General features: G+C 37.5%; 1 pseudogene; it reads left to right on the forward strand.

Annotated features, from left to right (window-relative positions):
- Positions 1–29446: 29446 nt before the first annotated feature.
- Positions 29447–40565, forward strand: LOC132023019 (lathosterol oxidase-like; annotated as a pseudogene).
- The last annotated feature ends 31524 nt before the right edge of the window (positions 40566–72089 follow it).

Consider the following 72089-nt stretch of genomic DNA (forward strand, 5'->3'; position numbering starts at 1 on the left):
TGGCTAAAGGCCAAAATGTTTTTAGGTCCCTGCTCTGGTTCATAGTTGCTAATCCCCATGTGCAACGAGTAAGCATGGTTATCCTGAGATAGTGGCCAAAGTGTCTTCAGAAGAGCATCAGTATTTGAAGTCAAGTTGAGATAATGGAACCTCTTCAAACCCACGTTCTTCTAATTACAGAGGTTCAAAGCAGCAGTTACTTTGAGACCTCAGGCTGCTAGAAAACATGCTCAGGACATCCTCTTTGTTATTCCCCAAGTCCCATGTGCCTTTATCCCAGCACTCATTCTCCAGACCTTAGGTATTTATCTCTAGGTTCACCTCCTTTTGTTTAAAAAATTTAGAAATAACCAGTTGCCCTTACTGACTCACACTCCTCTGTTTTTGATACTTGCTTTTGATTAACCCCTCATCCCCACCCTTAATTGTATCTTTGACCACACGTAGATATTTAATTTGAAAGACAATCACAGATTGATGAATCATCTAAGGCAATAAGAAAACTCCAGTGTTCTGAAAATTTTGAAAATACCCCCAAATAATGCATTTATTAACATTAGAAGACTTGTTCCTGGTGACCCTTCTGTGATCTCTAGTGCTTTGGAAATCTGAAAGGGTGCTGTGATTCTGGCAGTGGTTGGGATCATTTCTAGAATTTAATGTACAAGGGTCAGGGGTACTAGATGGCCAAAAGGATACTTTCAGTCCTGTACAATTGAAGAATTGCCTTACATTCTGCAAGACTTTCAGCTATCCCATAGGACATTCTTAGAGATAAAAATACCTGTTCATAATTTCCCAAATTTATGGCATAGTTTTGTTTTACGAATAAAAGTAAGATTTTTGTGCGGGGGCGGTTAACTTATATACACTATTCTAGGAATGCAACCACTGTGTAACAAGAGACAAAAGACTACACCTCCTTTAGACCCTTAGCAACAGCTGATTGCCATTTTGTAAAACCATTAGACCCATGGAAATGCCACTCATGAAATGTGAATTTCAACACAATGTACCCACATCAGACCTTGGGTATTTATCTAATACTAATGCCAATTCGTAGCGGTCACACTCACGGTGATTCTAACCATAGGTGCAAACACCTGACCCCTTAACTGGCTCTCCCAGGGTAATCATGTCTAAGCATTTGCATCTTGGGAATATATATATTTACTTTACCTAAAAGAAACCTCACTAGACCAACTATAGACTTATCCTTAATTACTATTTATCTCATTTGCAGAATTTTTCTTACTACCATGTAGTTGCCACAGGGAAGAGGGTCTATTTCTTGGACCTCCATGAATGGTGCATACTTAGGGGACTTTCCATGAGAAACCTTAACTCTTCCTGTCTTCTTTGCTACTCTGACTCTTGTAGTCAGATTCTGTCACTTTTCTCTTATGTTTTACTTCTCTCTCCTCAAGACCTGATCTACAATTTTTCCAGAATTTAATAATTTAACTCATTCTACATCTACTAGTTAAACTTGGTACTTTCCCCCTTCTCCCCCCAAAATCCTCTTCCTAGTCAATATATAATTCTTGCTCTTAGATGATAAAATTATCTAAATCAAGCCAAGATGTTCTCCTTTTTCTTCAGTAGGATAGATATACTGACCTAAGACTCAAAATTCAGTCCTTATAGCAAATAGGTTCCTATGACAGAAATGTATACATTAGATATCACAGCTATTAAAACCAGCCAATTACTTACCCTTTCTCTGACTCAGGTCATTCTATATACCTTGTTATATTTTGCTTTCTAGACAGAATTTCTTACACAGGTGAAAGCAAAGTGATCAGCTGGAACAAATTTTGTGTACTCTTTGCACTTATATTAATCATTATAAATCAATACATTGACATTCTTATTTCTGTGTAAGTCTTTTGTGAGTTTAGTTGCCCTATTCTGTTCCCTGGATCCAATTAAGTCTGAGTATGCTAGCAAAATAAAATTCACAGAGAAGGAAAATTGAGAACCAGACCATATATCAAGTATTCTCCTTCAAATCTTTGAAAAAACTAACTTCCTGAGTAGTAAATAAGTCCTAGAGCTCTAATGCACAGCCTAGTGAATACAAACAACAATATTGTATTATGATCATCAAATTTGCTAAGAGAAAAAAAATACAATAAACAAAGGAAGAACATCAAACTACATAGAGGCGATATGCCCTGTGGAACACACCTAAAATACAAGCTTTATAGGAAAAAAATACCTGGAATTTAACCCAAGCTTAGCCATTCACTATGGTATGACAACTGTGTTAATAAGATCAGCTATGCTTACCAATATACCACAATGCTAGCTTATGCATTATTGAGCTAGTCCCTGGACTTATTTTAAATGCTTAACACACACACACACAGATGTCCCCACACACATTAACTTGGTATTTGCTTTTTTAAAAATTCTTAGATGGCACATGGACCCTGCTGTTTGCACTAATAAGAATGGATTTTGTCATAAAGAAAATGGCCCTTATTCTAAAATTAAAGGAATATCTAAGTAAAGGATGCATAATAGAGGCTTAATCTTTGAATATGATTTCACCAGCTCCCATGTTGTCCCGAGATGCCAACTGCTAGTATGATGGAGTAAACCAATCCCAGACATTTCCTTATGTTTGAGTTCAGAGGGCTGCTAACTTCATCACCACTCCCTCCTTCTTACTTTACAACAATTGGAATAGTAGTCGTATGACGTGCTAGGACTTACCCATGTATGTGGTGTCCACGGGACAGTTTTTAGGAGCAGCTACTATGCTCCACCAGTTCAGCAGAAACTATAAAAGTGACCCTTCTGGAAACATCCACCGTAACTACAGGGGTCACTAGAGTTAGCTTTATATTCTAGCTGACTGCCAGGGCATCAGATTCTTTCTATCCTTTAATGTGAGCACTGCAAGGGCTCAATGTTGGACTCTGGATGGCCACGATGGGAAAATGCCAGGTGACAGCCACACCCGACCAAGCCACCACAAGCCAGGATAAATATCTGCTTTAAAAACATACATTATAGTTTTAGTTTAAAAAATAAAGCTTTCTTCTTGTTTAAACAATAGAGCATGGCAACCATTACATTTGCTTTTGGCAAACCCACAGATCTTAGGGCGGTAGGAATTGATCAAACACTGTCAACATTTTAAAGGCAGGAATTCTTACAAGAATCCCTCTCTAAGACTCATCAGTTAAAACAGGTATAATATTATCTACCTTACAAGGCTGTTGTGAAAGTTAGACATAAAATTTATATAGGAGTTTGTACATAATAGGGATTTAAGACATGACAACATTTATACTCATTATTATAAATCAGAACTGGCCAGGATTTTCCACTGTATTAAGGGAAAAAAAAACTGTGACTCATCTCAATAGCCACATATGTAGGAGTAACACTTATTTTTTGATACATTTTAATTGTTGGAAGTTTTCAAAGACTATTCATAAAAAGCAAACAGTAAGTTTCTCATAGATCATAGTAATTTTACAGATTCAGAAATGCAGGTATCTAGTCTAATCTGCCAGATTTTAAGAAAACTTCCAAAGAATTAATGATAAGCAAGTCCCTATATTCAAACAGAGTTACATAAATGAAACTCATATACTATTGGTATGCTATGGAATTAGTATATATTTGAGCCATCATTTAAGAGGTTTGAGAGACTGTGAGGATATAGATGGGAATATGTACTCTGAACTGGGGGGCTTTAACAATTGAGTGCAACAGACTCACAAAAGAATCTATGTGAATGTTGCATATTTCGCTCAACTCATTTGTCATGTTTCATGACCGTCAGCATGTACAGAAAGAAAAAAAAAAAAACACAAAAGACTGGAGTGACCAAATCCTGAGCATATGTATACTGAATCCATGCAAAGAAGTAGATGTTACTTAGATGTAATTGTTTTAGGATATGCTGCCATTAGAAATACAGGGGGGGGGGGGATCCTACAGTGGTTAATCCCTGAGGAAACAAACTACACTCTAACCAGAACTGTAAGAGAATATCTATCAATCCGTGAAACTTTTATGTTTTGCTGTATTTAAAAGGTGAAAAACCTGAAAAGGGAAAAAATATTGCCCTTGAAGGAAAGACTTTAGGTATAAGACATTGTCTTTTGGTGAGAAACAAAATAAAGAGCATTTACCTCAGAGTATATGCTCAGCATATTTCTTAAAAACAGAAAAAAAAAAACAAACAGAAATAAACTAGACTCTTTACGTACCATAACAACTCATAAAAGGATTCTCATTTTCAGCAATGTCAAAAATTTGACAGCCTGATGTGCATAATGAAAGACAGCCCAAACTATGAAGGGATACAAGAGATTAATGCTGAGAGAAGAGGAAGGAAACCTCATATTTTATTATCCAGAAGAAAGTAGGACAATCTCAGAACAAGAGTCATCCAAATGGATAAATATTATGAGATAAAATCTAATGAGATGCAGGTACAAAGAATCAAGTAAGGAGATACATTTGGAGATGTACCATTCTTTGGAATTTTAAATGTATCAAATAATTATCAGAAGTCTTAAAAGTGAAAATTATTTGTACTGTGTCTTCAGAAATATTATATGAAATAATAAAAGACTTAACCATTTAGAGCAATTTTAGGTTCACAGCAAAATTACAAGGAAGGTACAGGAAATATAATTCTCCTATACCCCCACACATGTATAGCCTTCCTCATTACACACGATTTTCAAAATGTGTTTGGTTGGGGGGAAGGTAGTGGTAATAATCATGACTGACAAGAATATCCACAAAATGAGTGTCCATGATGTCACCTGAGAACAAGTGAAATATTTGAGATTAGTCATCTTTATGAATAAGACAAGAGATTTTCTGAAGACATGTCACAGAAAAACTATAACGAAAGCATACTACGATCACAACTAAAAATCATGAAGAAAATTCCCTTTACTTTTTTAACACAGTTTCTCTTTGTATTGAATATACACTTCTTGAAGTCTTTAAAAAAAAAAGAAGAAGAAGAAGAAGAAGAAGTAGATGCCACATAACAATGATTGATTAGTCTGCTTCTGATAGAGTGGGAGAGGAGTCCCAAATGGAGGACTCCAGTGTTTGATGCGTGAACACAGCTATCAGAGGCACGGGTCCTTCAAGTAACTTCTTCCTTCAGCTTCAGGTTCAACACAGACACTTCTGACTATAATTGGCTCCTTTTATAGACTGGGAAAGAATAAATTGACCATTTCACCAAAATTTCCAGCCCAACTGTACTTAGATTTTTCATTATACATTAATTACTAGCATTCCAGTTAAAAATTTATGTTTTCACTTGAAAAAAATTTAAAAGGCATAAGTCTGTTTTTAGTATCTGTATATTTACAGCTATGTGAAAAGTTAAAAGTGTTTATTGTATAAGAATTTAAAGTAGCAACAAAAATAGTATAAGAAATGCATGATTAAATGTCAAACTAACTGTGTAAGTGGTATAAGAAAGTAAGATGCATGTCTTCAGTATGAATTTGGAAAGGTTGAGAAGAGACAAAAAAAATTTTTTTTTAATGTATATAGGATTATGGTTTCTATTCCATTGTAGAGAGCTGGAAAGAATATCATTTCTACCCTTGTCACAACAACAAATGACAAATTGCAAAGTTCCCAATTTCTCTTGAACTCATCATAAAGCTGAGGTTGCAAGGTAATAAACTAGCTCAAAATCTAAGGAAAGGCAGGTATGTACAGGGAGAGATAGATTAGAAGCACCTGTTAACTGGGACAGATAGGACCAGATACTGATACAAAGAATTCAGCTAGAATTGTTCATAAATTGGTGGATGCTGAGTATGGGCCAATGAGAGTGTGGAGCTCTGGGGAATGCAGATACGGGGAATGCTCTTACCCACTTAAAAGCTCTTCTTGCTGGACCTCACTCGCTGAACTGAGTGAGTTCTGAGAAGGCATTCTTCCTGGTACAGGCCTGGGGCATGAGAACATCTGCTGCTGTGGAGAGGCACAAAGCTTCACTCACTTTCTTCTATTTCCCCTCAGGACCAAAGCATTAAACTTCCAGGGAAAGGGCAATAAAAACCATCATTTTTAGAGCACTGCTGTGAACTTACCAATGTGATTTTTAAAAAGAGAGAGAGAGAGAGAGAGAGAAACTCACTTTCATTGGCTGAGGGACAAAAATAGGAGCTAAGCCCGGAGTTGGAGAATGGGGACCAGTAAGCAACCACATCCCGAGCCAGGGACACAGTGCCTGCTCAGGTCTGAGGCTTAGCAGGACTCCTCTTGTTCCAACCAAGCTAATGAGAATTAAGTCACAAGTAACAGGGAAATATTGCTGAGAGAGTTAAAGTAGGGATACTCTTAGGACAGCACAAAGGGGAGATCTAAAGCTGAGCGTGGAGGAGCTATTGAAAAAAATCTGCTGGGAAGTCTGTGACAAACTGTATTGGAGCCAGAGGCAAAAGAAAAAAATGTGTCCTGTTCACACTCATCAAAATATCCTTTCACATCGTGAACCAAGTGGAAAAAGTGGATAAAAACCCAACAATCAATACACATGACTATTGATAAAGCCCAAGTTGCCCAGTGAGTTTGCACACCGATGTCAATGTTGATTAACCCCCCCAGCAAGGAGGCCACGCCTGGAAACCACAGGCTGTTCCCACGGACGATAACATAATGTAGTAAAACAGACAACAACAACCCGTCTTTATTTTAAAGTTTTCTACGTGTTCATCATGGATTTTCTTCATTATTATTTTTTTAAATACTGAATTAAATATTGTTTATCTTGAGGATTGAGTTTCTAATATGACTTTAAATTTTGTACCTGAGGCCAACGTTCCACTTACCACACCGTATTCCCAACCCTGCCCTCTAGCAAACCAGCGCCTCTCCTTAACACATAGCTCCAGAAAATTCTAAACTCTACATGCACCGAGAGTATCACAGTAATGACAAATTTCAAACCCAGCTCAACTCCTCACATATCGACTCAAATACCCAACTAAGGGCTTAGTAGAAGTAAAGGAGTGCCCATTAGCAAGCGCTAATGAAAAAAGGAGTACAGCAAGATCACGTGGGTGATTTTAGCAGAGATGGACATGATAAGGAAAACATCAAGTGGAGCGGCTGAAAATGAAAAACATAATAACACAGGAGAAAAACAGGCTCATCAAAAGATTTGACACTGCTGAGGAAAAAAAAAATCAGTGAATATGGAGATGTCAATAGATATTACTCAAACTAAAACACAGACCAACAACAACAACAACAACACTGCTTAAGAAATAAAATGGGACACCTGGGTGGCTCGGTCAGTTGAGTGGCCGACTCCTGATTTTGGCTCAGGTCATAATCTCATGGGTCATGAGCTCAAGGCTTGTATTGGGTCCATACTCAGTGCGGAGTCTGCTTGGGATTCTTCTCCTTCCCCTCCCTCCCCCTCTGCTCCTGCTCAAACTTACATGCTCACTCTCTCTCTCTCCTTCAAATAAGTAAGTAAATAAATACACAAAATCGTAAAAAGAAAAAAGAAAGAAAAATAAAACAACAGAAAAAATAGAATGACGTACTCAAGCACTATATGGCAATATCAGGTTTGCTGACATAAACATAATTGGAATCCCAGAAGAAGAGCAAATGGGGCAGAAGAAATATTTGAAGAAATAACACCTGTTTTCTAAATTAAATAACAGATACTAATCTACAGAAGCAAGAAGCTCAAAGAACACCAAACGGAATAAATACCAAAATAGACAAAAAACAAACAAGTACAAATTTGTCATATTTTATTCATTCTATTGTAACAAAAAGACAAGGAGAGTATCTTCAAAATAGTGAAAAAATGACATGTTATATGCATTGGAACAAAGATAATATTTACAACAGACTTCACCGACCACGATTCCTACAAGAAGACAATAGAAAGAAATATTCAAAGACCTGGAAGGGAGAAAAGAAATTATAGCCCTACCTCTATGTCCATCAAAAATATATTTTATAACTGGAAGAGGAATAAAGATTTTCTGAAACAAAGAACTGTCTGAGAGAGGGAGGGAAACTGGGCAAGAAAAACGGGGAGGACCAGACCTTCACACCAGGCATCCCAGAAATGGGAAAACCACACAGGGAAGAGAAATCCCCATAGCATCTGACTTTGAAAAACAAATACATTAAAATCAGCAGTTACATTTTTACTCTTTCCCTTTGGAATATGTTTGCATAATAAAAATTTTATTTCTTATAAAAAATTTGTTCAAAAATCAATAAATGAACTCAGCAGGGCTTACTACCTGGAACTTGAAACATCAGTGGGATCAGTTCTGGAAGAGCCGCGAGGGGGATCAGAACTAAATCCCCACCCTTAAAGAGACAGCACACCAAATAGCCCCACAAAGATACAGCAAAAAGGCCAGAGTTTGAAAAACACCTCCTAGGATAGACAAGAGGAACATTTGTTTGCTAATCTCGGACCACGAGCTGGAGGCGCTGAGATCTTGAGGAAACTTCTCCAGGAACAAGTGAGCTAGGGCACCATTTCCCTCCTCTGCCCCCTGGCCTAGACACACAGACACCTGTGGGAATTAGCAGAGAACCAGCAAGTCTCTATGGAATGGTGTGCCCCACCCCCACTCTCGTAAGCATTTCCACCCTCTTCAACCTTGCAGCAGGAGTTTTTTAAAGAGGCTCCAGGTCCCCTCCCACAGCAGACCAACTCAAACTTTGCTAACACCACACACTCCGCCCCTGAGTTCTCCTGTGTACCTGCTTTCTCCAATACACCCTTAGTTAGATCTCATCCAAAGCATTAACACAAGCCTAGCAGTGTGCAAGCAATCCCAACAGGGACAAACACCACTCCATACTGCCATCTGTCCCAGGCAGAGGAGAAAATAACTACACACAGCAGTCCAACTATGGTTCTAGTAGTGAGCTGGAGGCAGACATCTGGTTTAACAGCAGGCCCCACCAACCAATGCAAGCTTCCCAGAGGACAATGCAGAGAAACAGCCCTGTAGTTTGGTGCTACTGTATCTCTGTGCAAAGGCCTAGCCTGACTGAACTCAAGCCAAAGCTGCCGCAGACTGGCCCACAGATACCACAGGGACCAAACCCTGACCGCAAAAGCAAAGAGAGCCAATGTAGATGACAGGACTGAAGGTAAAAGCAGCTCAGCCACAGGAAGAGGGCACTCACAACACATTGGAGAAAGCCCTGAAGCACCAGCTTCTGGGGAACAGTGGACATTGTACTGCAGGGCACTGTAGGACCTCTTCTTCATAAAGACACTATTTTCAAAAGCAGGAGACACAGCTGACTTTGTTAATACATAGAAACACAGAAAGTTAGATAAAATAAGGATACAGAGGAACATATCCCAAATGAAACAAAAGGACAAAACAACAGCAAGAAAGCTAAACAAAACAAAGATAAGTAATATGCCTGACAGCAAATTTAAAGTAATGGGCATAAAGATACTTAATGAACTTGAGAAAAGAGTGCAGAAAGTCAGTGAGGCCCTTAATAAAATATAAAAGAACCAATCAGAGATGAAGAACTCAATAACTAACATAAAAATACACTGGTGGAATAAATAGTAGATGAATAAAAGCAGAAGAATGGATCAGTGACCCGGAGGACAGAATAACAGAAAACAATTAAGCTGAAAGCAAGAGAGAAAAAAATAATAAAAACTGAAGGCAGACTTAGAGAACTCAGTGACATCATCATGCATAATAACATCCACATTATAGGCATCCCAGAAGGATAAGAGAAAGGGGTCAGAATATTTGCAGAAATGATAGTTGAAAATGTCCCAAATCTGGGGAAGGAAACAGAAATCCAGAACCAGGAGGCACAGAAATCCCCCAAGAAAATCAACACAGGAAGGTCAACAAGATACATAGTAATTAAAATGGCAAAAAGTAGTGATAAAGAATTTGAAAACCCCAAGAGAAAAGAAAACAGTTACATACAAGGGAAACCCCATTTAGCTACCAGCTGATTTTTTCAGCAGGAACTTTACAGGCCAGAAGAGAGTCGTATGATATATCCAAAGGCCTGAAAGAAAAAGAACGTACAACTAAGAATATTCTGTGCAGCAAGGTTATTATTCTGAATAGAAGGTGAGATAGTGTTTCTCAGACAAACAAAAGTTAAAGGAATTCACCACTACCAAACCAGCCCTACAACAAATGTTAAGGGGACTCTCTGTGTGATAAGGAAAGACTATAAGTAGGTATAAGAAAAGTAGGAAGTGTCAAAGCACTAAAAAACAAACAAAACACACACACGTGCACACACACGCACACATACACATACACTCTCACACACAAACACAAAAAACCCACAAAAGAAAATCCACAAAACACCCATAAGTATTTATGGTTTATATGTATATATATATAAATCAGCCAAGGGACTCACAAAATAAAGGGATATGAAGTATGACACTGTACACACCGTACACCTAAAATGTGTGGGGAGGAGGGAGGAGTAAAGAACCGGTTCAAACTTAAGTGACCACCAACTTAATATAGACTGCTGTGTGCACGTTCTACATAAACCAAAAACTGGTAATAGATGCAAAAATAAAGAGAAAGGAATCCAAGCATATCACAAAAGAAAGCCAGCAAGCCATGGCAGAAGAGAGCAAGAGAATAAAGGAACAGAGAAGAACTATGAAAACACCCATAAAACAAGCAACAAAATGGCAGTAAGTACACACTTATCAATAATTACTTTGAATCTAAATAGAAAAAATACTTCCATAAAAAGACACAGTGATGGAATGGATAAAAAATGCTATGAAACTAGAAATCAACCACAAGAGAAAATCTGGAAAGAACACAAATATGTGGAGGTTAAATAACCTACTAAACGATGAATGGGTCAACCAAGAAATCAAAGAGGGAATTAAAAAACACATGGAGACAAACAAAAATGAAAAAATCTTTGGGATGCAGCAAAAGTGGTTCTAAAAGGAAAGATTATAGAAATACATGCCTATCTCAAAAAAAAAACAAAAAACAAAAAAAATCTCAAATAAACAACCTCACCTTACACCCAAGGAGCTAGAAAAAGAATAAACAAAACCCCAAACCAGTAGAAGGTAGGGAATAAAGATTAAAGCAAAAAAAAAAAAAAAAAAAAAAAAAAAAGAAAGAAAGAAAGAAATAGAAACTAAAAGACAAACAAAGACAAACAAACAAACAATAGAACAGATCAATAAAACCAGGAGCTGCTTCTTTGAAAATATCAACAAAATTAATAAACCTTTGACAGCTTCATTGAAGGTGGCAAGAGAGAGAGAGAGAATAGAGTCAAATAAAAAAATTAGAAATAAAAGAAGAGAAATAACAACCGACACCAGAGAAATAAAAAGGATTATAAGAGAATATTATGAAAATTATATACCAACAAATTGGACGATCTAGAAGAAGTGGATGAATTCCTAGAAACATTAACATCCCAAGACTAAATCAGGAAAAAATAGAAAATTTGAATAGACTAATTATCAGCAATGAAATTGAATTGGTAATGAAAAGAACTCCCCACAAATAAAAGGTCAGGACCAGAAGGCTTCACAAGTGAATTCTACCAAACATTCAAAGAAGTTAATGCTTATTCTTCTCAAACCATTCCGAAAAAAAAGAAGAGGAAGGAAAAATTCCAAATTCATTCTAGGAGGCCAGCCAGCCACTACCTTGATACCAAAGCCAGATAAAAACACAACCAAAAAAGACAACTACAGGCCAGTATCGCTGATGAATACAGATGCAAAATCTTCAACAAAATATTAACAAACTGAATCCAATGATGCATTTAAAAAATCATTCATAGTATCAAGTGGGATTTATTTCTGGGTTGCAAGGGTGGTTCAATATTCACAAATCAATCAATGTGATACATCACATCAACAAAGAAAAGATAAAAGCCATAAGATAATTTCAATAGATGCAAAAAAAGCATTTAACAAAGTACAACCACCATTCATGATAAGAACCCTCAACAAAGTAGGGGTACAGAGATATACTTCAACATAATAAAGACCATATATGAAAACCCACAGCTAACATCATACTCAATAGTGAAAAATTGAGAGCTTTCCTTCTAAGATCAGAAGTAAGAGACAAGGATTTCTACTCTCACCGCCTTTATTCAACATAGTACTGGACATTGTAGGCACAGCAATCACAGAAGAAAAAGAAATAAAGGCACCTAAATTGATAAGGAAGAAGTAAAAGTTTCATTATTTGTAGATAACATGATACTATATATAGAAAACTCAAAAGACTCTACCAAAAACTTTCTAAAACTGATAAATGAATTCACTAAGTTCACAGGATACAAAATCAATATACAGAAATTCATTGCATCTCTATACACTGATAATAAGTTATCAGAAAGTGAAATTAAGAAAACGTTCCCATTTACAATTTCACCAAAAGAAGTAAAATGTCTAGAAATAAACTTAACCAAGGAGGTAAAAGACCAGTATTCTGAAAAGTATAAAACACGAATGAAAGAAGAAACAGATGATTCATGTGAAAGGAAAGATATTTCGTGCTCCTGGCTTCCAAGAAAAAAAGTATTATTAAATGTTTATACTGGGGCGCCTGGGTGGCTCAGTGGGTTAAGCCTCTGCCTTCGGCTCAGGTCATGATCCCAGGGTACTGTGATCGAGTCCCACATCAGGCTCTCTTAGCAGAGAGTCTGTTTCCCCCCCTCTCTCTGCCTGCCTCTCTGCCTACTTGTGATTTCTCTCTGTGTGTGTTAAACAAATAAATAAAATCTTTAAAAAAAAAAAATGTTTATACTACCCAAAGCAATCTATAAATTTAATACACTCCCTATCAAAACAGGAACAGCATTTTTCACAGAACTCGTACAAACAATCCTAAAATTTGTATGGAACCACAAAAGACCTCAAATAGCCAAAGCAATCTTGAGAAAGAAGAACAAAGCTGGACATATCAAGAAATAATACAAAGCTGTAACAATTAAAACAGTATGGAACTGCCACAGAAATAGATACACAGATCAGTGGAATGGAACAGAGAGTCCAGAAATAAACCCATGACTATATGATTAATTAATCTTTCATAAAAGGAGTCAAGAATATGCAGTGGGAAAGACAGTCTCTTCAACAAGTGATGTTGGGGGAAATTGGACAGCCATATGCAAAAGAATGAAACTGAATCACTTTTTCACACCAAAAAATAAAACTCAAAAATACAAACTCAAAAATAAAAAATCTCAAAAATAAAAAAAAACTCAAAAAAAAGCACTACTCAAAAATTTTAAAAAATAATAAAAAATAAAAACACTCAAAATGGATTAAAGACCTGTGATTACAGGCAGTAATTTCTCTGTCTTTGGCAGGAACAACATACATTTTTCAAGGTATGTCTCCTGAGGCAAGGGAAATAAAAACAAAAATTAACTTCGGGAACTACTTCAAAATAAAAAGCTTCTTCTCAGTGTACAATCAACAACAACAACAACAAGAAAAAGACAACCTACTGAATTGGAAGAAGATATCTGTAAGTGATATATTTGATAAAGAGTTAGTACCCCAAATAAATGAAGGACTTCTATAACTTAACACCAAAAAATTTAAAAATCCAATTAAAAAATGGGCAGAAGACATAAATGGACATTTCTCCAAAGATGACATCCAGATGGCCAACAGACACAGGAAAAGATGCTCAACATCACTCATTAACAGGGAAATGCAAATCAAAACAACAATGAGATATCACCTCGCACCTGTCAGAATGGCTAAAATCAAACACACACATAAAACAATAAGTGTCGGCATGATGTGGAGAAAAAGGAACCCTCTTGCACTGTTAGTAGAAATGCAAACTGGTGCAGCCACTGTGGAAAACAGTTTGGAGTTTCCTTAAAAAATTAAGGACAGAATTTCCATATGATCTGGTAATTCACTATGAGGGATTAACCCAAAGAATACAAAAGCATTGATTTGAAAAGATATATGCACATTTATGCAGCATTAACTACAGTAGCCAAAATATGGAAACAGCCCAGATGTCCATTAATATACGGATGGATAAAGATGTGGTATATGTACACAACAGAGTATTACTCAGCCATAAAAAAAGAATATCACAATATGGATGGACCTAGAGAGAGTACAATGCTAAGTGAAAGAAGTCAGTCAGAAAAAGACAAATACCGTATGATTTCACTCATGTGGGGAATTTAAAAAACAAATAAACATAGGGGGAAAAAAAGAGAGGTAAACCAAAAATCAGACTCTTAACTGTAAGGAACAAACTCCATGGTTACTGGAGAGGAGGTGAGCTGTGGGCAGGGGTGGGTTAAGTAGGTGATGGGTATTAAGGAGGGCTCTTTTGATGAGCACTGGCTGTTCTATTTAAGTGATGAATCACTAAAATCTCCACCTGGAACTAATATTACACTGTATGTTAGCTAACTGGAATTTCAATGAAACTTGGAAAAACATTTCATACACTTAGCACATTTACCTTGAAATCGTGTTCACAACAGTTTTAATATACACTCTTGTAGTTATTATTACATTGGGAGTATTTTCCAAACAAATTATCCACACTTTATAACTTCATACCTTTGATTTCATAAAAAGATAGTAAAACATCATAGAAAGACAGTGACAGTGGACTCTCTTGAGTCCAAAAAGGGTAATGAGAAAATGAGTCAAGTCGCAAAATGGTAAGAGGTAATACTGAATATGAAAATACTGAAGTAGCACACAGACAATCAGGAAACTTGAACAGTATCTTGATTTGAAGTATTTATGAAATAGCAGTGTATATTACAGTAAAATCTAAATACATGTACATATGTCCCTCTGTGTGTGTATGTATGTAGTATAGAAACTGTCAAGAGAAACAACAGAATTTCTTAATATGCAGTTTTATTTTAAAATTCCCATTCTTTACTACTAACATTTTAAAAAATGAATCTATTATACTTACGTGTTAATTATATTAAAGCAACAAAAACAAGGAAAAATAAGTCCCAGGAATACTGGTCTTTCTAAAGAGTGTCTCCTATTTGAAAAATTTTATTTAAAATATTTTAATTTTAGTTTTAAAACTACCTTTTTCCTCTTGCTGGGCTTTACAAAAAATGAAACAATGCTAAGTATTTATACTAATCTTATGGCTTACAAAGCTCTTATGTATATATTTTCTCATTCAATTCTCACAACAGTTCTGTGGATTAAGTATTAGTTTCCTCATTTATCAGTGGGAATAAGAAGGCCCCGAGCAGTTAAATGCCTTTTGCTTTTTCACATATTTAGTATATGGTAAAATCAGATTTAAAATAAGCATTTTCCAATACCAAGTCCAGCATTCAATGTAGTTTTATTTTGTTTCTCCTACTCTGTTGCATATTTTAAAAATTTATTGTCAAGTCCTACGGAAGTTATCTTTTGTATAGATTAAGGTTTAGTCCTACTATTATAGTTAAGGGTTTAGAGATTTGAAACTGTCTTTATTTGCACATAAAAAACATTGCCTATGTAGAAAATCCCAGTGATTCTACAAAGAGTTCTTCTAGAACTAAAAAGTGAGTCTAACAAGGTCACTGTAAAGGTAAAAATACAATCACAATATTGCCTTCTACTATGACTTGATCATTTGGGGGTTTCTACTAAATGCACTAGTTACTTGACATGGTCCGTCAACTTTCTTTTATCAGAACCCTATCATCTCCCGGGATCTGGGGACCTTCCAGAATTCTTCAGCTAGGGGTTTCCCAGTTGTTCTCCAACCCTTCTAAATGTACAAGCCTAAAATTCAGTAAATAAATTCAGGGTAATCGATGAAGTTTCAGGGAGCAGCTTTCTGCATAGTTTCCTCCTGACATTCTGCTCATTTTTGCGGTCATTTCAGCCACTTTAATCTTCTATCTCACCCTCCACAATTCATCAAAACCTCTGCACTCTGCTTAAGATCTCCCAATCTGAAATGTAACTTAGTAAATGCTAAAAGATAGGAAGATAGAATGACTGTGTGGCTCACTCCATTTTTTTTTTTTCCTGTTCTGTTAGAGATTACAATTATTCACTCATTTAAACACTGGAAACAGTGATTAAAAGTAGGTATTTCTTCTATTGCCCAGTTCTCTAGTTGTTTGTGGCAGGAGGAAAATCCAATCCAAACTTCTTCATCATGGCCAGAAGCAAATATACAAGCTTTAATTATCATATCAAAATAAACAGATCTGTTACACACTAGTGCAATATTTACATTAATAGCAAAACACAATGAAAGATCTCAAAGGCATTAAATGGCCACATTACTATTGTTAGTCTCCATTTTTACTTGAGCTATTGAAATGGAAAGTTTGAGATACGGATTATGCTGATTAGCTAGCCTAGGACCTAAGCAGAAAAAAGAAAAAGTGGGGCAAAGTGGGCAAGTTCTTTCAAAAATGTTTTTCTACTGAAATAGTTTCAAAAGAATACAAATGACACGAGGATCAAACAAAGAGCATCTGTTTACCGGTATCTGTTTTCTATGCTGTGTAACAAATTACAGCAATCCTAGCTTAAAACTGCAGCTGTTGAGGGGCGCCTGGATGGCTCAGTGGGTTAAAGCCTCTGCCTTCGGCTCAGGTCATGATCTCAGGGTCCTGGGATCGAGTCCTGCATGGGCTCTCTGCTCAGCAGGAAGTCTGCTTCCCTCTCTCTCTCTCTCTCCTTGCCTGCCTCTCTGCCTACTTGTAAAATAAATAAAACATTAAAACAACAACAACAAACCTGCAGCTGTTGGGGCGCCAGGGTGGCTCAGTGGGTTTAAGCCTCTGCCTTAGCCTCCAGTCATGATCCCGGGGTTCATTCATTCATTCATTCATTCACATGAATGGAGTCCCTCAACCCCCACCCCACCCCCCGTCTCTGCCCACTTGTGATCTCTATCTGTCAAATAAATACATAAAATCTTTAAAAAAACAAAAACAAAAAAACTGCAGCTGTTGAGATCAGACCCACTCAGGGTGATCCCCTTTTGATTAACTTAAGGCAACTGGTTTAATTGCATCAACATCATCTTTGCGTCTTGCCACACAGCCTCATCTAACCATGGAGCGACCTCATAGTTCCACTCACAGGATGCACAGCTGGGGGTGGGAATCTTGGGGGTCATTTTAGAATCCACCTCTGGCAACACCCTTTACAGAGTTTCCCCCATTTTAAAATTTTGCCACATACATAATTTGCTTTCATTCTCTGTATGTGTATGTATGCATATATGTGCATGTATGTGTGTATAAATATATACCATATGAAGCTATGTTGTATTGTTCTTACCCATTTACCTCATAAAACTAAGAGTATATATTGACCAAGAGCAATAATATTTTCTAATATATCTACAGTGCACTTTTTTAAAAATAGGAAATTTAACATTGATATTGTACTCTTTATAAACTATAGTTCATACTGCAGTTCCATCATTTGTCTCAATTATGTCCTTTATAGTATCTTTTTGCAGTGAAAATCTAGCCCAGAACCTATGTATTGCATTAACTGTCCTGTCTTTTTAGTTTTCCACGACCTGAAATAGCTCCTCAGCCTTTCTTAGTCTTTCAAGCCACTGCTTTTGAAGAACACCAGAGATTGTCTCCAGAACAGGGACTGACAAACTACATCCTACAAGTGAAATCCAACCCTTGGCCTGTTTTTGTACAGCCCTAGAACTAACAATGGTTTCTTTGTTTTTAGAGGGTTTTAAAACAAAACACACACAAAAATATATGATAAAAAGCATTTAAAAAAAAAAACTCTTTAAAAATTCCATAAAACCTTCAAACCTAAAACAATGGGACCATTTTATCCCGTTTGCAGATAGCTGTTCTAGGATATCTCTTACTTTGAGTTTCTTTGGTTTCCTTAGGGTATGATTATATTCAGGTGATAAATTATTTGGAAAACTATGTAATTGATTTTAAATTCTTTTCAATGCATCATAGCTGGAGGTACATGGCATCTGTTTGCCTCTTATTGGTGCTATTAATTTTGATCTTTTGATTAATCTGAATTCTTTACTCTATAGTTTATATTTTTTCTTATGTAATTAATGAGTAATTTGTTGGACTATACTGTAAGGTTATGTAAAAATTATCAAAACTTTATATTGGATGTAGCATCTATTGATGACCATGATAGTGCTTTTCAAACTCCATTATTCTGTTTACATTTATTAGTTGGCCTTTTATCTACAAGAAAGAGCTTTCTTTTCTCCATGTTTATTTACTTTCTTATTTATCGATTGTCAGTATAGACTTACAATTCTTATTTTATGGAACTAGCTATAATCTATGATTGCCCTTATTTATTTGGGGGCTCAAAATTTCTTAGTCTTTTCAAGTGAGAACCCTTTCAAGTGGGCTCCTATCTAGTTTTGGAGAAACAGAAATTATAGGAAAATGATTTTCGTGGGAAAAAAATACTTACATCTTCTATGTGAATCAAAGCATATTTTATATCTGTTACCCTTAAGTTACTACAACTGATCCATGTCAGCTGTAAGTGGCCATGGGAAGGTTTAGAATGGCATCAGTGGAAAGATTATGGCTTTAAGACTCAGTCATGATTTGGAGCCCACTTTGCCACTTACATTTGTGACTCTTGGGAAGTGATTTAGCCTTTTGGAGTCTCAATTTCATTGTGTTTAAAATGTACATTTAGTATAAGGAATAAATGATATTATGAATTTAAGGGCCTACAGGCAGAAGGCATACAATGAATTAAGTTACTGCCTATAGCTGCTGGTATGCTAACTGGGGAAATATGACTTTGTAGCTTTAATTTTTTTTAATTTAATTTTTTGTGTGTGTTCCAAAATTCATTGTTTATGTACCACACCCAGTGCTCCTTACAACATGTGCCCTCCTTAATACCCACCAACAGGCTCACCCAACCCCCCAACCCCCTCCTCTCCAAAACCCTTAGTTGGTTTCTCCAGAGTCCACAGTCTCTCATGGTTTGTCTTCTCCTCCGATTTCCCCCAACTCACCTCTCCTCTCCATCTCCCAATGTCCTTTGTGTTATTCCTTATGCTCCACAAGTAAGTGAAACCAAATGATAATTGACTCTCTCTGCTTGACTTGTTTCACTCCAGTCCCATTCATGATGATACAAAAGTTGGGTATTCATCCTTACTGATGGAGGCATAATACTCCATTGTATATATATGGACCATATTTTTTTGATCCATTCATCTATTAAAGGGCATCTTGGGTCTCTCCACAGTTTGGTGACTGTGGCCATTGCTGCTATGAACATTGGGGTACAGATGGCCCTTCTATAGCTTTAATTTTAAGGTAATAGTAGGACAGGGGCAACTGGGTGCCTCAGTGGGTTAAGCCTCTGATTCTGGATTTCAACCCAGGTCATGATCTCATGGGCCATGAGATGAACCCCTGCTGGGCTCCAGGGTCCAGAAGATGCTTTCCCTCTGCTCCTCCCCTTACTTCTCATGTGCATGTGTGCTCTCTTTCCCTCTCTATCTCTCTCTCTCTCAAAATCAATCAATCAATCAATCAATCAATCAATCTTTAAAGTAATAGCAGAACAAGTAACTGGCAGGATTTGATGCCCAAATAAGGAAACTTTAAGTATAATACTGAAACAGCCAGTTCATTATTAATTCTAATCAAGACTTCCAAAGCGTAAACAAAACTGGTGTGTGTATACTTCCAATGTTTCCAATCAAAACTAGTGTGTGTATACTAATACTAAGAAGTGTGACCAAATCTGTGAGTGAAGAGCTGATACAATAGCAGGCACCAGAATGTTAGGTACTGGAAAAATGTTTCCAACCACTGTAGATATGTTCAGATCAAATGCTATTTCTACAAAAAAATGTGGAAATGGTAAAATATATGTATATATATATATATATATATATATATATAGCACAATAAAAGATAATGAATTTGTATCAATATCTATGAATCAAGAAGTTATGTGAGAATCTGAGCTTGTCAAGTTTCAGAGAAAAATACGCTTGACGATTTGTACTTAACAAATACTCATATCAAAAAATACAATGCAGAAGTTACTATAAAGAAAGAATATTTATGACATTAGAAGGACTGCCATCCCATCTCTCGCACTGATGTAATCTCGCTCAGATACAAAGAAACAATTTTGTAAAAGGAAGAAAAGTAGAACTGACCTTTGAATGCTAATTGAAAGACCACAGTGTTAAGGAAATGATCATTATTTTGACTGAACTTTTGCTACTACTTCCTTTTTTTTTTTTTTTTAAGATTTTATTTGTTTATTTGACAGAGAGAAAGATCACAAGTAGGCAAAGAGGCAGGCAGAGAGAGAGGAGGAAGTAGGCTCCCATGTGAGCAGAGAGCCCGAGGCAGTGCTCTATCCCAGGACCCTGAGATCATGACCCCAGCTGAAGGCAGAGGCTTAACCCACTGAGCCACCCAGGCACCCCTTGCTACTACTTCCTATCATTTTAATGAATATAAAAATATAATCCCAGTGTTATAGTAAGATAATGAAAACCTTTCATTTTTGGTCAAAATCTGCTTAAATCTGATGCCTTAAAAAGCTCAATAAATTTAAGTCTTATTAAAATGCAAACATTGTTCTAGAAGATCTATTTGGATGTCAGTCATACTGACCTAATCAACAGGCATATTATTTGGTGACAACAGACAGAAAAATTGTATGAATTATGGCATAAGTAAAATAAACATACAAACAAACCAACAAACAGTAATTTCAAAGGCAGTCCCATCATTCATGCTTTAATAGTAATATCAACATGCAACTATCCTAGGAAGATAGCTGCCAGTCTTGCCAGGAGGACTGAAAGGGAAATTTGCCCAGGAAAAAATGGCTCACAAGGGCAGATTAGGCACATTTAAAGTTGCTGTGATTTACCCACAAATATTCTAAGATATTCAAGATCTGGTTTAGGAAAAAAAAAAAAATTAGGAGGCACATTTAGAAGATGAATTAAGGTATTTTACAAAGGGTTTATGATGCAATGGGAGAGAGAAGAACTCTTCATTTATTTAAATGAATATTCATTTCTTAAAGATTTTTAAAGCGTTGGACTAAAATGTAGCTAGTTTCTCCAAAATCCAGCTTGGGTTTGAAGTAATGACAAATGAAATCAGGCTGACTCATCTTTCAAAATGCTTCTCCATCTGTCCTTTTGCTTTAGACCTGACTGCCTCTAGCTTGGGCTCCTACCTGGATGCCTGCAATCCTGAGATAAACCTGGCAGTCATTAGCACATGGTTTTTGAAGACAACGACACAGATGAACCATTCATATAGTGTGAGGAGAGAAGCTGACCCAGAAATGAACCCCAAAGATTGCCAACATTTCTGCTAGAGAAGATGAAGTTAGCAACGAAACCTGTGAAGGAGTAGCCAAAAAGGTAGGTAGAAAGCCAGGGAATAATGTGGAAAATGGACTGAAACATCAAAAGACTGAGATTTATCCATAGGATTTGATAGTATAGACCCCTCTGGTTAAATCTGCAAGAATCGTTTTGGTGAAGCATTGGAGGCAGATACCAGACTGACGTGTCTGAAAAGTGAAACCCTTTGTGAGAAAATTAAGAATGTGCATGTGCACAGGGGTATCATGGAAGTGGAAGTCCAAGCCAGAGCAAGTGGGGTAACAAAGATCTAAGAACTTATTTAAATGATGAGAGAAAGGATACAGAGTGGGGCTTAAGATTTAGTGTAGAAAAGAGATAACAGAGGGAATTATCCAAGAGGGCAGGGTCAGTTTAGTTCCTGAGCACACATGAAAGGATTTGCCTTTTGATAGGAGGGATATGGCATCAATTATAACAGCGGGGGGGGGGTGGATAAGAGTATGAAGAAGCAGTTAAATTTGTAGATTTAAGAAAGGTTTTTAAATTGACAATCTTCTTGCCTAATCAATACCTTTTAATTATAAAATCACTTCAAAGTCTTCAGACACTCGAGAGACTCCAGTATGGATTTTTAAAATATTATAGAATGCATCTTTACATATATATATATATAAATTTAGCTGGAAAAAAGCTTCATACCCCTGAAAGTACTCACTATAACTCTATCCTCCATATTTCTTTCCATGTCTCCTCGCATCTGAGTTAGATCTATTCTGCAAGCCTAACACAAACTCTCCCCTCAATAAAATCACTTTACTTGTGCAGAAGCCTATAATCCGGGGGCGATGATGAGCAGAGAGGGGATGTTGCTCATTTAATCAAAAAAATTACGTTATTCATTTTAGAGCATGGATAGGTAGGAAGCCAGAAAGACTGGCTTCTTAAAGAGCTGGGGATAAGCTGGAATTTCTCACGATGTTTCAGATGGAGGAAAAGCCTGCTTACACGTAGGCAAGGAGGAGGGTAGATGGGGCTGGACTGGAGAGACATTCAGAAAGCATATTCCAGTTTATTATATTTGTTAAGAATGGATTGTAGAGCACATGGGAGAACCAGTGAAGAGGACTCCCCAGGTCTGTTTCAAATCTGCGTAGCCAGTATTATCCACTGATATGTACTCTGTGAAGTGGAATTAGGGAAGAGAATGCGTTTGGTTTGGCCAGGGTGACTTGGGGTTCCTATTGATATATGTCCAGGAAGGACCTGGAGATAGAGGACTAGGGCTGAGGAGAAATCCAGGCTGGGGGTATAGATTGGAGAATTACCATCATCTACCACTGACTTAATTTCCAGGTGTAGAGGTGGATATATTCATTCAAGAAGAGACTGTAAAGTAAATAGTGAGCTGAAGAAAGAAAAAATAGCACAGAAAACAACAACAACAACAAAAAACCCTGGAAGGAGAATATGAATCAAGACTTAGAGATGTGGGAGGGGAATGGGGAATGATGTCAGGAAATCAAGAGAACAGGCAGTTTTGCAGAGAATATATTAACCAACATTGTCAACTCTTAAACGAATAAGGACTAAATACAGTTAAGAGCTGATTGCCTTGACGAGGGTAATTTGAGTGGAGAGCTGAGCACAGATCTCTAGCTGCCATGGGACCTAATGAAAGGACAGCCATGCTCTGGAAATACATGTCAGTTATCGATCAATTACAATCAATCTGCTCCAAATACACCTTTTAATAGCTGCTCTGTGATAAACAACAGAATTCTTTTAAATACGTCTCTTTTCAAGTGAGCACGATGCTAAGCTTTCTCTGTAGTGGACACTGGAGTGACACTGAGAAAGGAAGGGGCTCTCCTATCATTTCTTTTTTTTAGGATCCATAGGTGGGCTTAGTAGGTGTGAAGAAAACTAGTGAAGCCTGCCCCCACTGGTGTCCCTGGGAGACCTTGGGGCTTTAGCCTAGTGATAAACGTTTCTGCAGCCCCTCCTCTCAGAACCCAGAGTCCGACCACGGGAGGGCCTCCATCACCAGCTCCAGAACTCCCACTGTGAGTTATACACACCTGTGCCACCAATGGCTGGTGGCCTGCTCCCTTCTTGCACTCTGAAGAATGACTGTGTTAGTGTTCTATTGCAAACACGATGACTTGCCACAAACTTAAAACACAAATTCCTTGTCTTCAAGTTCGGCAGGTTAGAAGTCCAACTTGTCTCACTGGACTGAAATCAAGGGGTCAACAGGGCTGGTTCCTTCTGGAAGCGCTCACTGAGAATCTGTTTATTTGCCTTTTCTAGTTTCTAGAAGCTCTCCACATTACTTGGCTCATGGTCCCTTTCTCCATCTTCAAAGTCAGCAATGGTGCATCTCTCTGACCATCCATTAGTAGCCACATCTCTCTTTGCATACGGGTGAGAAATGTTCTTCACTTTTAAAGACCCAAGTGACTAACTATATAGAGCCCAACCAGACAATCCAGGATAATCTCTCCATTTCGAGGTCCTTAACTGGACGGGAACTTCAAAATTCCTTTTACAATGTGTGATAAGATATTCATAGGTTTTCAAATTAAGATGTGGACATCTTTGAGGGGCCATTATTCTGCTGACCACAGGGACCTATCGCTACCCCAGAAACTCCAAATCAGCTCTGGCCTGGCTACACCAGGAAACTTCTCTGCTCTCTCCTGGCTGAAACCTCCTCCAATTAGGTCTGAAACACACCCCCCCACCTCAACCCCCTGCCGACAGCCCTGGGCACCATTTAGAGTACATCTTATTTTACATCTTACTCTTTTGACACAGTCAGAACTTCTTTATATTAAATCTCCCTTGTTTAGCCCATTGTGTAGTTTCTACCTTCTGACTGGATCTGAACTACTATAGTTTATCTGAATATATTTCCCAAAGTAACCTACAAATGTTGAACTATAATAGGAGGGACGGAAGGAGAATCAAGAGTATTATTTCAGTTTGGTTTGCTTTGGCTTGGGGAAAACAGTTCAGCATTGTAGTAAGTTGAAGAAAATAATTAATACAGACATAGGATGAAGGCACCAGAAAGAGAGATAGTCTTGAAGATGAGAGAGATTAGAATCTATTCCAGAAACTGAAAACACTGGTTATCAATCACGGGAGACTTTTTTTTAAAATTCTAATTTCCAGGCCCTATCCTCATTCTTATCTAATTGGTCTTGATTTAATTGCAGATTCTGATTTAATTGCTCTTGGGTAAAGCCTGAGCGTTGGTTTCTCTGATGACTCGCAGTAGGGAGGCACCAAGGGGGCAGCTATAGGCAACTGTGTAGACATGAAGGCTGAATGTTAATGAGTTCCCCTAGATATCTCAATTGTCTCTGAGAAATTAAAGGCAATCCCATATATTGACAGTAAGGCAGAAATTGTGAAAGGGGTTTTGGACCCTTGCTGACGCCCACTACGCTACCCACCACGTGTAAAACTCAGTGTTTAATGGTATGGGCTCAAGGCATGAAACAGGTCCTCACCTCTCCAGCAACTTGCTCTTTCAAATGAGAGCCTGTACAAAATAAATATATGAATAATAATACCAAACAGAATGCATTCAGTTCATAAGAAGTCACGAAGGCGTGAAATCAGTGATTTTAGAAGGTAGACATAACTTTGGCTGCACGACAGGCAAAGCTTTCAAGGTATGGAGCTTAAGATACGGGCCTTGCAAGGAATATAGAAAGGATGGAGGCAAATATTCTTGATACTGAGACGGACATGCACCCCACTTCAGAGTTGCTGAGCAGGTAAGTGTAGCTAGAGTAGAAGGCTTTAAGAAGATCATGAGAGAGTCTGAATATACTGGTTAGGTCAGATTTAGTTTGTACATAAGAGCTAGGCTAGATACAGTATCTTAAGGGAGACTGTAGATAGCACACTAAGGAATTCTGGCTTTATTTTGTGGGTGATGAAAAGCCACCTAAAGTGTGTCTTCTGCATTCTGCTCTCTGTCTTGTGCAACACTCTAGCAAGTATTGACGACGTGTTGAAAATCACTCAGGCAGCCTCACGGTGGGGTCCCAGTGACCCAAAGCATGGTTTTGAGTACATAATTAAGCAAAACATGTTGCTGAATACAAAATGTATACTTCAGAAAACCATAGGTCAAAACACAATGTAAATGCTTAAGTATAGTTAAAGGTTATAGTAACGTGGAGAATTTTGAAATATCACATAATTTTTTCCCTTCTTATGTAGTGTTTGTTTTCTTCCTTCAATTATTCTATATACAATAGATCCAGGAAGTTTGCTACCCTTCTAGAAGGAAAGCAGACCTAGCCAAAGCAGTGAAGTCTGTCTATCCTTCACCAGGCTTTTAGAAATCCATCATGATTTTTTATACCTGATCGTTTAAGACAGAATTGATACCATATTAAGAACAAAGTTTAGGGGTACCTGGGTGCTCAGTGGGTTAAGCCTCTACCTTCAGCTCAGGTCATGGTCTCAGGGTCCTGGGATCTAGCCCCAGATCAGGTTCTCTGCTCAGCAGGGAGCCTGCTTCCCCCTCTCTTTCTGCCTGCCTCTCTACCTATTTGTGATCTCTTTCTATCAAATAAATAAATAAAATCTTAAAAAAAAAAAAAAAAAAAGAACAAAGTTTAGAGGACTGCCCAAAGAATCCATGCTGAAATGGGAGTTGGGGTGGGGGGACAAGATCTTATTTCTATTATTTAAGAAGTTCTAACTCACAGGAAAAGAAACACCTCTCTGAGACTGTGAATGGGGAGAAGTCAACACGGAGTGGAGAAGAGGGACAAGAAGGTTTGAGACGGCAGAGTCATGCAGAGTCATGATTAACACAAAGGACAGAAATCCCAGTTGGGATGGAATAAAAAACATCTAGGTAAGTTTGGATGACTCTCCCCATACCTGGCCCAGGAAGAGGGTAAGTTCTACATTTGAGGCATCATATGCAACATGTTACTGGAATGAGAGAGGACAAAAGGGTGGCTTAGGTTTGGGTAGGTGAGCCTGGAAGCAGCCTTACCTCTCCAGTTTTGTGTAAGAGCAGTGAGTGACCTAAATATCAGGGCAAGCTTGCCCCTGAGGGACACATATATTTCCAAGGGCTATAGAATTGGAAGGTTTAATATAAGTAAGATTTCCAGATGTTTGACTTCCAGATGTACTCCTTCCAAAATTTTACTGGCATGAGAACTCACCAAGAACTCATCCCTTCTCTTTTTACAATAGTTCTTCCATTTTACAAAATGAGAACATATTTTCTGGCACACCACCCTAGTTGTAAGAACCTATGTGACACAAAACAAAAAAGACACTCTGAAAGACTGGTAATTCCTGTTGAGAAAATAAATGCCTCTAATAACTGAGTTAAAAAGATTCTTTTTTTAAAAAAAATCAGATGGTTACCCAGTCTTTACATTCAAAACTTCAGGTAGAACCTACAGAGCTGTCAACCATTAAATCACTAAAAATACTCATGAGCTCCCTTTGTAAAATCTGGCATGTATCCAGGAAAGACACAAAACAATTGAAAAGCATTGTGTCATAAATGCACTGCCAATTTCCATAAACTTATGTGTCTGAGCAAGATTTCTGAACACTTATATTTGTAAATATTTTTGAAATGAATAGAATGGACTTTGAGTCTTATTTTACTCCATATATTCTTGAAATAATTGGAAGAATCCTTATTTCTCTCAATACAGAATGGATTTTAAATAATAGAATTTTACCTTTTATGTAATAAATATGCATTAAATTCTGTAATATATTTAGGCTCATTAGATTAACTAGATACCAATAATAATAGAACTGATAAACATGAAGAAACATATTTTTTTTAATTTAGAGTTTATAGTCACAGACATGCACACAAACCACCCCCCCAACAATTTTAATCTTATTTTATAGAAAAGTATGGTATACTGAATCAGATTTTACAACACTAATGCTGCATAAAAGGCATCACAAAACCTCAGTATCAAATAGCAATAAGCATGCATTTGTCCATTCTTGGGGAGCAGCTGGAAGTTGGCTTGGTGATTTTGTTTATTTTGGCTGGTTCTGTCCACACATCTGTATCATCTGTGACATCTATTGACTGATCTAGGTGACACTCAGCTCTGCTTCAGGTGTCTTTCACTCTCCAGGAGACTAACCCTGGCATAAACCTAAGAAAGAAGGCAAGCCCCATCTCTCAAGAGCTTCACAAGCCTCTAAATCACATTTGCCAGCATCACACTGACCAAAGCAAGACATACAACCAATCCCAAGGTCAAAATAGGAAGGTAGTACAAGGTAACATGGCAAAGGATGGGGGAAGCATTAGGACCATTTCTTCAATCTACTAGAGAGTGATAATTAAAAGACTTTCAAGTATTAAAATATTTAAGAAGAAATTCTGAAGGGGAAGTGAAAAGCAAACATGAGCCGTAGAGGTGAAGGACCAAGGTAGAAATTTGTGGCTTTCAAAGAAGAGTCTGCTCAGTGTTTTTAATATGGATGATGGTGAGTATTCAATCATTATGAATTCAATTACATTGGATATATTTTTAAAAGTGATGCTGTGGTTCTATTTTAAAATGTCAATATTTATAACATACTAAACTTACATTCTTTGCAACTATTTCAATTTATGATGGAACTAAACTAAAAATGTGTGAGCAGTAAATAGATTTTCAACAATATTTTAGGGGTGTGCAAGCAAAATAAATTAAATTCCACTGATACTAAGTTTCCAGAACCCAAGGAGAGTGTGGAATTTCTCAAAGATCGTGAAGTGGAAGAGGCCTGAGTCATATCAAAGCTCATGTTCAGGAATCTCATAAAAGGAGGGAACAATACTAGCATAACACATAGGAGACTTGTGGCAGAGTGTAGCCTAATCTATTTTGGTAAAGACTCGGGCATCCTATGGGGACCCTATATTATGTCAAACTATTCTAGGCCTTATGACAAAGCTAGAAATCCAACGCCAGAAATTCTTGAATTAGATGTCAGGTATGGGTATACAAGTCATAGGGTAATAATAGGATTAAGATAGGAAGGGAGGCCATGGCCTCATAGACTGATAGTCAGGAAAGATAAACAGAAAGAAGTCTCATCACGGAACCATATTCTCTTTAAGATTAAGATTCATAACTAGTATCAGTTGCCAAATCACATACCAAAGTTCAGGCCAGTTCACTCCAATAAAAACAGGTCAGGAAAGGCATTGAGCAAGCAAGCCAGATCCCATCAGTGGCTACAATAAGGATTGAGGCTGATGGCTAGAAACCAGAAGGCCTGGCACTTGACCAGAGGACAGAGTAAAGACCAGGTACACAGCCATCCCTCCCCATACGAGGGGTTATATTAGATTCCCTGCCCCCACACAACGTCTTGGGAAGGAGAATGGGTGAAGGAGATTCCTTAACAAGTGTGTTACCTTCAGATACATGTCCCACAAAAGACTATTAAAAGGGAAATGACTGAGATGTTTTAATTAAAAAAGATTAAATGGTTTCTGACAACCATATGAATGTGTGCTTGAGAGCAAGATGTTGTCGGTTACAGGAAAACTCATGCTCTGTATCTAAATTGTAGTGTCCTACATTGACTTGGCCACAAACACCACTAACATCTATGAATACAGAAACCTATGTGCATTATAAAATGCCAAGCAAAATTTAAATAATCTCTTAAGTAACCATTCAGATATTTTAAGGTTAATTATATAGCCCTTTCTTCTGTATCTTTAAAAATATCTGAATCATTGATACAAACAAAAGAATATGTGTATTAACTCAAGAAAACAGTATCAATATAAGGTAACTTAGAAAAAATATGTAGTTTTGGGGGTAAAACTCATCCAAGGACAATAGAAATTTCTTACCAAGTTATTATAATTTATAATATCTGGATTGTAAAATTCTTTCATTCTACTCACTTTATGAACATGTAGTGTCTAGTTTTGATGGAAAAACTAAATTACACCAGTATAGAGATTTAATCCTGCCTGAAGCAAGCAAATTAACTAAGTGATTTCTCAATTTTCCTTCCAAGTCCTAGGATTTAATGAGGTTGTGTAAGAGATGACTGAATCCAAAAAGTGTGGCTATACTGTCAGCGTTGATGGTTTTCCCTCAGAGATGCGAGTGAGTCAGGGAGATGTGACCTTTTGCTGAAGGACTGAGACTCATTACATGTATGCATGTAAGATTTTTACCAAAACCCATTAAAGCAATTGCTTAGACCTCTTTGTTGTGAGGTCAGAAAAACAGGCCAGGGAATGGTCTGGAGTGTTCTCTAGGACTGGCTTCCAGAAGAGACCCAGGAATGGAGATGCCGGGGAAACGCCCAACAGGTGTGTGTCAGTCAGTCTAGTCAAGAGACAGAAATCAGAACAGCTTTTTAACCAAGAGCCTTTAATATGGAAACTAAGTCCTCATAAAGTATTGGTAACTATGTTAACCGAAAGGCAAAACAAAACCCAAAACACTGAGACAAGGAAGGAAGCAAGATCTGCGGGAAGCAGTGACCACACCCGCGTGGGAAGGTCCTTGCAGATGGACTTCTGGGAGCTGAAAATCAGACCTTTCTGGAAGGGACGCCAGTTGGCTGGTGCTGTTTTTGCGAGTGGAACATAAATTCCAAAACGGAGTTAATGCTGCTTCCCCAAGGAACTGCGGCTGTCGGGGTGAAGAAGTAACACTAAGGGAACCAGGGGGTTGTTGTTTAAGGATACAGATGAGCAACTAGTTGATGAAGAAGGCCTAGAGACTGAAAGCGCAGCCTAGTGATTACAGACCATACTGTACTGTCAACCCCAAAGTTGCTAGGAGACTAGGTCTTCATCGTACCCCCACAAAAAAGAAACAATGCTTACGTGAAGTGACGGGGTTTTAGCTCACACAACCGCGGTAATCATACCACAACACATACACGTACCAATCAACACGTTCCAGACCTTCATGTTGAATGTCAGTTACATCTCAATAAAAATACATTAAAAAGAAGCGTGAAATGGAGAGGAGCAAGTCTCTCCTTTCTCCTCCAGCTTTTCACTCTGCGTCTGGCACCCCCATCGGCAGTCCTGCAAGGAGCTAAGCGCAGGCAGAAATGTGTCCCGCACAGTCCTGGCTTAGACACGAAGAAGCAAAGCATGGAAGGGTGAGTTTGAAGCTGAAAACCAATAGCTTCACAACTGGGACAGAGTGAAAAAAATAAGGACCGCAGTTTGTCAAATCTACAGAAAGCAAAAACCATGAAAACGTGCATCTAAAAGACAAATAGAAAAAATATCAGAAAATGACTGAATTGGTAAATCTCAAACATTTATATGAAATTATCTTTGTAAAGAATATAGAATCCTGGCTTATAAAAAATGACAAGCTGCTGCTGAGCAAACATAGTATATTTACATTTAATCATAAAAGGATGGCTAATGTTGAGGGGTGAAAATTCAGACCGTTGGTTCAAAATGTATTTGGGGCTGAGACTCCCTCTTTTCAAGGCAGGAGAAGTGACGCTGACACCCCATGGCCTTGGTTCTCTGACACTGTCCAGCTCAGGAGACATTTTTTGGGGCACAAAACAGCAGTACACAGAATCATTCTGATCATTCAGAGGACCTAATGAGCAAAGCACTGTCCCTAAGCCTTTCAGAAGCCGAAAAACCAGCCCCAAAGCTTAAGCCAAGGGTTATGTCTGACTCCCTCAGAGCTGTGCTGTGAACACGTCGATGATGGCTCTCTTTAGAAATAACCTGGTACCATCTGGAAAACACAAGAGGGCGTGGACACTGGGTTTTGTATTGTGGGATGTTTTCTTTTCCCTTTTCTCTGTTGTTCACAGCACAAATCACAGGCCAAACAGAGTTATAATCCAATGAAGATCCAAACAATGAATAAGAATAAGAGATGACAACATTCTTTTCAGACTTAGGAAGACACTGCAAGTTAAGAGTTAAGTATCTTTCCAAAAATCACGGATCGGAAAGTCTGACAGAATTATAGGGATGTGACCCACTGACTCTTAATTCCTAATTTTCACTGCATAATGTCACCTCCCCGATATCAAGATAAACAATTGTAGGGATACCATAACACGTGCTGGATATGAATTAGAATTATTCCATAAGATAAGGCAAAGTCTAAGCTGGTTGCTGTCATGACAAGAGCCATTTTCATTTGCAGTTGACCCCATACTGACTGGCCAAAGAAGACCTGTTAAGTAGTAGAGCCCATCAGCTAGTACGGCCCCCAGAACCACACGCTTCACTCTGGCTAAATTAATAAACATTGACTTATAGAAGGTATATGATCAAATGCCATCTTCTGACTACACAGGGAGTAGGAGAACTTTTAATTCATTTAACAAAACTTATCACTAGGTTCTAGAGCACCAGCTACACTGGAAGTGGTGAATTAATAAGATGAAAAGGACATAGTCCCTATCACCAAAGAATTCACATTCTCATTGAATTCACAGCAGATAAAAAAGATCTGTAAAGGATCAGCTGTTACATCAAGATGGACACAAAATGCCATGAAATGTAGACGGAGAACACGAGAAATATCTGGCTCATCCTTACACAGGCATACACGTCTCACTTTCTCCAGTTGTAATACGCAGCCATATCAATGTTTACTCCTATAATTAGATACCACAGAACAACTCTCCAAATTATTAGGAACATTTTTCTTTAGCTTGAAAACAGCTAAGAGAACTTACAAGCAACAGACTTCCAAAATTAACTCGGGTTCACGCGCAAATCTAAATTAGTTTGGGTGAACCACTTCCAACTGCACTGCCCTCCATTCGTAAGGCCTTTCCCCAGTGCTTAGTGGCAGAAAATATACTGCAGACAAGTCAGCATTTTGTGTATATAAGAGAGAGAAGAATCAATGAAGGCTTCTAAGGCTCTGAAAAAAAATGAAGCAACATGACAGGTTACATGAGAAAAGAGGCCCAGCCAAAAAATAAATAAATAAATAAAAATAATGGAGAAAATGAGAACAAGTGACCTGTCTGAAAACCCCTTTTATCTTATGTAGTCTTGTTTTTCCTCCGCATGCCAGAGACCTAGGAAGCATCCGCAAAACGGATGGTGAGAAAAAAATTTTAAATCTATATAATAATCATAGAAATTAAAAATCATTTTTAGCCAAATCTCGAAGCCCCATGGAATATAGTGAGTATATAATAAAAATTATGACAGTGTTCATTGCTTCTAGGTCTCTCTTCTCTCTCTCTTCCTCTCTCTCATAGTTCACTTAAAGTGAAGCATTTTTCACTCAAAGTACACAGCAGCCTGAAGGCAGAAAATTCTTCAGTTTGAAATGCCAGAATAACATAAGGACTAAGCCTTGGCCCATTTTATGCCAGCGTATCAGACCTCAGCCTCTGTTTTCCAAAAATCAGGAACAGGAGGACTATTTCTAGCAGATTCCATCTGAGCCAGAAGGACACTAACAGATTCTAAACAAAAGAGACAATCCAGCAAAAATTTAAGATCCGCTGATGATGAGTCAATCCACACAAATCCTCCATCACATAAAATCTCCTTCTCTGCCCCCAGCAAGAGCCTTGAAACTGCTGCTACTTTAGGGATATTCACAAACACATCAGTTTGAAGCCTTGACAATTGCCTTCTTGATGTCTGCTTTCAATAAGCTCTTAAATAATTTGTTTATCACTTGGGCCATTTGGTGATAAATGGAGTTTATTCAGTGTGTCCTCTAATTAATTAGCTGGCTTTCTGTGCTATTAATGGAGGCACACGTATATCCATTAGCCCTTTAGGAGTTCTCTTGTACACAGCCGTTGAAAAAGGAACATTTCACAGCCTATAAGGTGCTGACTCTTGGTAATTCTGTTTGGGCTGCAACAGGAAGTGGCAGATTTTCCCAGGTGATCAGGTTTTCCTTTGGCCCAAAAGGGAAAATAAACATCGGCAGGATTGTGCTTCTTTTGAAGTGGCCACAGTTTCACTGCAGTTTCCATCCAACGCAACATGCATTTTGTCAGGCTGAGGTTCAGCCGTTAGGTTGCTAATTAAGTTAACAAGTGCTGTGTGCTGCTTAATTTGGCAACAAGCTAGCCTACAGACTGCTCAATAAGAAAAGCAGCATTTCTGTAATGAGTCTGTTTTTTAGTCTGGAATTAAGCTAAAAACTATAATGATCCCTATGAAGGGATATCTGATGCATGTGTTCAAAATGCAGAATAGGAGAATATGCTGTTTTCCATATTAGACACTCACACCTTTTAGTTACACATTGACCGCACAATGCAGCTGAAAGAGGAGTAATTGCACGTGTACATTTTTAATTCATCATAATTCATACAAAATGTGTTTCTCTGCCCAACTTCCTTCTTACAGCTGTCATTTTGCCCAACTGCAAACTGACTTTTAGTAATAAATTCCATTGCAGTGCACTAATTGTGGGTGTGAATTATTCTCTTATTATCCTCAGTTGAAGTGCCGCTCCTTCAATTGCAGGGGTTAAAAAAGAAATCCATTGGTTCGTTTATTCCATAGGAGTTTACTGAGCATCTACTGTGTGCCAGATGCTGTACTAAGCTCCAAGGACTCAGAGGAAAAAATATGCCTAGAGTGGGATCTTCACAGAGCTTCAAAAAGAATAACCATGTATTTATTCCATCTAAGAAAATATAGTTCAGGAAGGAATATTCCTGGACTAAGATCTTGGAGACCAGCACTCAGATGCATGCTCTATAAATATACCTAAATTCAGTCACCAACCAAGGAAAGAAAACAAAATGAGCAAGTTGTCTAATCTCTCTGGGCCTCATTAGTTCATTTATAAAATGGAAGGGCATGGCTTACTTGTTAAGTCCCTTTCAGCAGATTTTTTGAATAATCGAAATTCTCTCATGACCTATACTCAACCAAATGCTATTTCATCAACCTAGAGTTCCTTTCTTCTTTCCTCTTCTATTTTTGCATACTAAAAGACGACTCAATGAGATCTGTAGTCTACTTAATTGTAGTGTATCAGTGTCAATTTCCCAGTTTTGATGAATGTGCTTGTTCTATAACATGGCACCATTAAGAGAAGCTGAGTGGGGAGGACCTTGGATCTCTCCATGCTATTTTTGCAACTTCTTAGAGAAGTCTGTAATTATTTAAAATAAAAGTTTTCAAAAAACACTCCCGAATTCACAGCCTATCTCAAAAACAAAATTAAAACTGAAATCAATCTCTTCTTCCTTTATCTCTATTATAACATTTCGACTGCCTTATAGTTAGCTACGAGTCCACCTGCCTCCCTTGATTTTTAATTCCGGAAGATAGAACTGCAGCATATTTATCTTTGCATCCTACACAGACCTTACAATAAATAGTTGCTTTGCTAACCCAGGTTCATTTAATTAAATTCAACAAACTATGTTCAAAACACCAGTTAAAACATTTCCTTACATCTCTTATCTCATCAGGGAAGCTCTGTCTTACACTCTGCCTCCTCTTAGGGGCATTCAGCAGGATCTGTATGCAGAACACGCGCAGGCATACCATTCACAGACTCATTTCTTCAAGGTGCCTAGGAGTAAAATGTGACTGGGAGTAACACCGACTTGGATCCCAAGGTCCAAGAGAGTTAATTAACCAGTGATGGCAGAATATAGTACATAAATAATGGAGAATCATAGAAATAAAGATGATGTTATATAAACTTTCAGAGCCTGCAATATACTGTTCCGGGTTTGGTTTTCAAATGGAAGACAATTAAAATAAAGTACACCTCTATTTGGTTCGGAAGATGCTTTGACTAAAGGTTTTCGAGATCTTGAGACTCTAGCATTGAAACCTACATACATAATGGGGATACCTGGGGATTAACACAAGACGGGACTTCGAAAGGTCATTTCTACCCACTTATGACTTATATTCGTAAACGTTAGCAGCTGGGATCAGCCATCTGTAGCTGCTAAGATAAAGACAGATATGCCTACATTTTCCAACTTGTTAAATAGAGATCATTGCAAATTATTAAAATGTGACTTCAGTAAAATTAAAATTGAATTAAATTAAATTAAAAACTTAAGTCAGTGACAACCACTCTTTGAGAACATAGGTAAGCTATTGAAAGAAAAAATAATAATTGTATCAGGATAGAACGCTGCAAAAGCTAATAAAATTTTTAAATTACTTTTAATGTAGTTATTTGTGCTTGATTTTGCCTCTGGGAATAACTGACGGTTGTCCTGAAATATTCAATCATGTGTAAACAGACAAAATGTAATTTATAATGATCAATCATTTTCCCTAAAACATGTTGGGTATAAATATAAATTCCACTTTAGCAAAAATTTACAATAAAAATATAAAGAATATTTTTACATGGTATCTACTTTACCTGAGTACCAGTTAAATTATAAAATTTGTTTTATAATTTTAAAAACTTATATGATATATATAATTTTATAATGTAACATAAATTATATTTGAAAACATATAATTTATATATATAATTTTTATAATTAAAAATATTTTATATTAGCAGCCTTTCCTTTATTTGCCTTTGATCAAAACACAGACTACTGAAACTTAGACATATATATCAAAGTTGCTCATCTGATAAGTCGGAACAATGTGGCAAATGTGGCCAAAACAATGAATATAATTAAGACCACCGATATCTTTACTAACTGAGCTATTTTGGTGACCTCAATAAAATGAGGTGCCATGCTGGATATATTGGATTATATACTATATCCAATTATATCACATATATAACATAATATATATTATATATTGGATTTATGTGGATTAGGTTTTGTGAATTAAAATTGATATGAGTCAAATCAGAAAGCTAAAGAACTAAAATAGGATGGCCATTTTTATGTCCATATTAATAGGCAACAGGAGACAATGCATGATCTCCACCACCACAAGTACCTGTTTATATAAGATTCATTAGTTGTCTGGAAAGCAGTCTTAAAAGGCACAAGCTATGTGACTGCTGTGGTAAGCAGTCTAATAGTGCTCTCAAGATGTCATACCCTAATCCCCAGAACCTGGGAATATATTATGTTATATGGCAAGGAAGAATTAGACTTGCAGATAGAAGTGAGGTTGTTAATGAATGAGCTTATGGGAAAATAGAGAAATTATCCAAGATTATCTGGGTGGGCCAAACAAAATCAAGAGGGTCATTAAAGGTAGAAGAAGTAAGCAAAAAAGTTAGCATCAGAGTGAAGTAATGGCAGAAAAACTCAAGTGGTGAAGGCTGCTTTAAAGATGGAAGAGGCCACAAGCCAAGGAATGCAGAAGCTGGAAAATGCTGGAATGCTCTGCAAGCTGAGACAGGTAAGAAAATAAATGTCCTTAGAACCTCTAGGAGGCACACAGCTATGCTGATACCTTGATTTTAACCCAGTGAGAGCTATTTTAGATTGCTGACCTCCAAAATGATAAGATAATAAATATGGGTTGTTTTAAGTCATTAAGTCTTTGGCAATTTGTTACAGCAGCAATAAACACTAATACAACTACACATCCAATTTCTGGTTCTGCATGTAAGGAGACTCAAAGCTGCCACAACATCCTAACCAGCAGCAAAAAGCTGTGCAAACTGAAATATCAACAATGTTTCCAGCATATGTGAGAGAGGTGAGGGCACACAGAAAACCACTAACCCAGTCACTGGAGAGGCCTATAGCAAATATAGAGAATACTCATTGACTGAAATAGAGACTACAGACTATTGCCTGCCTCAGGAACAAGTAATGGCGAAGGAAAACCTGAACCGTAACTGACACATTGCTGGAGGCTCGGCGTGGACAAGTCTGAGAGTTAGAAACCCTAGGGAGACCTAGACATCAGAAGGCCCCACAACTATGTGAGATTTACTGCTAGGAGCTAAACAGGTTCCTATAGCAGGTGTCTAATAAAAATGCCCTAGTGCTTTCAACAGGGGTGTTGGGGAAGAGGAACCATTTTGAAATATGCCAGAGCACTCTGTTCTTCTTAACAAGACCTGTTCTCAGTGGATACTAGTTAAGCAGAGCCTAATCTGCTGGGATAACATCAGAGCATACCAAAAGGCCAAAAAGACAATTTTAAAAGATGGAACAAGCATCAAAAACAGATATGGTAGGAATGGTAGAATTATCAAACCAGGACTTTAAAATGTTATGACTAATATGCTAAGGGCTCTAATGGATAAAGTAGACAGCAATGTAAGAACAGATGGGTAATGTAAGTAGAAAGATGGAAATCCTAAAAAGGAACCAAAAAAGAAATGCTTGAGACCAAAAACATCATAACATAAAGAATGCTTTTGATGGGATTACTACTAGTAGAATGGACACAGTGTGTACTTAAGGATACTGCAACAAAAACCTCCAAGCCAAAAAGCAAAGAGAACAAAGACTGAAAGAAAAAAATGATACCACCACCATAACAGAGTATCTAAGGACGACAGCTACAAAAGATATAACATATGCATAGTGGGAATATTGGAAGTAGAATAAAGAGAGAAAAGAAAAGAAGAAATATGGTCTAAACAATAATGACTGAGAATTACCTCAAATTAATGTCACACATGAAAACACAGATTCAGGAAGCTCAGAGGACACCTAGTAGGATTGCTGCCGTAAAAACTACACCTAGGCATATCACTTTGAAATTAAGAAGGAGCACCTGGGTGGCTCAGTAGGTTAAGCCTCTGCCTTCAGCTCAGATCAGGATCTCAGGGTCCTGGCATCGAGTCCCACATAGGGCTCTCTGCTCAGTGGGGAGCCTGCTTCCTCCTCTCTCTCTCTCTGCCTGCCTCTCTGCCTACTTGTGATCTCTCTCTCTCTCTCTCTGTCAAATAAATAAATAAATAAATTCTTAAAAAAAAAGAAATAAATTAAGAAAATCTTGAAAGACATCAGGAAGGGGGGGGGGGGGTAGAAGGACACCTTACCTCCAGAGTAACAAAAATAAGAATTACGTGCAACTTCTCCTAAGAAACCTTGAAAGTAGGGTAGGGGGTGCCTAGTTGGCTCAGTCAGTTCAGAGTCTGACTCATGATTTCAGCTCAGGTCATGATCTCTGGGTCTAGAATTGAGCCCTGTGTCGGGTTCTGTGCTGGTCATGGAACCTGCTTAAGGTTCCTATCCTATCTCTCCTTCTCCTTCTGCCTGTTCCCCCTAAAAAAAAGAGGTGGCAAGTAAAATATATACAGTGCAGGCATGCTTCAATTTATTGTGCTTCATAGATGCTGTGTTTTTTACAAATTGAAGGTTTGTGGGCACCCTGCATACAGCAAATCTATTGGTGCTATTTTTCCAACAGCATTTGTTCATTTCATGTCTCTGTATCACATTTTGGTAGTTCTTGTGGTATTTCAAACATTTTCATTATTATTTTATTTGTTATGGTGATCTGTGATCTGTAATCTTTGATGTTACTCCTGTAATTGTTTTGGGGTGCCACCCACTGCAGCCCTACAAGACAGCAAACTTAATTGATAAATGTTATGTGTGTTTTGACTGCTCTACTAGCTGGCCATTCCCCCATCTCTCTCCCTCTCCGTTGTCTCCCTATTTGCCGAGACACGGGACTATTAAAATTACGTCAATTAATAACTCTGCAATGGCCTCTAAGTGTTCAAGTGAAAGGAAGAACCACACATTTCTCACTTTAAAAGCTAGAGATAATTAAGCTTAGTGAGGAAGGCATGTCAAAAGCTGACATAGGCTGAAAGCAAGGCCTCTTACACCAAACTATGAGCCAAAAAAGGGATAAGTTTGAAGGAAATTAAAGTGCTACTCCAGTGAACATGTGAATGATAAGAAAGCAGCCTTATTGCTGATATGGAGAAAGTTTTAATGGTCTGTATAGAAGATCAAACCAGCCACAACATCCCCTTAAGCCAACACCTAATCCAGAGCAAAGCCTTAACTCTCTCTTCTGTTCTCTGAAGGCTGACCAGTGAGAAAGCTGCAGAAGAAAAGTCTGAAGTTAGCAGAGGTTGGTTCGTAAGGTTTAAGGAAAAAGGGCATCCTATGACACAACACAAGCTTAATCAGTGGACCCTCTCTAGGAGCTAAGAGGGATCTTGTGCTCAGTTTTGCAGATTTTTTTTTTTTTTAACACCATACATTTATCTGGTTTCATGGTCTGAGGGTGACCTCTTCCGATAAACTATTAGTCTCCAAATTGTAACAAATCCTGGTGTTTATATACTTTATTTCACTTTGCAACACTGAGCTATTATTTTATCTTTTACCATTCATTAGTGACACATCCATAACTTTTAAAGAATTAAGTCTATAGAGAGATTACATTTGCTGTCCAATTATTGCCATAGATTAATATTCCTACTGTTTCATTACTTCTGCTAGAGTTGAGAGATTACAGCAAACTATATGATGACCTAGGAGAGTTTCCAAGTGGCTGGTTTCAGCTCATTATTAGTATACTTTCTTTCCTCTTTTTCACTGATATCCTGATCTACTGGATTCACAGAGGCCTTCATCATAGACTTGTGTAGAAACACATATATAAACCTCATCATCTCTGGAAGTTCCAAACTCCATTTGCAAATCATGCTTTTCGTTCTTTGGAGGGCTTCCTTCAGAATCTACCCTGCCATATATACCCTTTTATCTTTCCGTTACACAAGGTAGTATATTTAAGTTTGTACATCTTGATCAATATCTGGACAATTACCATTCAGATGGCAATTTCCATGTTCCCCAAATCTGAAGGCCATTTATTAACGGCTCAGCCCATCATATAGACCACCAAATAATTCTTTGACTACAACTATGAATAGTATTTCACCTTGAGGGAGAGAATTAGAGGCTTGTTTAAAAATCCTTCCTCCTTTGGGATACCTGGATGGCTCAGTCACTTGAACATCTGATTCTTGGTTTTCAGTTCAGGTCCTGATCTCAGGATCCTGAGACTGAGCCCCATTCTGGGCTCCGTGCTCAGCAGTGAGTTGGCTTCTCTCCCTCTGTGTCTGCCCCCACCCCCTGCTTGTGCCCTCTCTCTCTCTTTCTGAAATAAATAAGTAAGTCTTAAAAAAAAAAAAAAAAATCCTTCCTCCTTTCAAGGGAAGGGACCACTTAGTTATATGAAGATGACAAAAGAAAAGTGCAAAAGTGATTCAGAAAATGGTTGTAAAAATGAAAAATTATTCAATGGAGAGTTTACAAAAACTGAGTAGATTGCTGCCCTTTTATTAAATATTTTGACATATTTTTAATAAGGAAAAGTAATCTACATACATACAACCAAGCGACATAGCCAGTAACTAGTATTTGAAAGTCTGCATTGTGGGTACTATTGAGGAATGATTGTGATGGTAGATGAAGGAAAGATGCTATGAAGATCAAAATTTCAACCTCGTGCTTACAATACTAGGTACTGGTGTAAAGGACAAGTCATGTATTTCTAGCCACATATCTGTAATTTGTATGGCCTCAACAACAGTTTTTATAAAGATAGAGAATTAATTACTGAGGAGACTAGAGTATGATCTTTTGCTTTAAGCCATCCCTGAGATTTAAGGAAAGGAACCATCTCCATAACAGAGAAGTGTAAAGTAAAGCAAGTGCTAATGTAGAAGTTTCAGCAAGTTCTCCAGATCTACTGAGATAATTAATGAGGATGGCTACCCTAAACAACAGATTTTCAATGTAGATAAAATAGCCTTCCATTGGAAGAAGATGTCATTTGGGAGTTTCATAGTGAGAGAGGAGAAGTCAGTGCTGGATTCAAAGCTTCAAAGGACAGGCTGACTCTCTTGTTGGGGGTTGATGCAGTTGGTAACTTCCAGCTGAATGCCCATTCACCATTCCAAAAATCCTAGGGTCCTTAAGAATTACGCTAGACCTATTCTGCCTGCACTTTGCAAATGGAACAACAAAGCCTGGATCTATTTACAACGTGGTTTGTATTTTAAGCCCATTGTCGAGAACTACCACTCACGGAAAAAAAAAATTCCTCTCAAAATATTACTGCTCACTGATGATGCACCTGGTTACCCAAGAGTTCTGACAGAGATGTATGAAATTAACCCTGGTTTTGTGCCTGCCAACACAACATCCATTCTGTAGTGAATAGATCAAGAAATAATTTTGACTTTCAAGTCTTATTACTTAAGAAATAGATTTCATAGGGCTCTAGATGCCATAGAAAGTGATTCTTCTGATGAATCTGGGCAAAGTAAATTGAAAATCTCCTGGAAAATATTCATCATTCTAGATGCCATTAAGAACATCTGTGATTCATAGGAAGAGGTCAAAATTCAACATCAATAGTTGTGCAAAAGAAGTTGATTCCAGCCCTCATGGATGACTTTGGGGGTTTGAGACTTTAGTAAAGAAAGCAACTGCAGATGTGGTGGAAATAGCAAGAGAACTAATAAAATTTAAGGTGCAGCCTAAAGATGTGACTGATTTGCTACAATCTCATGATAAAACTGTGGGGTATGAGAAGCTGCTTTTTATGAATTAGCAAAGAAAGTCTTACAAATGAACAAAGAAAATGGTTTCTTGAAAAGGAATCTACTCCTGGTGAAGAGATGAAGACTGTTGGAATGACAACAAAGCATTTAGAGTATCACCTTAGTTGACAAAGCAGCAGCAGGGTTTGACAGGATTGATTCCAATTTTTAAAGAAGTTCTACTATGGGAAAATGCTATCCAACAGCTGCACATGCTTCAGAAAAATCATGTGTGAGAAGAAGAGTCAATTGATGCAGGAAACTTCATTGTTGCCTTATTCTAAAAAATTGCTATAGCCACCCCAGTCCTCAGCAGACACTACGCTGGCTGGCAGCCATCAACATGCAGGCAAGAACCATGACAAGCAAAAAGATTACAATTCACCAAAAGTTCAGATAATGGTTAGCATTTTTTAACATTATTTTTTAATAAAGTGTGTATTTTTTAGGCATAATGCTATTGCACACTTAATAGACTATAGTGTAGACATAACTTTTATAAGCACTAGTAAACCGAAAGAATCATTTACTTGGTTTATTGTGATATTTGCTTTTTTTTTTTTTTAAAGATTTTTTTTATTTTATTTATTTGTCATAGAGAGAGAAGCGAGAGCAAGCACAGGCAGACAGAGTGGTAGGCAGAGGCAGAGGGAGAAACAGGCTCCCCGCCAAGCAAGGAGCCCGATGTGGGACTTGATCCCAGGACGCTGGGATCATGACCTGAGCCAAAGGCAGCTGCTTAACCAACTGAGCCACCCAGGCGTCCCGGTGATATTTGCTTTAATGTCGTGGTCTGGAATGGAACCTGCAATATCTCCAAGGTATGCCTGTATACCTTGTGACCAAGTGGTACTTATCGCGGGTAGGCAAGGGTAGTTCAACATTCAAAAATCAATTAATGTAAACCAGCACATCAATATATTAAAAAAGAAAATAAATGAACATACCAATATATGTGGAAAAAGCATTTAACAAAATCCAACACCCATTCACGGTAGAAAACTCTCAGTAAATGAGGAATATAGGGAACTTCCTTGACCTAATAAATAACTTCAGCTACTGTCATACTTAATAGTGAGAAATTCAAAGTTTTTCCACCAAGTTTAGGTACAATCCAAAGATATCTCCTCTCAGCACTCCTTTTCAACATCATACTGGAAGTTCTAGCTAAGGCAGTAAGATGCAGATGAAGACAAAGACGAAGAAGAAATAAGGGATAAACAGATTGAGAAGGAATCTCTATTCATCTTTATTCACAGATGATTATGATCATCTATGTAGAAAATCTAAAAGATCTGACAAAAAATTCTTGGAACTAAGAAAGGTTACAGCAATATTGTAAGATACAAGTTTAACATACGTAAGCCAGTGATTTCCTATATACAGAAATATAGGTAGGATTTGAAATAAAAAATATAATACCATTTATATTAGTACCACCTAAAATTAAACACCTAGGTATCAATTTAACAAAAATGTATACAATATCTATATGAGGAAAACCACAAAACTCTGATGAACAAAATCTATGAACTAAATGAATGAAGAGATATTCCATATTGTTGAATAGGAAGACCCAGTGTTCTCAAGATATGATTTCCCTAACTTGATCTGCGTAGGTATGCAATCTTAATCAAAATCCCAGGAAGTTATTTTGGGGATTTTTACAAACTGATTCTGAAGTTTATATGAACAAGGCAAAGGACCAGGATAGCCACCACAATACTGAAAGAGAAAAACACAGTTGGAGAACTGACACCACCTTGACTTTAAGACTTAACATAAAGCTACAATAATCAAGACAGTGTTGTATTGGTGAATGAACAAGTAGGCCAAATGACCTGAATAAAGATCCAAGGAAAAAACCTACATACATATAGTCTACTGATCCTTGACAAAGTTACAAAGTTAATACAATGAAGCGAAGATACTCTCTTCAACAAATGGTGCGGGAACAACTGAACATCCACACACCAAGGAATCAATGTAGACACAGAAATTACATTTTTTCCAAAAAATTAACTCCATAGAACACAGATCTGAATATAAAAAGCAAACTAAAAAATTTTCCTAAAAATATTCTGCATATGTATGTATTAGATTTTATCCTTCTAAAAAGGACATTATGCTGTAGATATCTTTCAGGACTTACTTTTTCTCTTAATATAAGATTGCTTAGGGTCATTCATATTGTTGTATGTCAGCCTCATTCATTACTTTTGACTGCTACAGAATAATCCATTATTTTTTATTTGTATAAAGAGACTATAATATATCTAAAAGAGTCATAAAGAGCTTCTGCTGAAAGTTTAAACATTTTGGTTTTCACATTGAAGTCTTTAGTCCTTCTGAAGGTTCTTGTACATCTCATACGGTAGAGACCCAAACCATCTCTTTCCAGATGTGTAACTTTTTTTCCAGCTCCATTTACTGAACTGTGCCTCATTTTCCCACTGATCTAAAATGTCCCACATATGATGTCCCAAAGTTCCATAGTTGTGTAGGTCTGTTTCAGGATTCCTTGCTCCACTGGCCGGTTGGTTTATCTCTATACTGACTCACTTTTTATTAGCTTCTTAGTAAATCCTGGTATTTGGTAGGGTGAGTTCCTATTCTCTTTTTCAAAAACAGGATACCTGGTTTTTGGCCCTTTGCTTTTTCATTAAAATTTTAGTATCATCTTAAGTGTCTAAACTATTTAGATTTTGATTACAAAAGTACTGGAAATGTAATGTCTATTGTAATGTGAGGATCTGTGGCTTTAACTCTCCAGTTTTCCTGGGCATGATCATGTTCATTCTCTACTCAGGGCTTTTTGTGTTTGAGGTATGTTTCATAATGCCTCTGTAGATTTATTGCATACCTTTTGTTATATTTATTCTAAGAGTATTTGATATTCTCTGATACCATAATAATATCTTCTTTTTAATTGTTTCCAAGGACTTTGTTGCTGGAATATAGAAATTGAACTGACTTTCTAATTTATTTTTATATATAATCCTCTTGGGAAACATTTTTTCTATGATTTCTAATGATGTGTTTATAGAATTTTCTGGGTCTTCACAAAAACTTCACATCATCTACAAAAAGTGATATTTTAATTTCCTCTATTTCGCTCCTTATTTTTCCTCTAATCCCTTTTTCTTGTTTCACTATGCTAAGATTTCCATTAGAAGTGCCTATCACAACAGGCACATTTTGTCTCATTCTTGATTTTAATGATAACACTTTGATATATACATTGAGATTAATGCTTGTTCTTGTTTATTATAGATAATGTTTTTTAAAGACTTTTTATTTACTTGTCAGAGAGAGAGAGAGAGAGCACACAAACAGGCAGAGTGGCAGGCAGAGGCAGAGAGAGATGTAGGGTCCCTGCTGAGCAAGGAGCCCGATGTGGGTTGATGCCAGAACTTGGGATTATGACCTGAGCCAAAGGCAGTGGCTTAACCAACTGAGCCACCAGGTGTCCCTATTATAGATAGTATTCATCCAGCTATTTCTAGTATACTAAAAGTTTTGTGTTGAATCATTTTTTTTTTTTGAATCATTATTTTATCAGATGTCTTTTCCATTTAATGGGATGATTATTTGACTTTTCTCTTTTGTTAATTGATGAATAACATATATGGGTTTCTGATAGAAACTGCTCATATACCCCTGAGATAAATTCATTTCTTTTGGTATATTATCTTTTCTTACATGTATTTACATTCAATCTGCAATGTTGTTTAAGATTTGGGGCACCTATATTTTAAAAAGTAAAATGGGCCCGAGCTTTTCTATTTTTATAAAATCTTTTTTGGTTGTTTTGGGATGAGGGCTGTACTAGCCTTCTTGAATGAGTTAGGAAATGCTTCTTTTTCTGTTAGGGGAATTTGGAGAAAAGAAAACATATCAATGTACAAAGTTTTATCCCTGGAATTGCATAAGAAATGTATTACAGTGATTACCCTGGGGAAGAGGGATAAAGAATTAGAGCACAGTGTGATGACAAGGGAGAAGGAGACCTCTATTTTCCCTGAGCTAATCTCCCTGAGCTGTTTGGTTTATTCATCCTCTTCATATATTACATAATAACTTAAGGAATAAATGTTGAAGAATGAAAGTATCTTCTGTACTACAAATACGAAGCCATCCTATCAGCACTTTTAGAACCACATTGGAGGTGGCCTTCAGGAACACACAGAGCCCAAGTGAAACACCTGGTATTTATTCTGCAGTTCAGATTTTCCTAGACCTCTCCTGTGTCCTATCGCCGTACAGGGGTATTTTATGTTTTGTTGCCCAGCATCCAATGTTCATAGTCCTGGTACCTGCTGCTACCTTCCAACAAGAGGAACCCCACACTCTCCCACTCCCTATGCTTACACCTGAGTGGGACTCCACTCCAGCTTTGGGAATGGTTCACAATGCCCAAACTCCGGTCAACCAGGAAACCACATTTGGCTGCTGATGACCTTTGCCGATGCAATCACAGCAAGTCTCAATGCTCTGGCTGGGAATGATGGGGCCAAGAAACCCTAATGTCTCCTGAATATAAAGAATGTGAGGCCTGGAACTAGCCCGTCTATTTTGCTACCTTGCGTTTATTTAGCTCACCCGGATGCACACAGGAAGACAGATGGAAGGCGTGCAGAAATGGGCTGGGACTCTGGTGACATAACTGAAGTCTCTGATTTAATCCTTTCCTGAAGTTCCAGACCTATTCAGTGACCACTCCACTACCTGAACAAACAAGTCTAGTCTCTATTTAAGTCAGCGCAAGTTTGGTCTTATTTTACTTGCCATACAAAGTTCCTTAACTGGCAGCACCCCTCTTTGTAATAGGAGGAATTTACCAAGCAATATCCATCCCTGGGAGAAAGAAAGGTACAGGCAAAGGCAAAGCAGTGCTTCCACATTGTGTAAAAAAAGATAGATAGATAGATAAAACTTTGGTGGGTATGTGTGTGTGATTTAAGACAAATTAACAGTCCGTATTCCAGAAAATGCTGCCTTTTCAATTGGTTATGTTGCTTTAATGACCACATCAGGATTTTAAACTCCTGAGACATGGGTTCCTAAGGGGCAGAAAGAATAGAGTCAGGTAGTAAGTTCATAATATCTGCTGGAATCTTGATGCTTCCATAGGTGACCTTGGAAAATTAATATAAGGTGTTTTGAACGCACTTTCATCAACTCTACAATCAGCATAATAACATTTCCCAGGCAGGTTTTTGTAAGAGTTCTATGAGATAAGAAGTGCTTGACAAAGAGTAAGTGTTCAGTAAGTCACAGAACATTGTGGTATTCTTTTTAATCGAAAGAAATTGTGTGTGTATGTGTGTGTGTGTGTGTTGCCTTAAAAAATCATCATGTGAATGGAAACAGCCCCAGATTTTACTAGCCTAGGGTATTTTATGTTACAAGTTACACATGATTTTTTTCCCACCTGATATATTTCCCTTTTAATATTTCCTTTCTGGTCCAGAATGGAGAGAGATCCAAAGAGTACATCTCATGGGCACTCACCAGCCCCTGAGTCTCCTGGATGGGCTCCCTCACTCCCCCTGCTGAGCCCCAGGCTTCAGTCCAAGTGCTCCTTTGCTTTGGTCCAGGCTTGCCCAACTGCCACTAGGCAGTTCTGAGCTGGCCCAGTGGCCCTCTCAGGGGTGGTGCTGGCAACTGGACTCTTCTCTTCCCCCGGGTTAATGCTGGTAACCCGTTACTCACCTTGCTCATCTGTCGGATCTCAGTGCTGTTTGTGACCTTTGGATCACTGCCCTTCCTGCTGCTGTTAGAAGTGTCACCGTCGCCACAACTCATCTGTTTCCAGCTGCCCTGCCTTGGTTCCACAACCAGATGTTCCAGTCTGTTCTGTGCCCCACCCCCACAATGAATAATTCCACTCCACAGCACTGGATAAAACCCACGGTGCTGTTTTCACTAAGCCTCTTCTCTAGTTTCAATCCATGAAACATCATATACAATTTTAACAAAAGAAGCCTACCTTAGTCTCAGTCACTAAAACAGCTCTAGGAAATATTTCTCTATTTGTGTATTTCCATTCTATATTACAGCTTTCTTCTCTGATATTGTATGTGGCTATGAAGTAGTGGGTACAAATGTGGTCCCATTTATTTTTTCATGCAATAAATATGGATTTAATGTTTTATTATAAATTGCTGCTAGTGTAAAAATTTACCTCTTATAATAGCATACTTTATTATTTTTGAAGTTGCCAAGGTGATCTTTTATTTTATATAGTTGATAACTTTATTTTACAATTGACAGAAATAATTTCAAACTAGAATACGCCTTCTCCACAAAGCAAATAAATAGTATTTTCAAGTGAATAAAAAGAAAGAATAGGCCTCAAATAAAAGTGGAATAACAGAGAGGATCATGTTTCAATTTTATAGCCTTTCTGTCCATGATACAACATTTGACTTGTAACCTTCCCTTTATGTGCACCATCTGCATACTGCTACGATACAGGATATGGGAGATGAGTCCAGGTCGTTTGGATCTATAATATTAAGTATGAACATAACATCTAAATAGAATGAGCCCGGTCTGGGGCAGTGGACTAGAAGTCATATAATTTCTATCTCCCAGCCACCATTCATTTGTTACGTCCTTGAGCAAATCATTTAACCTTTCTATGCCTCAGACTTTTCTAAGAAGTAGGATAATACGTATTCCCATCACAGGTATTTGTAGGAAAAAAAAATTCAGAATTAAAACTGGCTGGCATTTTACATAAAAAGTCTTTAGAAAAAAATAATTCCCGGGCAAGGCAGTAATTTGCAAACAAACTCTATCTACCTCGGCCACCACCTTTATATACGTGGATTCCTTGTTAACCTCAAGAGAGGGAGACAGACACATAACTCTCTCTAGAAGCCCAGACTAATATAATAATAACAACATCTATCAAGCACTTACCATGTGTCAGGCGCTGTTCTAAGTGCTTTACATATATTACCTCTATTAATCCTCACACTAACCATAAGAGGCAGACACTCTTGTTAGTTCAGTTTGGGAAAGTTAGGTAGTTGAGCGAAAGTAGACATGAAGGAGGTTAAACAGATTGCCCAAGGTTATACGACTGCCATGGGGCACGGCCATGTCTATCTCTGTGGTCTGATGCAGAACCGTTAGCCCCAACCCGGAAGGCACAGCCATCCTTACTCTCTTGGACTCTGTTTGACAAACTGAGAACTGTTCAGAGGGGAAACTAATTTTAGTGGAAGACATGGCCAAGGAACACAGATTCGGATCAAAAATCAGTATTGGAAGAAACGTGATTTTTTTTTTTTTTTTTTTTTTTTTTTACAGCATGATGCCTGTAATTTGGAATGTTCTTTTGACCAGTAAGCCAATCAGTAAGTCAATGAACAATTCTTGAGCACCTACTATGTTCCGCATACTGTTGTTACCAATAAAGACATCAGTAAACAAGAAATACAGAGTCTCCTTCTTCAAAACAATGTTCTCTTTGGGGCTGAAGAGAGAGAATGCACAAATAACAAACAGGCAAACAAATCAATAACTAGCATGCTTTCAGGTATTAAAAATTATTATGAGAAAGACAGGGAATGGGTTTGAGTCCTTGGAAGAGGACAAGAGAACAAAATTAAAGGAAGTGTTTTTTTGGAAAGCCATCAAGCAGCACTAGAAGCAGGGTTTATAATTTTTGTAACAGTTGTATGAGTGAGAAAGTACTTTTCCTACCTGAGTTGCTATGGAAGGCAGCAGGAACACAGCAGCCTAAGCTACATGCTGCATCAGTCTTCATATTTTCATTCGTGTTGGAAAAAGACACTGGTCTTCATCCTAACAGAAGAGTAGTCAAAGAACAAGAAAAAGAATTCACTGATGAAATTAAATACAATAATAAACAGGAAGCAACAAACATGAAAGTAAGTCTCAACATAGTTAAAGTGAATATCAAATTGCAATGAGATTTTTCCTTTTCTTGGTTTGGTATGGATTGTTCAAAATGTAATATCTAATGTTGGGAAGAGATGTGGAAAACCACACATTTTTCTACTGTGTAACAATTTGTTGAGTGCTTACTGTGTATTTTGCTAGGCAGCAATGACATACGCATTTTTTTGACAAACACTTACAGAGGATCTATTATGTATGAGGTAGTTTCCTGAGGATTAGGGGTTCCTGGTGGACGGGACTGGTATGGATCTGCCCTCTGGGAGCTTACACGCTAGCAGAGGAGACAGACATTTGAAACACACACACACACACACACCAAAATATACATAAAACAGGGAAAACTGCTCTAAAGAAGATATCGTGGCTCCTATAGGAGGTAACATTACAATTAACCTAGTTAGGGCAGGAGAATTTTCTTTTGAAGAATTAACACTTGATCTGAACTCTAAAAGATGAGTAGAAATTAGTAGGGCCAATTGTGGGAAAGCACTTTCTGAGCAAAATCCACAATATGAACAGAAGCACGAAAGAAGAAGGAACTGGTATGTTCGAGAAACTGTAAGGAAAAGCAGTGTGGCTGGAGTCGCGGGTTGAGGGGCCAAGAAGGGAGCAGTGGGGATGAGGCGGAGAGACAAAAAGGGAGCAGACTGTAGGGCAATGAGAAGCCGCTGCAGAGACTTAAGTAGACAAGTGATAAGACCAGAAATAGTGGTGAAAAATGCAGAAAAGGTCTGTCTGTAAAGAGCCAACAGTCCAGTGGCAGAAACAGGTTATCTTCAAATATAACTGGGGAAAATACAAATTGGCATAAAAATTTTGTTGGGCAATTAGGCAGTATCTCTAAATCTAAAAATCATTTGCATCCAGTAACCCTTCATATTCCAAGGAAATGCTTGCATATGTGCAATGATGTTAGTATTACTGAAAATTACAATCAGTCTGAATGTCCATGAAAAGGATATCAAACTAATATAACATAATATGACCATAAAATGAAATACAATACAGGTATTATAAAAGAATAGAATGAATCTGCATATATTATCCTGTAAGAATGTTTTTAAAACAGCCAAGTTTCGTGCTGTCGGTATATTTCCACCCCAATTGTCTTAAATAAACCAACACACACACACACACATACATACACACACACACACACACACACACACACACACACACACACACATCGGGGGCTTTATACTTTAAACACTCCCTTTTTGCTAGATTGCATTATAATAATTATTTATTAAAATGTAATGTTTATCACTAAAGATACTGAAACAGTATAGTTACAGAAGACATTTTTAAGGTGAATATGCATTTTTATAATAAAAGAATAGAAATGTATAGACAGACGAAAAGCTAGATGCCTGCCATTTTTGGTCAGCACACTCTTCCATTAAAAAGTAATGCCAACTAGCAGACAATATAATCAAATCAAGTTAACAAGCTAGAGAACAAATTCCATTTCCAAGTTTTTACATAATTTGCTATTGTTTATTTTATTGCTGTTTATTTATTGCCAATATAGTATGACATATTGGTAGATAATAATGTTTCTATTTGTTTTAGACCCTCTAAGCCTTTGAACAATAATTGGTTCATCATAAGCATCCAATAAATGATTATTGAATTCTAAAACTCTCATAAAAGTTGACTTCTGATCCCTTAAACTCAAGAAATCAGCCTAGAAAAATGACAAATACTTGAGGCCATGATGAGAAAGAGGCAACCCCATGTCCAAGAACCCCAATTTACTATCCAAAGAGAACATTCAAACTGGCTGCTAACAAAAAGGATCATAGCCACGACTCCATCTGATCTCTGAAATGGTATTTCTCCAGACATCACAGAAGACTTCCTTTAAGGATAACCTCACAGCCGACTAAGATCCCATCAGGGACTTCTAATGCCCATTAAAATCATTCTAAAGGCTCTCAGCTGAAGCCAGCAAAGCATCATTTAATTATGCAGGATTTCTGATTGCTTATCATCCACCTTTTCTCGTTCAGCTTTTCACCCCTCATGCGTCTCCCCTACGGAGAGTCTACGTCAATCTGAACAGTGGCCTTTGTTAAGGAAGATAAGAGCAGGCAAAAGAGGGGAAGGATCAATCAGAGTCTTAAAAAAAATTAGGCAGTAAACATGTTTTTTCCTGAAATTCCTACAGCATTGCCTCATTTACAACTTATTTATGTGCTAGGCAGCCATCTTACAAATTTTAAATCTCACTTCTTTTCCCAACTGAAAGTAAATGTTAATACATATCAAGTGAATGAGACTTATAAAATAGTTATATGTTTGGGAGTCAAGGAAATGTCCCATAGATTACTGATGAAGCAGGATTTGGAGACACACTGAAAAATGATTTTATAGTCATTTTGCATAGAAGGAAATGAGAAGATTTCATTGGAATTATGTCTTACATTTTGACATGAAAGATAATAACTTCACTGTAAATAATAACACATGGGGGGGTAACCTTGAATTATGTGATTTAAGACTTCTCTAACAATGCCAAATGAAAGCTATTAAGTCAATACTCATCCACTTTGACTTTAGTCTTACAGTTCTGTGAGAATTCTGAATTTCAACAGTGTTAGCATTTTGAGATTAAATAATTAAAAAACATGTGAGTGTGTGTGTATGTGTGTGTTATTCCTTTAAATAGCCACCCACCTAAAGAATAATTGTTAAGACTGTAAAAGGAGCCAAAGACGAACATAAATCCTCATTTTCGTTTTTCAATTTCTGTGACATGGTGTGTGTTTCCTCTCCATAAAGCAATTAGAGATAACTATGGACAAGCCAATTCAGATAACTTTTCAAGGAAACACATTAACTCTGTTTTCAGTACAGTTCCATTGGAAGTCATTGACAATTGATATTTGACAACCTGAAAGTATTTCCCGATTTGGAGCAGGTGCAGTTTTCAATAGGCATGCTCCACAGACAGAACAACAAAACCCTCCTTGATGTGATTACACTTATTATTCTGTGATTGCTACTTCCTGATCAGGGATACATTCAGTCATTAAAAAAAAAAGTACTATAGAATTACCCATGGATTATGCATGAAATTGTTGGGGAAGGGGAAGAGCACAAGAGAAGGCTCTCAAATATTTTCAGTTGATGTAGGGTGAATGACAGCTCCAGGTGGAATTCTGTACAACAGAGGGCCATGATTAATACATTGTGTTTATTTAAAAGAAAATGGGAACATGGAGTATAGCAGAGTATTTCTGGAGACATTGTTTGAGGGAAGGGTAAATTGGTATAAAATATGAGGCTCTCATTATTTGAATATGCATCATTTAAAGGGTGAGAGGAAGACAGAGAGGACTCCAGTCAGGGTAGTACTCAATTTTGCTGTGGACCTAAAACTGCTAATAAAGCCTATTTAAAAAAAATAAATTAATTCACTGGGTGCAATATGCAACTGATAAATTATTGAATACTACATCGGAAATGAATGAAATGTTGGCTAATTGAATTTAAATTTAAAAAAAAATTTAAAAACTAAAAAATAAATTAATCAATAAATTATAAAACAAGACGTTGCATATGACTCCACTGTAAAAGTACACACATATAAACACAAAAAAGAAAACCAAATTATAGACCCCAAAATATAACATAAAGGTGATAAGATTAGGGATAAATTTTATTTTCTTCTTTTCCTAATTTCCTAGAATACTTTCACTAAATTTGTTTAAATATCAAAATGCACTTCCCCAAACTTTATAATGAATGCCCACATCTTTTATGACGCCTTAGAGCTATGAAATGTGTGCATTCTTTCCCTCTTTTCGTTGGTTCTCCGTTTTTGCTCCTCGTTGCTTCTTTAGTATGACTGATAACCAATACGGTAAGCATTTAAATGTTGACAGAGCCAACTAATACTTTGTTTCCAGAACCCAAAAGCACCAGAGAAGTTTCTAGAATTATGAGGACTGAATAAGAAGTGGAAAGTCAGTAAGTCAGGGGCAGTTCATTTTCTTTCATTTTAGTCATGCAGCATTACCTGAAACAGCAATTTACTTTTTGCAAGGGCCCATTAAATGAATGTCATCAATTTACAAGTGATGTCACACTGTGATTCGGAGAAATCTGTTGTTAGCCATAGGCCTGTAACAAAGAGTGGGTCTGCATTATTCTCCTCCTCTTCAACCAGTGGCATATTTATAACATCTTATTTTTGCAAATGGCTGCTCTCTTTCTCATTTATGAGCATAACACAGGCCTACATATATTATGGTGCTTTGAGGGCAACACATTAGGTATTTGCCCTTGAAGTTCCTCTGTCTCTTTGGCGAATACAGAGGAATTTGAATGTGACTAGTCTGTTACCCAGTGCACTGAGGATTTTGGTTTTGTTTGTGTTCATATTTCCATTTTTGATTTTGCATTAAATAGCACCAAATACGGAATCTATAGCTACATTTTTCATGTAGAATACCTTTCCCTCATATTCAGAACTTCTCAGGTACCTGCCATAAGGAGTGACCAACCAGTAAATCTGGATCAAAACCACCAATTAGTTTCTCAAAGTCTTGAGATTTCTGCCACAATCTCTACCCAACTACTTCCAAGGAAGTTCCACACTCACCTTCCTGGTATTCAATCTTTTTTCTCCCTCCACAAAGTTCCTTTCCACCCAAATACTCTCCTACCTGACAGTTAGGAATTTCTGCTCTTGAACTACCTACTTTATCATCCACATGACATCCACATTCCATTCTCTGCTTTTACTCATGGCCAGGTCTCCTGAATGTCCGCGGGCCCTCTCCACACAGTGTTGAGTGAAACAGTCCTATGGACATGGCAGTGAAGCTGAGTCTTGATCCCAAATCCTGAACAATGTACATTCCCAAAACATAACACCTTGCTAACAAAGACAAAGATTAGACTGGGGGCATTCTGGTAATTGAGTGTTAACATTTTGAGAAATGCAAAAAATGAGCAATATTAGTATCAGATCTTTGAAAAAGATAGAGTAGGGATTCTTAGATCATAAATCACTTTTATTTCTCTGACATTATGTCTGTGGGTATTTAAACTTTCTAAATTGACCTTACAGACTAAATACATGCCTCATTTTCCTTCTCATGAAAAAATTGTAGACTTAGAGCTTGCTGAGGTATGCTTCAACAGATATTTAATAGAAATATACAACTATTTACAGGGAATATTTGGCCCATAACCAAGAGGCAATATCCAGACCTCTACTCTGAAGAGGGGAATCTATTAAACAAACACAGCAAGTCTGCCTTATTCTCCAATCAATTAAAGGGTCAATTAAATAAATCCCAATCAAGTCCCTTTCTGTTCTTCTTGCTGGAGTGTCAGTTGAACAAGATGTTGTGATGGGTCTATCCAACTGTGGAATCCACATGAAATTAGTGGCTGTGGTGTCAGAGGAGAACCATCTCAGGTGTTTTTATTTAAATATAATCTTGATCTTTGAAGTGAACTGTAAGTATGTGCACACAAAATATGTACAGAGGTATGTATAATTAATATGCAGGTTTGTTGTTAGCTTATAATCTTTTCTGTAATCTTTCCTATCCTGGTATTTGCAATGCCCATAGTCAAGTGGAGTGACTTTCACTGAAAAGTCAGTCTACTTTTCCCCCCAATTCTACACTAATAATAGTAGTAATAATAATAATACATATTGATCACTTACTGTATGCCCTATTTTCAACTCCAAGTATTCTGTCTTCCTACTCCCTTAATTCTTACCTTACTTCTCCATCCCACTGATGAGAAAACCAAGACACCCTCAATCATTCTCAGTGACCCAGAAAGTCTGAGATGCTCTTTGGTGTCCACAGAAGATTCATGGGGTCTCTCTCAGGCCCATTTATAACAAGATGAGACCTTGTAATCTCTACTTCCACCCATACCATCATGTCTGTGGGCAGGAATTCTGACAGGAACTTACCACAGCCTCTGGCTTCATCAGGGAAAAATTCATATAAACCCATCTTCTCCACCCTGCCTGCCCACCCACCACCCATAGGGCATATATTAATTACTCAACAGATACATGCTAACCAAACAAAGAAATTAACCAGATATATATTAATACAGGTGGACTTCAAATTTCTGGAAAGCACAGAAAACTGAAAAGGGGTTAACATTAAGGTCACCACTGAGAAAACAAGCATTTTAGAAGCAAATTTATCCATGCCTCATTTTTTTCCTGGGACCAGCTCTCTTTTCTGTCCACGGGGCAGACTTATATAGAAATACCATGAGGGGGTTTCAAAGGAAGGAATGGTTGTCAGGCAATTTCTACTGCGGACAGTTCAATCTCAAATGATTTATGAAATTTTAGTTGTTTATTGCACAGAATTGCCTTACATGAAGGACACTTCAGTCCAGGTGGATATAGTAGGGCCCTCATTAGATTAGTTAGGTGGCAGGAAATGGCTTTAATTTTACTGGGAAATGCCTCTGACTATACCCCCTCCCCAGAAATCCTATTCATTACATAAAAGTTGAGGAGCAATCCACTTAGGACTAATATAGGAATGCATGTCCTTTTGTGAACAAACAAGCAAAATGAAGACAACTGGTGGTTGCGTAGGTAATTACACAGCATATCTAACAATTAGAAAATAATCCTCTGAGAACACAGGTAGTGGTCGAATTATACTCAAACATACCCTCAAAACTGCTCCACAGAGAAAATCATTTTGTACTGATTTCTTTTGCAACTCTTAAGACAACAGTGAACTGTCACTCATTTCCAATGTTTTCCCGTGACTTACAATGTATCATAGTACCACTTACTCTTCATCATTGCAGAATTTTAGAACTGGCAAGGTCCACACAACAAATAGTTCAGTGATATCCTCTACAACACCCAACTTGATCATAGATGAGTGAGAACAGAAATCTACCCTCCTCCTCACACATATCATATTATCTCTGAATAAGGTCATCCCAATTAATGTAGAAATGATGAGATAGAAGAAAGTTAAATGAAAGCAAGTACACCTTGAGAGGGTATCAACAATTATATTGTTCTAATTAAAATAGAATCTTTGTTTATCTAGTCTTGTCATACCTTTTTCTAAATCACTGCATTGTTCACAGATGATTAATCAGCATCAATGTATTATTATCTAATAATAATGGAAACAGATCTAACCATTATAATTTTCAAGAATCAGACCAACTGAACTGTTGCAAAATTGCTCTCACTGATCCTAAGAAGAGTAGTAGTTTTGCATGTTTCATGAATATAAGCGACTTTAATTGAATTGATTCCTCACAGCTAATTGTGTGACAGTGTTTGTTGTTATTCAGCACGTCAATACAAAGCTTTACAGAAGCACACAAAAACTCCGTTAGCAGAAAAATCATTGATGAGCAACTTTTTTACCGACGTGAAAACTTTGATGAAGTTGGTAATTTTGAGTACTACAAGCACTAGAACTAGACTTAATTTCACCTCCGGGGAAAAAAGCCAATATAACGTCAAGTAGCAACACTGACTGTTATCCAATTGTGATACTGAATGTGTAACCTGGTAACAGTACAATTCTTAAAATCAGGAAAGGCAAAAAGAGAAGATTGCTCATATTCTCAGCAGATATATTCTATCTTTTAAAAAAATAAAATAAGCCCACCACTTTCTATAACAGAAATATGTGAATGTATCCAAATTCTCTACCCACATGGTATTCTGGGGGACTATAATGAAAACACGAGTTTTGTTAACATAAAAGGAATATTTCATGAGATTTCTTTGCCTACAAGTGGTATAGCAAAGTGATAAAACAATATGGAAATGTGTCTCAAGGACTATAACATAGCTACTGTTTTGAGTCAATGATCTTGCTTCTGGGATATTTATATTAAGAAAGTAATTACATGAAAAAAAATCTGCATGAAGTTGCCAGTTGCAATACCATTTTGAAGGAAATCAAAATGTTCTACAGCAGATGAACAGTTCAATCAATTCTGACACAGTAGCTCACTTGATGTAATATAATTTACCCCTTGTAATTATAAAATCTATGTGAAAATAGAAAAGTTTATTGATGTTAATTGAAAGAATATAAAATACATGACAGGTGTATAGGGATGTTAATTTTTTTAATCTGGGAAAAACTGTGAAGGAGGATTCTACATAAAGAGTATATTTGATTAAGGCAGTAAGAGTTCTTTTAGGTTCGATTCAATCGTATAACCTAAGATTAGCTTGCAAGCTATTTGCACAAAGAGGAAAATGGGAAGATGGTCTGCTGCTTACTCTCACCTATTAAGAAGACTGCTCAGGGTATCACCATAAACTCTGAAAATCACAGATGGTCATATTTAACTTGGAACAGCAAATTTTGCCACGAAACATGCTAAATTGCCAGCACTTTCTTAAAGGGTGGCACTGTATATCTGATGTACTACTATGTTTCACACAATTTACCTTACCACATCTCTTAATCTCCTTATACTGGCTTTATCAAAAATGACAATAAGACATCCTTCCATTTCTTGGCAAATGCCAAGAATGAATCATTACTAACACTGTAGCAAACACCTAAAGGCCACTGTGCATTTATAGTTACAATAAAACGTTGTATCTAATGTGGAATTTTAGCACTTTTTGGTGTCATTCTAATACTAAAGTGATCATTGCACCATTGGGTTGTTTTATGAGGCATTTGTTCACCTCCAGAGTAGATAAACTGGAGGAATGAAGGTTAGAAATTTCATCCCGAATGTGGGACTGGCTTATGACTTAGAAAGAGTGCCAAAGAGTACATGAGAGAGTGCTTTGCATAGGTCTTCTTCTCTGCCTTTATTTTCCCTGGCCACTAAACTAAAAATTACAGTAAAATTACTGCAAAATTAATATTGCTCCATAACACACTAAAAATAATACAAGAAGAAATTTTCAGGTGAAAAGTGAAGCCCAGGTAAATTGTAAAGAACGAATATCTCGCTGATTTGTAACGGACAGTGTGTGTCAAATTTTACAATATTAACTGTGGATTCCTTCTCCTTTGTAGGTTTAATTACAACCCTTTGTACTCCCCACTTCATCAATTACAGGAAATATGAAATGATTCTGAGTTTTCTTCAGAATAAGCAGCAACTAGATCGAACACTTGGATAAACCATGTGCCAACATCTTGAGTCTGTAGTGTTAAAATTTCACATGAATTGGCTCTTTGCTAAAACTTTCATAATTCTCAGCTGGAAATTTTTGAGATGAACAGCATGCTGAAGATCATACGTGATTCATAACTGCTTTCTGAATCAAATTTTTATTTTGAAACTATTTTAAATTTACAGAAAAGTTTCAAAGATCGTTCAGAGTTTCTGCATGCCCCTCACCCAATGTCTCCTATTGCTGGCACCCTACATTGCTCAAAACTGAGAGAGCAACATCAGTGTATCATTATTAACAGAGTTCCAGACTTTGGATCGCACCGGTTCTTCCAATAACGCTGTTACTCTGTTCTTGAAGCGATCCAGCATAGCACATCACACTTAGTATAATTCCTTGTCATAGGAAAAAAAGAGGTGTATATAAATTATTTAATTATAAAATAATATTCGCACAGCACCATTTTCCCGGCTTCATTTCACCTCTTCCCAAACGCACTTGTAGTAAATACACAGTATAAAATATCAATCACTGAAAGAAAAATACAACATTCACTAATAGACAAGGATCATGTTTGTGTAGTCCATGTGCACTGTCCAGAATACCAGGGACAGTTTTATTACTGTTCTTTTTTTTTGGATTAAAACTATGAAGTTCATGCCTACGGGACTAGGTGGCAGGTCTCGCTGTCTCTGCAATGAGGAACGCCACTCCCTGCATGTCCCCCCAAAACACACTCCCAGCTTATATCCCATCCAGTGTAGGAAAGAGTTGCGTGGGTTTTCATAATCAAGAGAGAGGAGGGGTGCCTGGGTGGCTCAGTGGGTCAAGCCTCTGCCTTCGGCTGGGGTCATGATCTCAGGGTCCTGGGATTGAGCCCCACATCGGGCTCTCTGCTCCGCGGGGAGCCTGCTTCCCCCCCACTCTCTGCCTGCCTCTCTGACTACTTGTGATCTGTCTGTCCAATAAATAAATTTTTAAAAATCGTTTAAAAAAGAGAGAGGTCACTGATGTCGAATTCACCTTCTGTAGCTGTAGTTCGTGCTGCCTCCAGTACCGCTGGTGAATGTGGGCTTCCCAAGACAGATGGCTGTTTGGGGGGCCGTAACGGAAGGTGCCTCGCTGCTTGGGCATCTTGATTACTTTAACAGAAACCAACAGCTCAGCCTCTGAGCTCAAACTGTTCAAGCTTGCTTTTTCCTGATCGCCAGGACCCCATTCCCTTATTCCTAGATGTTTCAATTTAGGAATTTCATAGTCTTTTCATTTTTAGCGAGGCAGCAGCCATTGAAAGCCATTCAGAATGATTCTCCATTCAGACTCCCAGGACCTAGAGTCAGTCCTTTCCTGCCACCAGCTTCATCTTTTCCTACCCTGACCATAGGAGTTGAGTGTTTTCTTTCTTTACCAGCACTCTCAATGAAAAGTACTGACCGCAACTACTCTGCACTTTCAACTGGAGCTTTGTATGCCTTCCCCGAGCCCCAAATATTCAAAACACAAAATCTTGTTTGAGGTTTTCTTAAGGGAGGACACTGGCATGTGCTTTCCTTTGGGTCCCAAACAATATAACCACCTTGTCCTTGAAGTCCAGGAGCGGGGAGCAGACACCAAGAAACCATTCCTTATCCTCACTCGAGAGAGGCGCTATCTCTATTCCTAAAGCAGAGATAAAAAGCATTTTTTTAAAAAACAAAACAAAATCATATATTTATTACAACTTAAGAGAAAATCACAAAATTTAACAAGGTCTATATTCTCAAAGAAAGCCAAAAATGCTACCATTTTTGTTATTCTCTTGACATAAAAGTTTTTCAAAAACTTCTTTTAATGTAATACCCATTCATTGAGAAAATGTTGGAGAACTTTAAAAAATGGGAAAAAAAAACCCCACTCTATATCAGGAACACCCAATAATAATGATTATTATATGTGATTAGATAGGTTTCTAATTAATATATTTAACGACATAGTGAGAATCATATTTACTATTTTTGTGGTATTTTAATAACTTTATTAAAATATAATTTGCATGTTGTATTATTCACTCATTTTAAATGTACAGTTCAATTGTTTCTAGGTGTTTATATAAAGTTTTACAACTGTCCCCATAATTAAATATTAGAACATTTTTCACTATCTCAAAAGCAGAATCAGACTATAGATACAGAGAACAAGCTTAAGGCTGCCAGAGGGGAGGGTGGTGGAGTGCTAGGCAAATGGGTGATGGGGAGTGGAAGATACAGGCTTCCAGTATGGAATGAGTAAGTCACAGAATCAAAGACACAACACAAGGGATATTGTGGATGATATAGTAATAGTGATGTATCGGGACAGATGGTAGGTACATTGGTCATGAATATACAATATAATGTATAAGCCTATCAAATCACTGTGTTGTACACCTGAAACTAATGTAACATTGTGTGTCAACTATGCTCCAAAAAAAAAAAAAAAAGAAAGAAAGAAAGAAAGAAAGAAAAAAAAATAAACCCTGTACCAATGATCAGTCACTCATTTTCCTCTCTCTACATGCCATCCCCTTAAGCCCACTGAATCTAGTCAATCATTAAACTCTCCCCCTCCCTCCTGCTGCCCCTCTCTCTCTGTATACGTATACATGGACATATATATGAATGTCTACACACACACACACACACACACACACATATACACTACAAATTTATTTGCCTATGCTGGCTATATCATATGAATGTAAACATAAAATAGGTGGCCTTCTGTGTCTGGCTTCTTTCACTTAGCACAATGTGTTCAAGGTTTCTCCCTGTTGTAGCCCGTACCAGTATTGAATTCCATTTTAATGGCTGAATAATAGTCCACTGCAGAAATAAGCCACATTTTTAATCCACTCAGCAGCTGATGAGCATTTGGGTTGTTTGGACTTTTAGCTATCATGACTAATGCTGCTTTGAATGTTTGTGTACAAGGCTTTGTGTGAACATATGTTCTCCTCTACCTTGGGTGCATTTCTAGAAGTAGGATTGCTGAATCATACAGTGTCTATGTATTTAGCATTCTGAAGAACTGCCAAATTATTTTCAAAAGTGGTTGTACCATTTCACATTTCTGCCAACAATATATGAGGGTTCCAATTACTCCATATCCTTGCCAACATTTGTCGCTGTCTTTTCCATTACAGCCATTCTAGTGGATGCAAGTGGTATATCATTGGGATTTCAAGTTACATTTCTCTAATGACTAATGATGTTGAGCGTCTTTTCATGTACTTACTGGCCATTTGTATATCTTCTTTGGAAAAATATTTATTCAAATTATTCAAATCATTTGCCTTCTTTTAACTGAGCTATTAATCTGTTGACTGTTGAATTTGTTAAGAGTTTATTACATACCCTGAATACAAGTCCCTTTTGAGATATATAATTTGCAAATATTTTACCAAATTCTGTATGTTATCTTTCTGGTTTCTTTATGACATGCTTTGAAGCAGAAAAATTTTTAAGTTTTATGAACTGCAATTTATCTACATGGTATCATATGTAAACCTACGTAAAAAAAAAAAAAAAAATCATTGCCTAATCTAAGGTCACAAAGATTGACTTCTACGTTTTCATCTCAAATTTTTATAGTTTTAATTCTTAAATTTAGGTCTTTGATTCATTATGAGTTATTTTCCTGTACTGTGTGAAGTAGGGGTCTAATTCCATGCTTTTGCGTGTGTATGTCTACTTGTCCTGGCACCCTTTGTAAAAAGGGCTATTCTTTCCCTCACTGAATTTGTGTTAATTCTTTAAATGTCCCAATAGGGTATAGAAGTGTTACTTCTAGATAGCATTGTTCTACTTTCTTTTATTTATCTTTCTACTCCTATTATTTTGCATATTATGTCTATATAGATTATAAACCCACTGATACATTGTTTTAATTATTTATTTACACAATATTATGTCTTTTAAAGAAGTTATAAGGAGAAAGGAGTATACAAATATTTATAGTTAATCTTCTTATTTACCATTTTTGGTTCTTTTTTTCTCCTCATCTGGTATCATTTCCTTATCCCAGTATAGCTTCATTTCCACCCCACTCCATTATATTACTGTCAAATGTATTAGAGCTGGTTGAGTTTCCTAAATGTGTAGGTTAATTTTTTTAATTTTATTTATTTATTTATCTATCTATCTATTTATTTATTTATTTTAAAGATTTATTTCAGGGAGAAAGAGAGAAAGCATACTCGAGCACGTACACAGAGGAGAGGGGCAGAGGGAGAGGGAAAGAGAGACTCCCCACCAGGACTTGACCCTCCCCCATGCACAGAGCCCAACACAGACCCAATCCAATGACCCTAAGATCACAACCCAGCTGCAAATCAGGTGTTGGATGCTTAACTGACTGAGCCCCCAAAGCCCCCTTAATAAAACTTTTAAAGTTTCCAGCTATTATTTCCTCAAATGACTTTTGTGTCTCTTTTTATCTCCCATCTGCTTCTGGCATTCCCATTATGTGTATGTTGTTGGGCTTAATGATGTCCCACATTTTTCTGAGTTTCTGTTTATTTTTCCACATTCTTTTTTTGTTCCTATTTTTAGATTGTATTAACTGTATAGGTTTGCTAATTCTTTCATATCTTTCTAATTCTTTCTTAGCTTAAAGGTATAATGAGCTTTTCTAGTGATTTTTAAAATTTCAGTTCTTGTACTTCTCAACTCCAGAATATCCATTTGTTTCTTTTTTTTTTTATAATTCTTATGTCTTTATTAATATTCACTATTTGATGAGTCAATTTTATCATATCTGCCTTTAATTCTTTAACCATGATTTTCTTTATTCTTTGAACATATAATAGCTGCTTTGAAGTTCTTGCTAAGTCCAACACATGAGCCCCTCAAAGGCAGTTTCCATCACCTGCTTTTTCTTTTCCTGTATATGAACCATACTGTTTCTTTTTAACATCTCATAATTTTTGTTGAAAACCTGACTTTAGACACGAAGTAGAGCAGTTCTGGATTCTGATCAATCTTTTCCTTTTAGACTGCTTGTTGCGGCTACTGTTTGTGTGTTTATGACTTGGCAAGAATAAATCTATGATATCCATTCCTCTGCAGTATGCAGCCTCTAACTTTACAGCTCTCTATTTTTATCTTGTTTTTATCTTTCAGCCAGGCTTCCTAAGGTTCTCCCTGGGTCCACATAAATCACTTACTGGTCTGACTTCTGCTTAAGTCCTCTGAGCTAGTTACATTCTTACCCTGTCCCACTGCATGTGTGTGTAGCTTGGAGACTGCCTTCATAATTCGGAGACTTTACGGTTTGGGCTTATTTTTATCCAGGGGCTAGTAGCTCGAAGCTTCTCTCTACAGTCATTTATGTGAGGGCAAGGCTTGGGCCTGCACATGCTATTCTAGATCACTAGAGGTGAGTATGATTTTATTTTTACGCCTGGCTTCTTACAAGTCATACATAGGTCAGAGTAGCGTATTTTTCAGTTTGTGTTTGGTCCGGTTGCTCTTCAGCCTCTTGAGGTAATAAGGCTCAAGGCCCTTTGCTAATGGGTCTATACGTAACTTGCGGAAGACCCTCAAGTCTACCTCACTTTTCACCTTCATTATTTCTGACTGCAACCTAGCATCTGCACACATCCTTCTGAACTGGGGATGATGTGTGGTATCCCCGAGGGATCTTCTTATTTGGTTCTGTTAATCTTCTAGTTGGTCGCCCTTTTACTTGTTGCTACTAGTATCATGGCACTAACAAGCCCCTCTGAATTGTTAACCACGGAGGTCTCCATTGTTTTTGAAAGTGCCCTTTTGTCATGAACTCATCTAAGCTCTTTTCCAAATAAATAAATCTCCTCAGGCAGAGTTGTGGAGATCTCAGTCCTTATGGCCTGGCCTGCCTCTTTCCTTGGGGAAAGCCTTGACACTATTGTGACATGCTGGGGTCAGGGAAAGTAGCTGATTCTCACAGAGTGATACCTCCACTCTACAAGTGGTCTGTGTCAGTGGGAGGATAGTAGCTCCTGGTCACCTCAGCTTATCCCTCCCAGAGTGGAACCTCCAATTTATGAGTAAACTCTACTGGGGCAAGTGGAGTCCAATACTCAGAAACTCCACGTCTAGGGCGGACTTCCACCCTGCCACTGAGGGCTAGGTGGGTGGCACAAGGGATCTTGGTCCTCTTGACCATGCCTGTTTGGAATAGTTTCAAGAACATGGTGCTGGGTGAAGGTAGAGAGATGACTAATATCGGTGGCCTATTCCTCCTAGGATTAAACTATAGACCCAAACTTGGACTTAGAGAAGAGAGAGTTTCCATCTTCTTGGCCACACAGTGCAGGGCAGAGCTGCCACAACATGGGCAGTTGAGGCAGTGGAAGAAAGAATGGGAGCAGGCCCTTGCTCAAACACAACAGACCTCCTTGACTGTTCTTACAAGATTTAGCTCATTTTTAAAAATAAATATGTCTCCATTTGCTGTATGTCCTTATGATATTTTCCAGAGATTTTAAATCATTTTTGTTGTTATTAAATTATTTGCATGTTAAATGTGCCCACTGAGATCCTCACAGGGTTATTCTGACAGTCCTAGTATGCATTATTTTTATGGTCCATAGTTTTTATTTTGTTTTTTTTTTTTTTCCTCCTTCACGAAATAGTTATATAGGAAAAAAAAAAAAAAAAGACACGTTTTTTTTTTAACCTCCAAACGATTGGGGTTTTATTTCTTTATTATTTAATACAGCATATTGCTATTAATACTTAATTCTATTTTATTGTGATCAAAAATGTTTTTTTCCCCTGAAATGAATTTTAGGTCTTTTCTGTCATCTAGTGAATAATTCTATGTGTCATATTTTGAGGGATTGGTGGCGACGGGGAATAAAAGTGAGGAACAAGTTGCTCAAGAAAGAAAAAAGAATACTTAAGTTGGAAGACACTGACTGAAATCAGTCTTTGTGCTGACAGAAGGCTTCATCACAAACTAAATTTAAGAAAGTTTCAACGAGGGCTTGGTTTGCTAACAGCTACTAGCCAAGAAGCAGATCACCTATGAATGACAGAGCCTCAATCTTGTAGAAAATTTATGGCGTACTAAATAGCGAGAGATAATTTTCTTTCTAGCCATTATTATTACAACACAGAAGCACAAAACCATGGAAGAGGATCAGAAGAAGGAAAAAATGTGCATTGACATACACCTTTTTGTACCAGCTGAATTACTATAGCTGATGATATAAATGTATTTAAACAGGTGTGTATTATTATTGTCTTGTAACATACCAAAGAATATTATTGTGTGATGTGAACTGGTATTAGAATATTCATTACATCAAGGAGGACATTTGTAGACTGTACTATGAAATGATAAATAGAGCAAGGTCATTACAAAGGTGTTAATAAGCTCATTTTTCTGTAAATACAACTTATCATTCAAAGAAGAAAAAGGAGAAGAATGAGTCATCTCATGGCGCACTTGAAAATTGCTTTTTCATTCCTAATTTTGTGGGTTCTGAAACTGCATGGCTTTCCATGGATTTAGAATTAGCATGCCTCTCAGAGGAACTCGGTGCCAGGAGCAACTGGCACTACTTACCCCTGACTGTGTATCCAAAGCCTAGTATCCCATGTTATTGCTAAGGATGAAAAATCATTTGAACCAGAAGCTTCACTGGCCAAACTGCCAAGAGAGTAATTTCCTCTTGAGCCAAACAGAGGCCTATCAAGGAGGGAGGAGGACAACCTGCTAATTGACACAGTGCTCCGGGGTGAGAATGGGGAAGGCTTGAGAAGATCTTTGTTGCTCACCTAAGATACAGCAGAAGAAAATGACTGTCTTTTTGTTTGACAAATCTGAAAATAAGACTCATGAAAGTTGAAGGATTTGATCAATTAAAATAGTGAATGTTGGATGGAAAATATGACACAGAATTGGAAACTTCAGAACCAGGCATCATACAGACAAACCTTCAGAGCCTAGGCTCAAGGGATCCAGTTCTCTCAGTAACTTGCCTTCACCCTTTATTCACAACAAAACATCACCCTGCTATGACTCAGTTTTGTCACCTATAAAATGGAGCACATCAATAGGATTGTTAAAAGGATTAAAGAAACATATTTATGTAAATTTTTTTGGAACAAGCTAGGAAAATCCTAGGTATTCAGTGAGTCACAGTTGTCAACATCAGCATCACCATCACCGTGATACGTCATTGGCAACACTAAGACTCCTCCTAACTTGATTAACTAATCTAATGTTTAAAAAAAAAAACCAAAAAACCAGTTTCATACATGAAGCAAATACCTCCTAATAGAGCTATACGTAAAGATAGAGTTTCAGATTCATACTTGAGCAGAACAATTATTATAGCTCTCCAAGATTCTCTCAATAATCATATTGGGATACATACTCAGTTTAAAATGAAAACTCATCTTACAAAATGCCAATGATAAATGAAAATTAAATGTCTCTTAAAATTGAACAGTCCTTGGTATATTCGATCTCCCTCAGGGGGCATCAGTAGCAAAGAAGGAAGTGGAAAGAGTCTTCATTTTTTGGTTGGGATATTTTTTTTTTCTCCTTAGGGATAAAATACAACAATAATTAAAGCCTTAAACCACATTTAAAGCTATTATCATGCTATACTCTAGAGTTGCCTACATGTAGGAATAAGTATACCTGTCCTTCAAGAAGAAAGATGATACACTCACATGATTTTCTTCTTTCCATCAATTCTTGTTCTGGCATGTGTTATACTAAATCTTTCATCACTCTCTAGGATACATGAGAGAAAACATCGGTAATCATTGAAACTAAATCACAAGTCATATGAACACTAAATGTTCCAGGAATGCTAAGGAACTCTACGACTTGGTCTTTTTATCCCAGCATGCCCCGTCTCTGGCTTCCAAGGCTTCGATGTGCAGACCAACTGCACCTTTGTTAAACACCTCTCAGGACCTTCAGAGTTCAAAGAGGCTGAATAGGAATCCAGGTCTAATGTATTCCTCCATCTAGGGTTACCTGAGCTACACTGATTCTATCATAACCTTTAGGATTTGGGACGAGTCCCACTGAAGGGTCTAGAGCAAGATAGAGATGTACAGCTGGAGTGTTTTGCTGCATATGGGGTCACCGTGCAATTGCTGTGAGCAAGGGGTGAGTATGTTTCTCACTGGCCATATATGGGGCATGTACGAGAGAAAGAGGGGGCATGTACGAGAGAAAGAGTGAGCATGTTGGCCCTGAGTCCTGCTCAGTAGGACCACCAAAAGAAGCCCATCAACAAGAAATTGGAGATGAGCCAAGGGGCTGAGGCAGAAGGGACACATGACTCACCTGGAATGAAGCTTTATCCATGGAGGTTAAGAACATTACAATTAGAAGGTCCCAGGAAGGAACTGATAAAGATATCAAGAAAGTGTCCCCCCAGACAAAGAAGCCAGTCCTGATGTCTTAGAACTAGAGAGTGAGAAGCCAGATTGCTAAGAACTGCTTCACCAGAGTACTTTCCACCTTTTCCCCATCCCTCCCTTCCCATTTGCCAGTCCCAGAGGGAACCTCAAGAGGCCAGCCAGCTTCAGGAGCCAACAAAGAAATACACAGAAGCTGATTTCCAGCCCCTTTTCCCACTACAAGCTTCCAACCTGAAACATGCAGAGCCAAGAAAAGAGAGACCTTAATGTTATATCAAGTTTGGAGTTTTAAAAAAGAGGAAGGAATAAAAATTTTAATTACATAAGTGAGTTTATGTTTATGACTTAATGTGAACCAAGAGCTCTTTGTTACCTACAACTAAGAAGTAAAGTCATCAGTCTGTAGTATCATTCAATTAGAGGCCAGAGAAGAAAGGCCCACTTGATATTTTATTTTATTTTATTTAAAGATTTTATTTATTTATTTGACAGATAGAGATCACAAGTAGGCCCCCCACTTGATATTTTAAAGGGGCAGTTAGAGACAAAAATAAAACGGCATTTCAAGTTATAAATCATATTTGTCCAACAACTAGTCCTACCTAGGCCAATGTGCTAATGTTATTTTTTGTGGAGGGGGGAGTTGTGGACAGGGCTGGAGCTCCCTACTCCTAAAGTCCTTCTCTCCTACTTCTCCTTGACCCTGGAGCTGTGCCCATTAACTCCACCTGGTTTTCCAGAGCACAGTTGAACACTAATACTCTAGATAGCTCCACTGACCCTCTTCATATCTTAATGTGTATGCCTTCTAAAATTTCACCAATGTAATGACAACTCTAAGTCTGTAACTTACAAATATCTAGGTCTTTCTCCTAAGTTTAGAAACCTAGTTGCTCAATATTAATAATCATTTGGGTATACCATAGGCATCTCCATCTAATTATTTCCTCTTAAATTTCCCTTTTTAATCTGTGTCACCCAGGTTCCGTGAGTCCTCCTAGAATGTGGAATATGCTTTCTCCCTTAATTCTTCCTACCCTATGCAATCTAGCGATATATCTTACAAATGTTCTTTTCTATATGTCCCTGAAATCTATTCTTCCAGGTCCATATCCACAGTTCATATTAAGGAATAATCTATTCTTTCATAAACTTAAGATAGTTCCAATATACCTTCTCTCTGGCTGCTAGGATGAAAATGTCCAAGATAAAATGTTCATATCACTTGTGAAATTCTCCACAAGCACCAGTTACAATGAATTATTTTAAGTTCTTATCCATTTATAGTGTGCATTGAAATCACCTAGCATCTGGTTCAGAGAGCAAATTTCCAGGTTGATTCCCAGAGACTTAGATCTAAGAAGTATGAGTAACGTCTACAATTTTGCATGTATGACATTGTCACAGATGATCCTGATGCAAATGTTCTGAGAACCAACTAAGTTTTAGAACAATGTTTTGGGTATCTATGAATGTGCACATGTGTGCACAGGGGATGGGGGGCTGAGGCATCTCTACTTCATCATGTTGTTTTCCCTCATTATCAGATGACTTTATTGAATTAACCTTTTATGACTCAAAGGTCATTTACTTCCTTAAGATGTTACTAAGCCCTCCTTGTACATCTTGTACACCCCCAGAATACCTTGTACATCTTTTCATTATGACATTACACCTTGTATGATATTATGTATTTACATATCTAGACAGTAACTCAATTTTATTCATCCAAATATCTCTAGGACCAAGCAAAGTAAATGGTATATGAGACACTGATAACTGTTTATTCAATGAACAAATCAGCAAATGACCTGTGCCATCATGAGGCCTTCTAGATTCAGAATGAGGAAAATTACATTTGGTACTGCTTCTTCTAACTGAATATTCCATTTTAGCATTTTTCCCGTTTGCTAATTCTCTTGGTCACCAGGTTAAATTAAGATATGAAGGCATGAGAACATTGGCTGTGTGCCAGGAGACCATGGCAAAGTACTGAGATGTGGAGCCCCTAAAGAGATCAATCATACAGGACAGAAACAGAATGTTACACTGAGAATGCCTTTGTAACATCTAGCTCATTCACAGAGGAATAAACTCTCTAAGCTAAGAGGCATAAAGACAGTATCTATTTGTAACCCTAAGTATTCATCTTCAGGATTTTATACGGATTAGAGAAGAGTGAGCTGAGAATGGCTAAAATCAGAACTACAGAGTAAATGCAAATAAACATCAGGTATATACAAAAATGACTACAGTATATAGTTCCAACATCTGCCTGTAAGTCTTCTTTACTAAAGGGCAGGTTAAAAAGAAGGGTTAGTAAGAAGTGGGCATGGAAATCATCATTTCATTTTCTATGTTCTAAAATTACTCTTCTTTTAGCATCGGAGTCTTATTGATCCTTCTGTGGCCCTCCACACACTTTATTTCACACGGTTTTGTGCAGGGATAATTGCTTCTTTATGGCAAGCTCCTTATTATAGAAAGTTCTTATTCTCTTAGTCATTGCTTAAGCTAAAGATTTTTGGTGTATATTTTTCATTAATTGTATTTTTAAAAGTTTGTCTATTATGCTAAGTACCTGCCACCATATACTTTCAGCTCAGTCATGGCATCTTTTCCCTTCTGCTTTGCCCTAGAACTTATTTCCTTATCTATGTGTTTCTTGATGTAAACCTCTTCACTCATGTCCATGTTCTGTGCTCTAGCCACACAACAGAGACAAGAAGTCATACTGTTTTTGTCAGAAAACCTAAATTCCAGATTTATCCAAAATGTTGATGATATGGTAGTTCTTGTAAAAGTCTATTAAGTGAGGATTTCATGCCCATTAAATAAGCAAACTACAACAGACCAGGCAGATCTACTAATTTGAAGTTTGCCTTTTGAGGTTAACATGTGGACTTAATTATTCATACACAGTAACTGAAAGCTGTTAATCACTAAAATGATTTCTCTATAATCCACTATAACAGGGCATCAGCAACAGGATTTATGGGGACATTACATGTCCAGGGCTGCTCCTTTTAGAGGTCAAATCTGGCAGTGATGTACAGATGAGCTCAAAATGAGAAGACCCTAGAGGTCAGAAGACCAGTTCTAACTATCTGCAGCCAGAAAAGAAAAGCACTGGCCACAGTATCCATGGAGGCAGAATTCACCAGACACATGAACCTCTGCCCCTGAGCGCTCCTTGGGTAGCACCATTTACAATGGCACATTGAGTCCTCATACTAGTCATAACGGTTGTGACTTACAGAATTCAGAAAGCCTAACCAAGCGCAGCCTCCATTCTCTCTCTTGCCATGCTTCTATGATCTCATTTGAGGCTTTTCTTTAGAAGCACGCACTTACAATAATTCCAAATCAGTAGGTAATCCACACGTAAAATAAAACATCTAAAGTTGATATCCAAGATGATTTTTTTTCTAAAAGGACAAAAAGGAAAACTCCACAGTCCTGTCAGTCCTCTGTTAATGAGCACTGAATTCACAGCTCCAGGTTCTGTAAACCTCATTTAGATGTGTCAGCAAGAGCCAGAGCTATAATAAAGGTCTGAAAGAGGAACAATAATTAAGAAGGCTCAATGCCAGTTCCTTTTCATCTTTAACTGCTGCTTACAGTTCGTGCACAACAAATACTAAAAGGTCATCAGAACTCATTTTTATAATGAGTGCATATTTCTATTTCCAAATTTTTTCATCAATAACAAAGGTAGCAAAAAGGGGCTGGACAGAATTGGATTTGGCCATGGGGAAAAGAAGTAGCCCAGGACAGAAAGTAAAAGTCCAAATCCAGGCCTGGC

This window comes from Mustela nigripes, chromosome 8 (genome assembly GCF_022355385.1).
Source record: "Mustela nigripes isolate SB6536 chromosome 8, MUSNIG.SB6536, whole genome shotgun sequence".
NCBI lineage: Eukaryota > Metazoa > Chordata > Mammalia > Carnivora > Mustelidae > Mustela > Mustela nigripes.